This window comes from Henckelia pumila, chromosome 4 (assembly GCF_033568475.1).
Source record: "Henckelia pumila isolate YLH828 chromosome 4, ASM3356847v2, whole genome shotgun sequence".
Classification (NCBI taxonomy): Eukaryota; Viridiplantae; Streptophyta; class Magnoliopsida; order Lamiales; family Gesneriaceae; genus Henckelia; species Henckelia pumila.
In genome coordinates, this window is record NC_133123.1 from 232910515 (window position 1) to 232982603 (window position 72089).

General features: G+C 37.6%; 3 protein-coding genes and 1 pseudogene across 4 annotated transcripts; 1 reads left to right on the plus strand and 3 right to left on the minus strand.

The window, feature by feature from the left end:
• Window positions 1-21723: 21723 nt before the first annotated feature.
• Window positions 21724-23780, minus strand: LOC140865478 (heat shock cognate 70 kDa protein-like). The gene is made up of 2 exons (XM_073270139.1): window positions 23502-23780; window positions 21724-23416 (listed from the first exon to the last, which is right to left on the minus strand). The coding sequence occupies exons 1-2, from the start codon at window positions 23713-23715 to the stop codon at window positions 21789-21791; spliced, it is 1842 nt and encodes a 613-aa protein (XP_073126240.1). The 5' UTR covers window positions 23716-23780; the 3' UTR covers window positions 21724-21788.
• A 5059-nt stretch (window positions 23781-28839) lies between these two features.
• LOC140862919 (65-kDa microtubule-associated protein 1-like) lies at window positions 28840-36981 on the minus strand (annotated as a pseudogene).
• Window positions 36982-54672: 17691 nt separating this feature from the next.
• On the plus strand, window positions 54673-56842 carry LOC140866016 (heat shock cognate 70 kDa protein-like). 2 transcript variants are annotated; one of them, XM_073270872.1, is made up of 3 exons: window positions 54673-54920; window positions 54987-56404; window positions 56493-56842. In XM_073270872.1, the coding sequence occupies exons 1-3, from the start codon at window positions 54707-54709 to the stop codon at window positions 56571-56573; spliced, it is 1713 nt and encodes a 570-aa protein (XP_073126973.1). In that variant the 5' UTR covers window positions 54673-54706; the 3' UTR covers window positions 56574-56842. The 2 variants fall into 2 exon arrangements, with proteins under 2 accessions (XP_073126973.1, XP_073126972.1); XM_073270871.1 differs by having other exon boundaries at window positions 54987-56842.
• Window positions 56843-67761: 10919 nt separating this feature from the next.
• Window positions 67762-68364, minus strand: LOC140862920 (uncharacterized). Its single transcript, XM_073265943.1, has one exon. The coding sequence runs from the start codon at window positions 68362-68364 to the stop codon at window positions 67762-67764; it is 603 nt and encodes a 200-aa protein (XP_073122044.1).
• Between the last annotated feature and the right edge of the window lie 3725 nt (window positions 68365-72089).

Here is a 72089-nt window from a genome sequence, read left to right on the forward strand (position 1 = left end):
TGAGATTGAGATTGAGTTTGAGATATTGTGTCTTAACCCTTGATATCAGATGGCACCTCGACGATCTTTGAGAAGGAATCAACCACCTTTGACTCCTCCTTCTACTGAGAATCCGCCGCCAGTGATAACTCCTCCGAATGATCAGGATAGTACAGGAGTGGATCAGTTTGATGCAACTACAACCCCGATGGAGACTCTTTTGAAGAGGTTTTGATCTTTCCGACCGCCTAATCTATCGGGTACCGAGAACTCCGTTGCTTGTGAAAGTTGGCTAGATGAAATGGATGAGCTCTTTGATTCCCTCGACTATAACGATGACCGCAGAATCAGGTTAGTCAGTCATCAGTTACAGGGTTTTGCCAAGAATTGGTGGACCACGACCAAGAGGGCCAACGAGAATCGAGGCACCGTTATCACTTGGAGCTTGTTCAAGACTAAGTTTGTAACGCCCCGTTTTTATCTTAATTGAATTTATTTGAGTTAATCAGAGATTACAGAGTTCTCGAGCCGGTTTGATTTTGATCAGGGTCCTTTTTGCAAAAATTGGATTTTGAGATTGATGGGTTTGCTTTGTTATTGTTGTTTTGGGCATTGAATTGAGTTGTTATCAGTATTGAACTGCTGTCTGCGTTGCCGGTTTGTTCAGTTTATAGCCGTTATGCCGTCGGTTTGAGTTTTGGGTTTTCGAATCGTTTTTGTATTGATTGAAGTCTTGGTGTGTGAGTGATCGTGGTTGTTGATCATCTCTTGTATCTGAACAGATTCGTTTGGAGTTGTCAAGCCCTGAGTTAGCAGCTTATTGATCGTTTCAGAGTTGGACGAAGATCGGTAATGAGATTTACCTTGATCCGTAGTTGTTGTTTAGATTGTATAGTTGTTGATACAATCTTTTGTTGTAGCTTTCCTGGAGTTGGAACTACTGCATTGAAAGGTAAAAGCAGTCATCGTAGCGGGATAGCATACTCGGGACTGTTGGTTCTCGAGTTTCCCTTTTTAAATCACATATTGCATTGATACTTGTTCTAACACGTGGAACTTGTAATTGTTGATTGATTGAGTTTTTGTTATGTGGCTTATGTTTATGTTTCTGTTATGCATTCATCTTGAGCCTACTTTGATTTCAGCGGGCAGAACCGCCCTTTTTGTTAGACGTTTGGGAACTATGATTGAGTGGCCTAGGTTGTAGTATTTCGCCTAGTGCTAGCATACTCATTATGGTTGCTCAAAGTCTAGAGGAGTGGGATACGTGGCACCACCTCGATTGGGAGAGTCGGTGAGTCGTTACGTGATCTCATCCTCGGGATCCCAAAAGCAGAGCAATACTCCCGTGTTTATCAGAATCGATATCCTGGTTTTAAAGACATGCATATCATTAACTTCGACTTGAATATGTGGTTTGATAGCATGTTGTATATTCATTACTTGATATGTTGCTTTTACTGGGATTATCATTCTCACCGGTTATCCGGCTGTTGCTTTGTTTTGTATGTGTACTTGGCAACAGGTGGGGCAGGAACAAGTCAGAAGAGGCATGGTTAGCTTCGAGGGCAAGTAGTAGAAGTGAGACTCGGTTTAGAAGTCGAATTAGCATGTTTATCTAGTTTAAGATTGAAGCATGTTAGAACTCGAACTTGATATGTTTTGTTATTCGAATTAGTTTGTATTCGGATTGTAATCTGAAATCGAAGTATGTTGTTGTTGTATCGATTTAGACTTCTGGTTGTTTTTAGGCCTTCTGAAAGCATGACTTGTTATGGCATGTTTCCCTACACCCTGTTATTGTAATTGTATTTGAAGGCATGTCGGACCAAGCGCGGAATCCCTTTTCTTTTTCTACAGCCTGAGCATTTCTGCCCAGGCCTTCTGCGCGCGGGCGAGGCGTTCCTCGCGCGTGCGCGAGGCCTCCGTTGGGCCTCGGGATCGTTTGCCCGCGCGCGCGCGAGCTTGGTTCCTCGCGCGGGCGCGGGCGTTTAAAAAAATAAAAAAATAAAAAAAAACTTTGACTTGTTTTACTCTTGGATCCTTGTTCGCTTAATAGTTGTTTAATCCGAGATTAGTGGTTTAGAATCGAGGTCTCACATTAAGTGGTATCAGAGCGTTAAGATTCTTGGTCGAACTAGAGTGAGCGGGGTAGATCGAGTCTGTGTGTAATGACTCCTCGCATGTGTTTGAATTATTTAATTGTGTACTTAATTCCATGCGAGCATGCTTTATTGTTTGAGCATTATTTGAATTACATGGTTGTGTGATTTAAATTAATAAAGCATGATCTACTTGAGATATAACTGTTTCTGTTCTCGACTGGTATTCGGTATTCCAAGCGGTTGTAAGGGCACTGATGGTAGCGATTGAGATATCTCGTGTGCTAACCTTTGATTATCAGATGGGTCCTCGTCGAGTGATAAACAGAAACACACCACCAGTTATCCCGGCGACTGAACAAGCTAGCACTGAGGTTGATCAGTTGGATGCTTCAGCAACTCCTATGGAAACCTTTCTGAAGAGGTTTCAGTCGTTCAATCCGCCATTGTTGATGGGTTCAGAAAATCCAGTTGACTGTGAAAGTTGGTTGGATGATATGGATCAGTTGTTTGATTCCATTGACTACACAGATAATCGCCGAATCAGGTTAGTAATTCATCAGCTGCGTGGTGGTGCTAAGAACTGGTGGATCATGACAAAGAAAGCATTTGAGAGTAGAGGTACAGAGGTTACTTGGACTCTTTTTAAATCTGAGTTTTATAAGCGGTTTTTCCCTATCTCGTATCGTAAGGATAAGGGAGCAGAGTTTGCAAATCTGAGGCAAGGGAATCTGAACATTGAAGAGTACGTGGCTAAGTTTGATAGTCTGTTGCGTTTTGCACCGCTAATTGCCGGAGATGAAGAAGCTAAGGCAGATCAGTTCATCAACGGGTTGAACCCCGATGTCTTCACGTTGGTTAACACCAACAGGCCTAGCAACTTTGCGGATGCCATGAATTATGCAAAGGGAGCAGAAGCAGGCTTGTGGAGGCAAAGAGGTAATCAGGGGGCACCTCAGCAGCAGAGGCAGTATCAGAACCAACCATCTCAGTACCAGAATCAGCCACCTCAACATCAGAACCAGCAGCAGAGGTATGAAGGTGGAAACAGTGGGGGAAACAGAAAGGATCAGTACAAGGCAAGAGGTAAACAGTTCAAGAGACAGGGGAACAGTTCGTCCAGTTCCAGTGGTTCGAAGCAATTTGGTTCAGGACCGAGTTCTGGGTCATCATCCTTGTACTGCAGCAAGTGTGGAGGAAGACACTCACCGGATCAGTGTGTGGGAGTCTTCGGCAATTGTAACACATGTCAGCAACCGGGACACTTCTCTAAAGTGTGCCCTCAACGTAATAGAGATAGAGCTCAGAGTGGGAGTTCGTCTAGACCTGCAGCTCAGCCGGAGAGGCAGTCGTCTGCAGTACACTCTTTCCAACCCCAGCAACAGCAGAACAGACAAGGAGGTAGCTCTAGTGCAAATCAGCCTCCGAGACAGCAAGCACGATTCTTTGCATTGACAGAGGATCAGGCTCAGGCAGCACCTGACGATGTCATAGCAGGTAACTGTTCGATTTTCGGTCATTCTGCTCATGTCTTGATAGATACAGGTGCTTCCCATTCCTTTATCTCTGAGAAATATGTGTTATTGCATGCTTTGCCAACTGAATTGTTGCCTACAGTAGTAGCTGTTACTTCACCTTTGGGTGGAGGAATTGTTTCTGTCCGACTAGTCAGGAACTGTGAACTTTGTTTTGAGGGGAATTTGTTAGAATTCGACTGTATTGTGCTTGGGTTGTCAGATTTTGATTGTATTGTCGGTATAGATGCTTTGACCAAGTACAGGGCAACAGTTGATTGTTTTCTGAAGGTTGTCAGGTTCAGACCTGAAATGGCAGACGAGTGGAAATTCTTTGGTAAGGGTTCTTGATCTAGAATTCCTTTGATTTCAGTGTTATCTATGACTCGTTTGTTACAGAGAGGTGCAGAAGGATTTTTGGTTTATGCGGTTGATGTACTGAAATCTAGCCCAGCTTTGGTTGACTTACCAGTGGTTAGAGATTTTGCTGATGTGTTTCCGGAAGATGTTCCTGGATTGCCACCCATTCGAGAGGTTGAATTCAGCATTGACTTAGTGCTAGGTACTCAACCTATTTCAAAAGCTCCTTATCGTATGGCACTTGTTGAATTGAGAGAGTTGAAGGAGCAGCTTGAGGATTTGATTGCCAAGGGATACATCAGACCTAGTGTATCGCCTTGGGGTGCTCCTGTTCTATTCGTTCGGAAGAAGGATGGTTCTATGCGGCTCTGTATCGACTACCGTCAATTGAATCAGGCTACAGTTAAGAACAGGTATCCTTTACCCCGAATAGATGACTTGTTCGATCAACTGCAGGGTTCTTCTGTCTACTCTAAGATTGATCTGAGGTCAGGCTACCATCAGCTGAGAGTGCGAGAGGAAGATGTTCCTAAGACCGCATTCAGAACGAGGTATGGTCACTTTGAGTTTATAGTCATGCCGTTCGGTTTGACTAACGCTCCAGCTGTTTTTATGGGTTTGATGAACCGTATCTTTCAGCGTTATTTAGATGAGTTCGTCATTATTTTCATCGATGATATTCTTATCTACTCGAAGAACCGTACTGACCATGCAGAGCACTTGAGAATCGTCTTGCAGATTTTACGAGTTGAGCAGTTGTTTGCCAAGCTATCGAAATGCGAATTCTGGTTAGATCGAGTTGTCTTTCTCGGTCATATTATTTCTGAAGATGGGATTTCTGTCGATCCCAGCAAAATCAAAGCGGTTATGAATTGGCCTAGACCGACATCAGTACCTGAGATCCGAAGCTTCATGGGTTTAGCTGGTTATTACCGTCGTTTCATCGAGGGTTTCTCGTCTATTGCCAAGCCTATTACCCAGCTAACTCAGAAGAATGCGCCTTTTGTCTGGACTACAGATTGTGAGGCTAGCTTTGTTGATCTGAAGAGGAGACTGACCAGTGCTCCAATTCTTTCTATTCCGAAGGGTACTGGAGGTTTCACAGTGTATTGTGATGCTTCTAACCGAGGTTTGGGTTGTGTTCTTATGCAGCATAAGCATGTGATAGCGTATGCATCGAGGCAGCTGAAACCGCACGAGACTCGTTATCCGGTTCATGATCTTGAACTTGCAGCAATTGTATTTGCTTTGAAGATCTGGCGTCACTATCTTTATGGTGAGTCTTTCGAGATCTTTTCTGATCATAAGAGTCTTAAGTACTTGTTTTCACAGGCAGAGCTGAATATGAGACAGAGAAGATGGTTAGATCTGTTGAAGGATTTCGACTGTGAGATCAAGTATTATCCAGGGAAGTCGAATGCAGTTGCAGATGCCTTGAGCCAAAAGCTTTGTTCTCTATCTCTTTCAACTATCGGTGTTTCTCAGTTGGTCGATGATTGTTGCACTTCTGGTTTAGAGTTTGAAACAGATAGGGAGACTATCAGAGTGTTTGCTATTCAAGCCGAGCCGGAGTTGTTTGTTGCAATCAGAGAAGCACAGAAGTCTGAGCCGAGCATTCAGGTTTCGGTAGAGAAAGTCAAAACTGGGCATCAGTCAGAATTCCAGGTTAGAGATGACGCTTTGTTTGTAAATAACCGTATTGTTGTGCCTGATATTTCGGAGTTGAGACAGCGTATTCTCCGAGAGGCTCATTGCAGTCGGTTTAGCGTTCATCCTAGAGGTCGTAAGATGTACAACGATCTGAAGAGTCAGTTCTGGTGGAAGAGAATGAAGGACGATGTTGCGAGATTTGTATCTCGGTGTTTGAATTGTCAGCAAGTGAAAGCAGAGCGGAAGCGACCAGGTGGTCTTTTGCACAGCCTATCTGTTCCTGAATGGAAATGGGATCACATTTCTATGGATTTTGTCACGAAACTACCACGATCCGTTCGAGGATGCGATGCTATTTGGGTGGTGATCGACCGATTGACGAAGTCTGCGTGTTTTATTCCGTACAGGATGACGTATCGTCATGATCAGATGGCTGAGTTATATGTTAGCAATGTTGTGAGATTGCATGGTGTGCCGAAGTCGATCGTTTCAGACAGAGATCCTAGATTCACTTCTCACTTCTGGCACAGTCTTCAGGGGGCACTTGGTACTCGATTGCATCTGAGTACAGCTTATCATCCTCAGACAGATGGACAGTCAGAGCGGACTATCCAGACGTTGGAGGATATGCTGCGAGCGGTAGTGCTAGACTTTGGCACTAGTTGGCAGGATTCTTTGCCTCTTGTCGAGTTTTCTTACAACAACAGCTTCCAAGCGAGTATCGGTATGGCGCCTTTTGAGGCTTTGTATGGTAGAAAGTGCCGATCTCCGTTGTTTTGGGATGAATTGTCCGAGTCACCAGATTTGGGACCGGAGATGCTTAGAGATATGGCAGAGCAGGTTAAGATCATTCAGACCAGAATGAAGTCAGCTCAAGATAGACAGGCGAAGTATGCGAATGTCAGACGTCGACCTCTGAGTTTTGAGCAGGGAGACCGTGTATTCCTTAAGATTTCTCCGTTCAGAGGCACCGTCAGATTCGGTAAGAGAGGAAAGTTATCTCCGAGATTCATCGGTCCGTACGAGATTCTCGAGAAGATAGGCGATCTTGCCTACAGACTTGCACTTCCTCCGTCTTTATCTGGTATTCACGACGTTTTTCACGTCTCTATGCTGCGAAAGTACCAACCAGATATTTCCCATATCCTTCAGCCTGACGAAGCCGAGTTAGACGAGACCCTGAGCTATTTTGAGCGACCGATTCAGATCCTTGATCGGAAAGAAAAGCAACTCAGAACCAAGTTGATTCCGTTGGTGAAAGTGCAGTGGAGCCATCACGGAGTCGAGGAAGCGACTTGGGAGACAGAATCTGACATGAGACAACGTTTTCCAGAGTTGTTCGGATGACGTGAGTTCTTCTTACTGTCTTTAGTTCTTTATTCTATCTTATGAGTTATAGTTCTTGTGGATTCGAGGACGAAATCTCTTCTTAGTGGGGGAGAATTGTAACGCCCCGTTTTTATCTTAATTGAATTTATTTGAGTTAATCAGAGATTACAGAGTTCTCGAGCCGGTTTGATTTTGATCAGGGTCCTTTTTGCAAAAATTGGATTTTGAGATTGATGGGTTTGCTTTGTTATTGTTGTTTTGGGCATTGAATTGAGTTGTTATCAGTATTGAACTGCTGTCTGCGTTGCCGGTTTGTTCAGTTTATAGCCGTTATGCCGTCGGTTTGAGTTTTGGGTTTTCGAATCGTTTTTGTATTGATTGAAGTCTTGGTGTGTGAGTGATCGTGGTTGTTGATCATCTCTTGTATCTGAACAGATTCGTTTGGAGTTGTCAAGCCCTGAGTTAGCAGCTTATTGATCGTTTCAGAGTTGGACGAAGATCGGTAATGAGATTTACCTTGATCCGTAGTTGTTGTTTAGATTGTATAGTTGTTGATACAATCTTTTGTTGTAGCTTTCCTGGAGTTGGAACTACTGCATTGAAAGGTAAAAGCAGTCATCGTAGCGGGATAGCATACTCGGGACTGTTGGTTCTCGAGTTTCCCTTTTTAAATCACATATTGCATTGATACTTGTTCTAGCACGTGGAACTTGTAATTGTTGATTGATTGAGTTTTTGTTATGTGGCTTATGTTTATGTTTCTGTTATGCATTCATCTTGAGCCTACTTTGATTTCAGCGGGCAGAACCGCCCTTTTTGTTAGACGTTTGGGAACTATGATTGAGTGGCCTAGGTTGTAGTATTTCGCCTAGTGCTAGCATACTCATTATGGTTGCTCAAAGTCTAGAGGAGTGGGATACGTGGCACCACCTCGATTGGGAGAGTCGGTGAGTCGTTACGTGATCTCATCCTCGGGATCCCAAAAGCAGAGCAATACTCCCGTGTTTATCAGAATCGATATCCTGGTTTTAAAGACATGCATATCATTAACTTCGACTTGAATATGTGGTTTGATAGCATGTTGTATATTCATTACTTGATATGTTGCTTTTACTGGGACTATCATTCTCACCGGTTATCCGGCTGTTGCTTTGTTTTGTATGTGTACTTGGCAACAGGTGGGGCAGGAACAAGTCAGAAGAGGCATGGTTAGCTTCGAGGGAAAGTAGTAAAAGTGAGACTCGGTTTAGAAGTCGAATTAGCATGTTTATCTAGTTTAAGATTGAAGCATGTTAGAACTCGAACTTGATATGTTTTGTTATTCGAATTAGTTTGTATTCGGATTGTAATCTGAAATCGAAGTATGTTGTTGTTGTATCGATTTAGACTTCTGGTTGTTTTTAGGCCTTCTGAAAGCATGACTTGTTATGGCATGTTTCCCTACACCCTGTTATTGTAATTGTATTTGAAGGCATGTCGGACCAAGCGCGGAATCCCTTTTCTTTTTCTGCAGCCTGAGCATTTCTGCCCAAGCCTTCTGCGCGCGGGCGAGGCGTTCCTCGCGCGCGCGCGAGGCCTCCGTTGGGCCTCGGGATCGTTTGCCCGCGCGCGCGCGAGCTTGATTCCTCGCGCGGGCGCGGGCGTTTAAAAAAATAAAAAAATAATAATAATAAAAAAAAAAAAAAACTTTGACTTGTTTTACTCTTGGATCCTTGTTCGCTTAATAGTTGTTTAATCCGAGATTAGTGGTTTAGAATCGAGGTCTCACAAAGTTCTTCAAGCGTTTCTTCCCTGTTTCTTATCGAAAGGAAAAGGGTGCCGAATTTGCGAATCTGAAACAAGGGAACTTGAGCATTGAGGACTATGTGAGCAAATTTGACAGTCTCTTGAGGTTTGCACCTCACGTTGCAGATAACGAGGAAGCCAAGGCCGACCATTTCATCAATGGCTTGAATCCTGAGATTTTTACCTTGGTCAATACCGGAAGACCCAACAACTTCGCAGATGCTATGGATCAGGCAAAGGGAGCCGAAGCCGGATTCTTGATGCAACGAGGTAATCAGGTAGCTCCACAGCCGCAACAGAGGTCCTTTCAGAATCAGCCTGTTCAGTTTTAGCCTCAGCAGTCTCAGTATCAGTACCAACCTTCTCCACAGTCGAATCAGTCTCAGAGAGTTGATGGAGGAAACAGTAGTAGAAACAGGCGAGATCAGTATCGGACGAAGGGGAAGAATTTCAAGAGGTCGGGGAGCAACTCATCGAGTTCCAGTGGTTCTAGACAGTTCAGTTCTGGACAGAGTTCAGGGTTTTTTGGAGTTTCTTGCAGCAAGTGTGGAGGACGTCATCCGAGTGATCAGTGTCGAGGCGTGTTTGGTAGTTGCAACATCTGCCAGCAGCCGGGTCATTTTGCTAGAGTCTGTCCTCAGCGAGGATCCGATAGAGCTCAGAGCGACAGTTCTTCTCGACCGCCAGCTTAGCCCGAGAGATCAGCTTCTGCAGTCCATTCCTTTCCGCCTCAGCAACAGAATCGTCAGGGAGGTAACCAGAACCAGAACCAACCTCCACGACAGCAGGCGAGGGTGTTTGCCTTGACAGAGGATCAAGCCAATGCAGCACCGAATGATGTAATAGCAGGTAATTGTTCGATCTTTGGTTATCCTGTGTTTGTGTTTTTTGATACAGGTGCTTCTCACTGTTTTATTTCTGAAAGATTTGTCGTGATGCATGATTTAATTGCTGAGCCATTATCTGATGTTGTTGCTATTACTTCACCTTTGGGTGGAGGAATTATTTCGGTGAGAATGGTCCGAAATTGTGTGATAGAATCCGAAGGGAATTCGATTGAGATTGACTGCATCGTACTTGGATTATCTGATTTTGATTGCATCATTGGGATTGATGCCCTAACCAAGCATAGGACGACAGTAGATTGCTTTCAGAAAGTTGTTCGTTTCAGGCCTGAGATGGCATATGATTGGAAGTTTTTTGGTAAGGGTTCTCGATCCAAAATTCCTTTGATTTCGGTGTTAACCATGTCTCGTTTACTACAGAAAGGAGCAGAGGGATTCTTGATTTATGCTTTGGATATTCAGAAGTTTAGCCCTGAGTTGTTCGAGATACCGGTGGTTAGCGAGTTTCCTGATGTTTTTCCAGACGAGATTCCTGGTTTACCGCCTATTCGAGATATCGAATTTAGCATTGAACTTGCGCCAGGTACTCAGCCTATTTCGAAAGCAACTTACCGAATGGCTCCTTTAGAGTTGAAAGAATTGAAGGAGCAGTTGGAAGATTTGATTGCCATGGGATACATCCGACCTAGCGTATCGCCTTGGGGTGCTCCAGTGCTTTTTGTGAGGAAGAAAGACGGTTCTATGTGACTTTGCATCGACTACCGCCAGTTGAATCAAGCGACGGTCAAGAACAAGTATCCTCTACCAAGAATCGACGATCTTTTTGATCAACTGCAAGGTTCTTCAGTGTATTCAAAGATAGATCTGTGATCAGGGTATCATCAGCTGAGAGTTCGCAACGAGGATGCACCGAAGACAGCTTTCAGAACCAGATATGGGCATTTCGAATTCATAGTCATGCCTTTTGGTTTGACCAATGCTCCAGCAGTGTTTATGGACCTGATGAATCGCATCTTTCAGCGGTATCTAGATGAGTTCGTCATCATCTTCATCGACGACATTTTGATCTATTCTAAGAACCGTTCTGATCATGCCGAGCATTTGAGAATTGTATTGCAAACCTTGCGAGCCGAACAGTTGTATGCTAAGCTATCAAAGTGCGAGTTTTGGTTGGACCGAGTGGTTTTCTTAGGCCATATTGTATCGGGAGATGGAATATCTGTGGATCCCAGTAAGATCGAAGCAGTTATGAATTGGTAGAGACCGACATCAGTACCAGAAATCCGAAGCTTCATGGGTTTAGCGGGGTATTATCGCCGATTTATCGAGGGATTCTCTTCCATTGCAAAGCCGATTACTCAGTTGACCCAGAAGAATGCACCGTTTGTCTGGTCCGATCAGTGTGAGGCTAGTTTCTTTGAGCTGAAGAAGAGATTGACCAGCACTCCGATCTTGTCTATTCCATCAGGTACTGGAGGTTTCTCTGTGTACTGTGATGCTTCTCACCGTGGTCTTGGATGCATACTCATGCAGAGGAAGCACGTCATAGCTTATGCTTCGAGGCAGCTAAAGCCTCATGAGACTCGTTATCCGATCCATGATCTCGAGCTAGCTGCAATCGTGTTTTCTTTGAAGACTTGGCGCCATTACCTGTATGGCGAGTCGTTTGAGATATTTTCTGACCACAAGAGCCTAAAATACTTGTTTTCCCAGTCCGATCTGAATATGAGACAAAGGAGATGGATGGATTTGCTTAAGGACTTCGACTGTGAGATCAAGTATTACCCTGGGAAGTCGAATGCAGCCGCAGACGCTCTTAGTCGGAAGCTTTGTTCTTTGTCTCTTTCTACGATTGGTGTCTCTCGATTGATTGAAGATTGTTGTACTTCTGGTTTAGAGTTTGAGACGAGATCCATCAGAGTTTTTGCGATTCAAGCCGAGCCAGAGTTGTTTCAGTCGATTAGAGAGGCTCAGAGATCAGATCCGAGTATTCAGAGTTCGATAGAGAGAGTCCGATCAGGTCACCAGTCAGAGTTTCAGGTCAGGGATAACGTTTTGTTTGTGAATAGCCGTATTTTTGTGCCCGATGTTTCTGAGTTGAGACAGCGCATTCTTCGGGAGGCGCATTGCAGTCGGTTCAGTATTCATCCAGGAGGCTGAAAGATGTATAACGACTTGAAGACTCAGTTCTGGTGGAAACAGTTGAAAGGAGACGTCACGAGGTTTGTATCCCGTTGTCTGAATTGCCAACAGGTGAAAGCTGAGAGGAAGAAGCCCGGAGGATTATTGCACAGTTTGCCTGTCCCGGAATGGAAATGGGATCATATCTCAATGGATTTTGTCACGAAGCTACCGCGTTCAGTCAGAGGTTGTGATGCAATTTGGGTTGTGATTGACCGGTTAACAAAATCTGCTTGCTTCATTCCTTACCGTATGACATACCGTCACGATCAGATGGCCGAGTTGTATGTCAGAGAGGTTGTGAGATTGCACGGCGTGCCGAAGTCGATAGTATCAGACAGAGATCCGAGATTCACTCTCACTTTTGGCACAGTCTTCAGGAGGCTTTGGGTACTCGTTTTCACTTGAGCACAGCGTATCACCCTCAGATCGACGGTCAGTCCGAGCGTATGATCCAGACTTTGGAGGATATGCTTCGAGCTGTAGTGCTTGATTTTGGATCAGGTTGGCAGGAGTCCTTGCCTCTAGTGGAGTTTTCGTACAATAACAGCTTCCAGGCAAGCATTGGAATGACACCTTTTGAAGCTTTGTACGGGAAGAAGTGCAGATCTCCGTTATTTTGGGACGAGATTTCAGAATCACCTGAGTTGGGTCCAGATATGATTTGTGATATGGCAGAACAGGTGAAGTTGATCCGAGTCAGAATGAAGATAGCCCAAGATCGTCAGGCCAAGTATGCGAATGTCAGACGCAGACCACTGTGTTTCGAGCAGGGAGACCGTGTGTTTCTGAAGATTTCTCCTTTCCGAGGCACTATCAAATTTGGGAAGAGAGGAAAATTGTCTCCGAGGTTCATTGGTCCATATGAAATTCTAGAGAAGATAGGCAATCTTGCCTATAGGATTGCTCTTCCTCCATCTCTTTCAGGCATCCACGATGTGTTTCACGTTTCGATGCTACGGAAGTACCATCCGGATCCGTCTCATGTTCTTCAACCAGATGAGGCCGAACTTGACGAGACTCTGAGTTACTTCGAGCGACCGATTCAGATTCTTGACAGAAAAGAGAAGCAGCTCAGAAACAAGTCGATTTCGTTGGTGAAGATTCTGTGGAGTCGTCACGAAGTTGAAGAAGCGACTTGGGAGACCGAATCCGATATGAGGCAGCGATTTCCAAAGTTGTTCGATTGAGGTGAGTTTGTCTTCAGTTGGTTTTGTTCTTGTTCAGTCTGTGATCTGTCAGATTTCGAGGACGAAATTGAATCTTAGAGGGGGAGAATTGTAATGCCCCAATTTTACTATAATTGAGTTTAATCGAGATAATTAGGGTTTTCAGTAATTGAGGATTGTTTTGTTTTTAGCAGGGGGTTACTTTGCAAGATTTGAGAAATAAAGGACTGAAATGCAAAAGTTGGATTTATTTATTATTATTTGGATGCAAGTAGCCTACCTCCCCATCCCTCCATCATATCACCATCACTTCCTCTTCCCTCCTCCTCTCCATTTCATACGTACTGAGGGGAAGCCATGGGTATCGACATTTCAAGTTTTTCCTTTCCTCGATTCGCTCGATCCGACCGTTAGATTTTCATTCCGAGTTGAGATTCACGATCACCGCAACGAGGGATTCATTTAGACTTGATTGAAGGATTTGAAGTTAAAGATTTGAAGGCTCAGTTATCGATTGAAGTTTGAAGACGGATTGATTGAAGCTTCGAGAAAAAGGTAAAAGATTACATCGATTCAAATGGGGTTGAATACTCGAGTTTGATTGATTCTCAAGCCCCGAAAATCACATACTGCATGTTATCTGTTTGTGTGAACTTGACTGATTATTCGTTTACACTTGCATTCATATTGAGCCGATTATTCGATTCGTTTTGAATATAGATGATTTAGGGAGCTATATTGAAGTGGCTTTGGATTTCGAGTTTTTCCAAGTGCCAGAATACTTCTTATAGTTGCTCTGAATTCTAGGGGTTGAGTTGAACGACATTCACCCCAAATGGGTGTGTCGGTGAGTTGTTGTGAAGACTTGGCCCCGGGATCCCAACCGAATACTGATTGACATTTCGATTATCTGACTTGATAGTCCCGAGTTTGAAATCATGCATACATCCACTCTCATTTGGATTGATTGATGAATGTTACATTTCGATTGAAGTGTTTATTTGATAGTGAGTACATGTCTCTTTTACTTAGAAATTATATTTCTAACCGGTTTATCCGGCTGTTGTCTTTGTTTGTATGTGTACTTGGCAACAGGAGGATCAGGAGCTGGACCAAGTCGTTTGGGTTAGCTTGGGGTGAGACGATAGACGTGAGACACCGTGTTGTAGGGTCGAGTTGAATGATCTATTTTGAGTTTTGTTGAGTCGTTTGAACTCCTTCTTAGAACTCGACATGTTGTAATTGGGAAGAACTTAGTCTATTGCATGATCTAATCTTCTTTTGTATTTTGAATATCTTATGATTGTTGAATTATTAGTTGGATCATGTCGGAACCTTTCCGGGTGTTATTTTACACTTTTGAGGTCTTTTTGGTAGCGATTACAGCAGGCTATGCGCGCCCGCTCGTCCGGGAGGCGCGCCCGCGTGCCCTGCACCTCCCCGAGCATGACGCCATGCACGCCCGCGCCTAGGGAGGCACGCCCGCGCGCCCAGAGCAGGGGGCTATGTGCGCTCGCGCCTAGAGAGGCGCGGCCGCGCGTCCCTTTTAAAAAAAAAAAATTGATTCTATTTTATATTGGCTCTCGTGTTCGATTTTGTTTAATTATTCGATATTAGAGGATTAGAAACGGGGTCTCACATAATTAATCATGACAAATGTATTTCATAAGATATTCAAAATATACTCATAATAGTTTCCAAATATTGTAACTTTTCTAGAAAAAAAATAAAATATTATCTAAAAATTAAGATCGAAAATATGAAGGAATTAAAATTACTTTCATTCTTGACACGACTTAAGTGTGCATGGCCTAACACAAACCGAAAGCTCCGATCTCACTTCAAAAGCTCCGATCCTGACGTAACTTCGGAACTACCAACTCTGCTTCCAAACTGATCGGAGGCTCCGGTCCTGATTTCAGAAGCTCCGAACTGTCCTTTGTAAAATTTTTATAGTTGTCTGATTAATTCCAAATTAAACCCCTAATCCATGCTTTAACCATTAATCTTTGTGAAATGGAGTCAATCTACTACATTATCCCCCTACTTAAGATATTTTTTCATCGAACAATCTTAAGTACTGAATGCAGTAAATTACTGAATAAACATTTTTTATTCAAACTGAAAATTTTACAAGATACAAATGAAATACAACGATATCAAAATAACTCTGGATAATCTATACGCATACGACTCTCAACTTCCCAAGTGGCTTCCTCAGTGTTTTGGTGCTGCCACTGAACTAGAACAAGAGGAATGATCTTTTTGCGTAAGACCTTATCCTTATTACCTATGATACGCAAAGGTCTCTCAACATATGTCAAATCTGTATCCAACTGTATCTCAGACGGGTGTAAGATATGAGATTTACCTGCCACATATCGTCACAACAGTGATACATGAAACACTTCGTGGATACTCGACAAATACGGCGGTAACGCTAACTTGTAAACTAGATCTCCAACACTTTCCAAATATCAAATGGACCAATGAACCTATTAGATAGATTACCCTTGAGACCGAATCTCAAAATCCTGTGAAATGGTGAGACTTTCAAAAATACTTTCTCTCCCACTTCAAACTACAAAGGTATGCGCTTAATATTTGCATAACTAGCCTGCCGATCATGCGCAGTCTTAATTCTCTTCTTGATCTATCCTACAATATCAACAGCCTGTTAAACTAACTCTGGTCCATCTGCTTGTCGCTCTCCCACTTCTTCCTATAATAGTGTAGTACGACATCGTCGCCCGTACAATGCTTCAAACACAGCCATCCCAAAACTGCGATGATAACTTTTGTTCTACGCAAACTCAATCAATGGAAACTGATATTGCCAAGCTGGACCAAAATCCATGGTACATGCTCGCAACATGTCTTCAAGAGTACGAATCGTGCGCTCTGACTGCCCGTCAGTCTCTAAGTGATATGCAGTACTCGGGCTAAGAGTATTACCCATAGCGCGATAAATACTCCCATGGAACGTGGAAGTAAACATGGGGTCTCGATCGCTGACTATGCTCACAGGCACTCCGTGAAATTAGAAAATCTCCTGGATGTACAAAAGTGTCATCCTATCAATTTTGTAGTCCCGTTTATAGGGAATGAAATGTGCTAAATTGGTGAGCCGATCCACCACACCCAGATATCATCATAATTTCTCGAGGTCACCAGTCCTCAAATCTCCCTCCAAGCCATCGGCCACCACCCATCTTGCATGACCGACCACCAGCGAACCTTCCCCACCACCGTGCCGCCTTGGAGCCATCCTTTGGAGGTTGGAACAGCGTCTGAACGTGAAGTATCAGCAGCCTCAATCCTTTTTTTTCTTTGTTCTTTTCAATTTGAGGCAAGATCTTTGCACTTCTTTGAACACCAAGCATAGAATAGTATTCTCTTTGCTCAAATCATGATTTATATTGAATTTTTCCTTTAATATATGTGTATGGATGGTTTTTTTGGTGAAAATAAGTAGGTAAGATGTGTAATTTTTGAAAATTGCATCTCCTAATTGTTAGAAGGTGTTGTGGATTGAATTGAGCTAGAAACTTGCATTGGATTGGAACTTTTCGAAAATTTTATGAAAATCAGATTGTTCATTGCCTAATTTCGATCATATTGCATGTGTAAATGGGTGGATATGAGTAATATATTATGTAAAGTTATGTCCTTGAAGTTATATATTAAAAGTTTCAAATTCGGCTTGAAATTTGGGCAATTGAACTTGAATTTTTAAGTGATGGATGAATGGGTGAAGGGGATGCCCATGTTTATTTATTAGGGTGAAAATGTGGCCTTGGCATTCTGTTAGATGGGCGTTAAGGGCTAGTGTTGGTGAAAATTGGGATATGAGTTTGGTTGTGGTGATTGGATTGACCGGGTGAAACTTCTTGGGTTAAAACCTTGACTTGAGCTAACACAAGGCACGTGGCTAGCTCAAGGGCACTTGCTGGTCATTAGGGAGGTCCTAGATGGTGTCTTGATGGTTGATTTGTAGATTAGGGATTGAGGAAAGAGTTTTGAAGGTTTTAGATATTGAAGGGCTAGAGCAGATTTTTCGTGTCTATGTGGTTCACCTTTAGGAATGGGTTCTGATCTTGGAATTTTAGGGCTTTACTCGGGTAAGTTTCGGGTAGGAAAAGGATGGACTAAGTTGAAGTGTGAAGAGCAATTTTCCAAGAATTTTAGGGGCTCTATGGGAACCTAAATTGAACGGGTTGCTCGTGCTTGCATTAAAGGTTAAGGACTAATCCTAGGGGTTATTTAGTATGTGTATGAGGTGTTGGTTTGAACGGGAGATCGTTTGGATAAGAATTTTCTATTTTATGGGTCGTACGGGCCGAATGCCTTTTTCGACCCATTGTGGAGTAAGTCTAAGTTATTCTAGGAATGTCTATAAATTTATTGGTGGCCACCTACATGGAATTCATCCATTAATTCAAATTTTATATTATATTTTTGGGTTGTGTCATTTCATTCATTCAATGCCCTTATCCTTCGCCTGAGTAAACTTAAAATTATTCATGTTCTAGTCCCGAAGTATAAATTATGAAACGATGAAAAGATAAAAAGGTGAAAAGACGAAAAGTTATATGTAAAAAAGGTTAAATTAAATGTAAAGGAAATGAATTAGGAAAATTGGTTGTGAATTAGACGTGCAATGATGGGTCGGGGGATGCCCTGGCTCAGTTGCCAAAATTAGTTATGTAGTACGAGGTCGGGAGACATCTCGGTTTTTCTACCAACCAGACGTGTTGTACGAGGTCGTGAGAAATCTCGGCTTCCCTACCAACCATACGTATAGTACGATGTCGTGAGAAATCTCGGTTTTCCTACAAACCAGACGTGTAGTACGAGGTCGGGAAAAATCTCGGCTTCCCTACCAATTAAGAGGGGAAATGTGGTATCGGGAGAGATCTCGGTATCCTTGCTGGCATAGTATTGTAGCCATTGATCGATCAAAAACCCTAGTCATAGTCGAGGATGTAAATTCACAAGATAATTAAAAAAAAATGTTCATGAATGTCATGTTTTCATTGCATATTGTAAAGGTTTTAATTCGAGCATGAGTCGTGCTTCATTCAAGTGAGTTCATCGTATACTTATTATTATTGTTAGTATGATGCATGTATTTTGAACCCTCGTTATTCGTAGTACAATATTTTTGAGTCTTTAGGCTCAATACTATGCTTGGTGCAGGTTAGAATTTGTTGAGATCGGGGGGCATGACTCTCGAGTGGACTGCAATGCGGGCACGACACATATCTCCGACCTTGATAGTCTTCCGCAGAGTTTATTCAACTTAAATGTTTAGAAGTAGTTATTTTGTTTTTTGATTAAATATAAATGTAATAATCTTTAGATTTGGCTTGTTGACATGAAAATATTAAATTGTCAAATCTTTGAGTGATTGAAATGTTGTATCTCTTTTTTTAGATTCTCGTTCATTTTTCTCGGTCTTGTCTATCTGTGTTTTTGGTTGTATTTTTAGGTTGTTGTCTGTGATAGCTGGGTTTTAATATAAACATTTATGTCATGCCGAATGTTTTTTGAAAAATTCGTATTTTATTTAATTATTAATTAAAGTAGAGCTAGTGGTCGTTTAATCGGTCTTCGAGGAGTATAAAAAATAATAACTAACCTACATGTTGAAAAAAAGGGACTCACAACACATGCACACAACAGAGCAGAACGTCACGAGATTCTTTGAGAGAGAGAGAGAGAGAGAACCGCACAAGCAAGGATTTGAAGAAAGTTTCAAAAGATCTATTGCAAAGACGAAGAATGCTAAATGTAGGGGCAGAGACGCGCGGATTTGGCTTCGCTATTCTTTCCATTTTCTCTCCTGTTATTGAAGTTTGATGTGTATATTCATAAACATGGCTTTTTTTTTTTTTGCATTATGAACTTTTTTTTTCTAGAGAAATGACATGGCTTAGTTGAGATTAATTCTATGACTTTTTTATTTATGTGATTGAATTCCTCAAGTTTACTTGTGCTTTCTAGGTTTGATTGTCTTTCAATTATTGGTCATGGATTGAATGTTAAACTTATTTGAAATCTAACATTCAGGAAAGGGTATGTTGAATATGATCATAGGAAAACACATTGTTGAATGTCTATATAGTTCGGGAGGCATATAGCGTCAGCAGATCTTAAGTAAAAACATCGTTTTCATAATATCATTAAGTCTAGATTTTTAATAGAGATATTGAAATCAAAATTAGTTGATACATTTTATTTGTTACTTTTAAAATAAAAATAGAAAGTAACTATTTTTAGTTATTAAGTAATTGAAATTCATTAACATAAATTCGATAGAAGTAGTTATAATTGAAACTAAGTGAAATAAAACCTCTAGATCATTTTCTCTTATTGATATCTCTCAATTGTGTGTGTTTTCTTGTCAGTTTCTCTTGTTGATTTATTTAAGATTAAATAAACCTAATTTTTTGAATTTTTAAAATAAATTCTGGTCTATTTTAATTACAAGCATTAATATTTTTTTTGAATGCATACTTCTCATGGGAATGATACTTTACTTATCATATATTAATACTTGACATCGTGCATTTGTGAGAAAGAAAAAAAATGCAACAATGGTCTAGACGAGTGTGTGAGTTACCCAGTTGTCGGATTCCCAAATGGTATTACATACTCATCGGCACCTAGTCTGAGCAGTACTTATTAGTTGACTAGTCACTCTGTCATCTAACGATGCATATGCATCGTATTAGTTTTGTGTAGTCGTATTTACTAAGCAAGTAAGCATTAGTCGCTCAAAACTTTGGTGTTATCTTGAGCACCTCATTTCACGGGGCAGATAAGTTGGATGGAGCAGGATCGAGGCATGGTTAGACCAGTGGGTGTTGGGAACTTTATTTTCCTACGTTAGTTTTATATTGTAAATATGGTTGCATGAATGCATTGGAGTTATTAGTACTAATTGTATTTCGGCGGTTTATCATGTTCTAGTTTTTTTAAAGTTTTTACAATATGCTATGTTTTAAGTATTTTATATTAATATAATTGCATGTTTAAGACTACAAGTTAACAGGTGATCTGATTTGAGTCATTACATTTACATACATATTATATTATATTATATATATATATACATAATATAATATTATTGAAGATGACTTATACATTTATATATGTGTGTGTGTATGTATAATATATAATGTTTTTTAAAACTTAAATGTTAGCGGGTTAATTGGCGGGTCCAACTTGAGCTGGACCCTTCAGGTTTTGAATGGTGCAGGGGCGGGTTAAAAAAGAAGTACGACGGTCTGAGTTTGAGTTTGAGTCTGAGTCAAATTTTTCCCTTGCAGAGGGTGGGTCTAGGGTTTGGTGAAACATGCCTCGCACCTATCTCGTTTTCATCCCTAATCAATATTATGCATATATCACAACATCTCAAATTTCATGATTCGATTACAACATAGAAAATTGTTGTGCGCACTCAACAAGCTTGTTTTTTTGCATTAAACAATTAGTTATTTTTGTTATGTAAATATATCTAAAATGTTTTAAACAATATTATTTTTTTTTTGTGATAGTGAAAATATTATATGAATTTTTTAATGTTTCCAGACTATTACAATTTACACATCACTTTTTGTATTTTAATATGATTAATTAATATTAAAATTATTTTTTGTATTTAAATTATTTTTTTCTCTTTATTAGTATATTATTTTTATATTATCATAATCACGGGTGTTTTTTATGCCTCTTAATTAACTTCGTGTTTTTATATTTTTCTAGACAAAACATTATCACCAATAATGATCATAATTACTGAAAATAAGAATTATATATCCATTTAGATGGTTCAACAATAATTTATAAGTGAAAAATATATGGTAGAAATGTTTAAACATATAATTCTCTTCTCATTATTGATTCTCTTACAATGAATTTAGGACAATTAATGATACATAATAGAACAATTATATTTAAATAATTTTACTTTCAGAATTTCCCTTATTCATGTAACTTCTCAAAATATACATGACATTTTACACACTAATGAAAAAAATTAAGAAAACAATGAAATTTAACAATGCAAAAATTTTGCCTACTATTTATTTTTTTATAGTATAAATAGATTGTTAGATATATATTATTCTCTTCTCATTATTGATTCTCTTGCAATAAATTTATGTTGATCAATGACACTTTTTATATAAACAATTACAACCAAATAATTTTACTTCCGATATTACCCTTCTTTTTTCCATGTAATTCCCAAAATATCCATGACATTTTACACTCTAATTAACGAAATTAAGACAATAATGAAATTTGACAATGCAAAATTTTGTCCACGGATTCATTAATTTTATTTTAGTATAAAAATAAATAGAAATGCTTGTATATATATAATTCTCTTATCATCATTGATTATCTTACAATGAATTTAGGATAATTAATCATACTTAATAGGACTGTTACATTCAAATAATTTAATTCTGGCATGTCCTTTTTTCTTTTTCACTTAAGTTTCCAAAATACCCATGACATTTAACTCTCTAATTAACAAAATTAAGGTAATAACGAAATTCGCAATGCAAAAAATTTGTTCACCATTCTTCTTTTTCTCGTATAATGAATAGATAGATACATGCTAACAAAGATATAATACCTAAATTAAGTAATTTGTATTTATTTTTATGATTTTATAGTTTAACAAACAATTAATTATACCCTCTTCTTGAGTCCAAGGCTTGCAAGTTGCAAGTAGCATCGAAAACGATTATTTAAAAAAAGTCGAATTATTTATAATAATTCAAAGATAATGAAATGATTATAAGTTGAATTATGTATAATAATTTAAAGATAATAAAATGAGTACACTGATATCTTAAGCTAGAAATTTGCAACGACAGGAGGATCCCATCTACTCTCCAGCTCTTTTCTTTTGTTCTCAAACACGTCTGCGTCTTCTACTTGATGTTCATCCAACCACTGGATAGCGCGCTTGATCTCGACTTCTATGTTTTTGGTGTCGCTAACATGTTTTTTAGTCATGATAGTATCTCTAGTGTCGTAGACATATTTTTCCAAAAGATTCTTTGCCTCGAATTTCTTTTTAAGCTTCTCATCTTCTAGTTTTAATATCTCTGCTTCCTCCAACATTCTTCCAATCTCATCCTTGGACAGCAAGCCGTTAATGTTGCTTATTGTGATGCTATTTGCAATACCGGATGTTTCGTCTTCAGCGGAAACAGTTAAGATACCATTAGCATCGATATCAAAGCACACATTGAATTGAGGGACGCCCCTCGGAGTAGGAGGGAAACCAGACAGAACGAACGCGCCCAACAGAATGTTGTCGCTTGCTCTAGGCCTTTCACCCTCGTACACTTCGAATGTATCACTAGTTAGGTCGTCTTCATAAGTGGTGAACCATTCTTGTTTCTTAGTAGGAATAGCGGTATTCCTGGGTATTACTATGTACATTTCATCCTCTCTAATACGCACACCAAGAGACAGAGGTGTGACATCACATAATACTATGTCTTGAATCTGGTGATGACCCTGGCCAGACAAAATCGCGGCTTGGACTGCTGCACCGTAGGCTACGGCCTCGTCTGGGTGAATACTTTTACATAGCTCCTTCCCATCGAAGAAATCTTGAAGCAACTGTTGCACTTTGGGAATTCTTATAGATCCACCAACGAGGACCACATCATCAATACTTTCCTTCTGCATCTTGGCATCTTTCAAACACTTTTCCACATGGCTAATGCATTCATGAAACAAGTCCATGTTGAGCTCCTCAAATTTGGCTCGTGTTATCTTCGAGTCCAAATCAATTCCGTCATACAAACACTCGATCCCAATAGTTGTATGTGCCATAAAAGATAGATTCCGCTTTGCCCTCTCGCAAGCTGTCCGCAGCCTTCTCAATGCTCGGGGGTTGTCTCTTATGTCCTTTTTGTGCTTCCTCTTAAACTCTTCGACTAAATGGTTAACCATCCTGTTGTCAAAATCCTCTCCTCCGAGATGGGTGTCACCTGCAGTTGACTTGACCTTAAATGTACCCTTCACAATTGTGAGAAGAGAAACGTCGAAAGTTCCACCACCAAGGTCGAAAATAAGCACATTCTTTACAGTACCAGAGCTGCATAATTTTTTGTCAAGACCATAGGCAATGGCAGCAGCAGTTGGTTCAACAATAATTCGCAACACGTTGAGCCCAGAAATGATTCCGGCATCCTTGGTTGTCCGCCTCTGGGAATCATTGAAGTAGGCGGGTACAGTAATAACTGCATTTTTAACATTACATCCAAGAAAGGCTTCTGCAATCTCCTTCATTTTGGCGAGAACCATCGAGGAGATCTCTTCAGCAGCAAATTGTTTGTCTTCGCCTTTGTAAGTAACCACAATCATGGGCTTATTATTCGCACCGCAAATGACCTTGAACGGCCAGAGTTCCTTATCACTTTGGAGCAAAGGGTCGCTGAATCTTCGACCGATCAATCTCTTAGCATCTGCAGTAGAAAAATACTATTTAGAATATTATAATCCCAACAGAGCCTCGTACAAGAAGAATGAATGAAGAAACTGATGTCTCACCAAAGACAGTGTTTGTGGGGTTCAAGGCCACAACATTCTTGGCCGCATCGCCGATGAGACGTTCGGTTTCGTTGAAAGCTACGTAAGAAGGCGTGATGCGATTGCCCTGATCATTAGGTATGATCTCAACACGATCCCGTTGCCACACGGCTACGCATGAATAAGTAGTGCCCAAGTCGATTCCGATCGCCGGTCCTTCGTTTTTTCCGGCCATTTTGTGACAACACTATCAACAAATTAAACTGGGAGAGTGGTTAATAAGTCTTAACAAATTGGAAAGAAGATGAAGTCGGAGTCTACGATGAAACAAAATGAAAACGACGACTTCTTACACAACTTTAAAACGCGTTTGTTGACTTGCTTTCTCAAATATTCATTATCTGTTGAAATGAAAACTCCTCGTTATTGTATTTTATTTTTTATATATAATAACATAATTGATATTTGTTATCTGTTGAAATTTACAGTTACCAAATTCTTATTATAACATATTGTGATGTCCCGTCTTTACGAAAGTGATTAACTATCCCGCCATGCACACAAATAATTATACTATGGTGTTCATCAAAATTTATTTTTAATTTTGAATTAAAAAAAATGCCTTTTTTTTAGTAATATATATATGATCGAGAGTTTGTCGTTTTACCAAAATAAAGTTATAAAATTGATGGTAACAATACAATAAAATAAAATATTTTAAATTATAAAACAACTTAATCGTTTTGATACTTCTCTTAACAGATACAATTATTTGTTTCCAACAATTCTCTCTCAATAATTGCAATTATAGGACCGATCATTTGACGTTTTACTACAAATCATAATTGACGATAAAAGTGCAATTCAAATTTAATGCTGCATAGTAACTCAAAAGGTCACATTTCGATTGACAATCATTGTTTCCCGACAATATATATTGAAGCTTGGGTGTTTGTTGAAATTTACAATTTGTAGTGTTTAACTCATTTTATTAATAAAAAAACTCATTTTATTAATCAACACCGTTATAAGTTATAACATACATATATATACTCATAAGTCATAACTCTCTTAATACGGATAAATTATTTAATAAGAAAAAATATTGGAGCTAATTAAACATATATTTATACTATCAATTAAAGGAAAGTCCCTTTTAAAAACTGACTTTGCATAAAAAAAAATATTTCCAAAATTACCTCTGGCACTCTTTTCAACCTTTGACATCATCACTTTGCTTATAAGAGTGTGTTTGGCAAAACTTAAAAACTTTTTCAAATAGCTTATAAGCTGTTTTAGAGCTTTTAAGCTCTAAATTTTTTTTGGTAATTTTTTAAAAAAACAGCTTATAATTCTGTCAAAATAAACAGCTTATAAGCTGTTTTTAAAAAAGTAAGGGGATGTACTTTTTTCAAAAAGATCTTATTTTAACATTCTATCTCTCTAAAATATCCTTAAATATTTTAATAAATCTCCATCATATCCTCCACCCATTAAATATTAAATATTATTTTTTAAAAAAATTTCAAATCACATAAATTTTTCTAAAATAAAATATTATAACAATTTTATTTTTTAATATAAGTTTATTCTAAAACTATTTTCATATATGTATAACTCGAAACATTATTTTCATATAGTTATACTCTTTCTGGTAATTTCGACGATAAAAAGATCTTATAATACCAAACACATCAACATCTTTATGTTATTTAAAATAAGTTTATCCAAACACTTTAACAGCTTATTTTTAAAATAAGTTCTAACAGCTTATAAACTCGTAAAATAGCTTTTAAGCTCTAGGAGCTTATAAGCTCTTTTTAATAAGTTTAGTCAAACACCCTTTAAGTCTTATGCAGTTACCAATTTCATTTTCATAAATTGATAAACATGATTATTAGTTTCTCAAGAAAAAAGGTTTATTCTCCTTTTTTTCCGTGAGCAGCAGTTTCTTTTCACACACATCGTGTAGGCCACTTTTTTTTCAATATTTTTATTAGCACAAAATCTCATGTGGACAGTCTCACGGTTAAATTTTTTGTAAGACAGATCTTCAAATTGAGTCACTCATGATAAAATATTACTATTAATGCTAAGGGTGTGTTTGAAGTCTAAGATTATTAATCTACCTATTAATAATTTTATCTAGTCTCACGTTTTTTTGTCATATTATTTATCCATTTTTCAATTATTTATCTCACATAAATCAAATCATTAATTATTTATCTTACATCAATCAAATCATTGAATTTAAATTACTATATTATCCTTTATAAATAATATTATTCATATTTTATTAATTATTAAAAGGATAAAATAGTAATTTACTATTTTTTTATAAAATATAATCAATCAAATCAAACAAACTATAATCTATCAATCAAATCAAATCTTATATTAACTATCATTCTTATTTATTTTTATTACAAAATATTACTTATCTCTATATTATTTATCTTATCACTCACTTCAAACGGACCCTAAAATTATTATTATTTATTGTAAATATGTACATAGTTGATCCGTCTCACGGATATCTGTGAAAGCGTTTCACAAAAGAATTATTCCATTTTTATTAATTGTAATGGACTATCTATAAATTTTAAATATAGATAAAAATAAGATTGGAGATTTAAAAAGAAAGACTATTTTAGGATGATAAGGGTGAAATTTCTTATAATCATCAAATTTTATTTTTTGTGTAAAAAAAATGGATTACCGTAATTTCGTTATGCACTTCACTAAATTAATTGAATATTAGTTTTTAAAAGGTGCATATTTATAATTAAATAATAAGATAGTGAGATAGGTTTATCCTACTAATTATTATTGGTGAAAGATAGGTTTATCCTACTAATGAAATTGTATCATTTTTTATTCTGAAAAAGTAACACAATATATTATAACTAAGAAGTTTATGCCTAGTTAAAAAAAAGTTTGTCTCTTTGCACGTACTGTGTATTTGTATCGTTACAATAATTATTTAAATATGATAATTTTTTCTATTTTCATATTAATGAATTTTAACAATATTTTTTAAAATTAAAAGTGATATAACTATTTTAAAATTTATAAATATAGATATGGATTTAAAAATACTTAAAATTTGTAAAAAAATTTGAAAAGTGGATAATGTTACAACACCAAAAATAGTTACTCTAAGGATCAACTACTTTATAATATAGAATAGAAGTATAAATATATTACTTTCCAATATCAAACATATGTGAAAATGATTAATTTATTAGTCTTTTAGGAAATATAATATGTGATAGGATTTGTGTGGTTCTTTCGCGAACGAAGTTCAGAATCAACAAGGGTTCGTAGAACGAAGGGAGTGTACAACTGGGTCTGCGCCCCACTTTTTTGTTCACTACCTGATAAGATTTGTTCAGGGGTGAGAAACTGCATGATAAACTGATTTTTCTATATTAGTGTAGTAGTTAACCCTCGTAACTCTTAGTTTGGTTCAGTTGCGGTCAGTCGACTGAACTCCTCTCTTTTTGTGTATCGATGTTAATTGACAAACAAGTGTGTTGTGCGGAATGATGTCAACTAACAGATTAGAACTAGTAATTCAATGGATTGATCGGAGAAGCAAGTAAGTAAGAATGCACAACTGAAAGTATGATGACATGACACAGAGGTTTTTTTTCTGCATGTTCGGAGATTTCAAAGACTCCTACCTCACCCCTTTTTCTTTTTCGGAAAGATTCAATCTAGAAGACTTTGACTATTACAATCAACTTGCAACAGCCCACTCCAAGAATAAAACTTACACATGATTGCCTATCCCAGAATTCCTAGACTCAAGAACGCAGCTCTCGACTGATTTTTGTTATAATGAGGTTTGCAGCACCTCAACTGATAAAGATACAACACTTTGTATTTTTTTTACTAGGAAAAAATAAAATTATTTTTCATGGCCCAAAACGAAAAATAAGTCTGAGCACAGTTTCTAAAATTTGAAGCCCAGTTATCTTGGCCCGACAGAAGTGAAGAGATCCGAACCCAATAAAGACTAGCGGCAGAGCGAGCAATAAAAAGTTCAAAAATCAAAGACTTGGTCAAAATTGAGTAGTGGAGATATGGAGGAAGAACGTGGCCCAGTAAGGAATGGAAGAAGTGGGGAGTTACTCCGAAAATTGGAAACAAAAGCTTCTCGGCAACAACAATGGAAAGCCCTCGCAAATTCACAACAAAAACACAGCTCCAAAAGCTCTATCTTCTCTGCAATATTTCTGCAAATTTCAATCTTCATCTTTTAGCAGTTTTTCCAGAAATTTCAGTGCACATATTTAGCATTTTTTTGCTGGGATCCTTAAACTATTACAACAATTTCTTTTGTGTTATTATGACAAACATTTGTCAGTTTGGATTTTAGTAGCAAAGACGATTGATTGTATATTCAATTGCTATTAATAATTATCCTTCCATTTTTCTTTGGTTCTTTGGCATATAACCGGTAGAACTGAGATCGACGGTGAAACCGAGATTTATTTCGTTTTGATTTTACAAGTTAGATTTTCATTTTCATTTTTGGCACTTGAGTGCCTGGCACGCTTGCAACCAACCCACTCGAGCCATTTTTGTGTGAAAACATAATTTTGGCACGCTCAGTGGGACCTGATTATGCCGCCAAGGAACCGAAGAGATCAAGACAAACACTAGTAGAATTTCTGCTTTTTACTTCGCATATTAACTGAAGTCTTAGATAGATAGCTACCAAAGTAGATGCACGTGAAGTAATAGAGTACTGTTTTACTTCGCTTAATAACCGAAGTCTTAGCCAAGAAATTATCGAAGTCTTTGGTCGGTTCACAGAGTCAAAACTGGTTCAGGATTGGACCGTTTTCGAAGTAAAAGAATGTCTTTTACTTCAGCGATTTCGTTAAGTGAAGAAGTAATAGAATATATATGACTTCGGAAATTACATTGAATAATGAAGTAATTGTTTTATGTAACTTCACAGGTTATGTTTGTGGTGAAGTAAAAGCATCACTTTTACTTTAGCAGTTTCTTTAAGTGACGAAGTAATAGATACGAATTAAACAATTTTAATAAGATACAAATATACCACGATATATATATATATATATATATATATATATATATATATATATTTCTGAAACTAAAAATACACTAATTAGATTCATAAATTATCCATCCAAAAATTACGAACATCCGTATATCCACAAATCCACAATTATGCATCCACGAATCCACGACTATAACCCGAAAATGCATGTATCCACAAATATTTCCACAAAATGTTCTAAAAGTTTTCTAACAAGTATATCCAATAATCCACAAAGATAAAACAAAGATTTATCCCAACGTTCACGACCAATTTAGGCACCTACATAGGAGTAGACGAATTCACTCCATTCACTTCTAACTTCATCAAATTGAGCTTGGCTGTAATATTAGTTCTTGATGGATCCTGCAAACTGAAATGTAAAAAGAACAATGCCAAGTTCAGAAGACATAGCAGCATATTGCAATTGACACAATATCTTCGCCAAAAAAAAAATACAAATGTGTTACCCCGAGAAAATATTTCAACCCGAACCCGTTTATAATGGGTCAACCCGATATGGCCCAACATGTCAAGGTCCAGCCCAGTTTGGACTATGTTGGACTTTGACCAAGGCTGGTCATTATGGGCCCACCCAAGTTGTTTCTAATGGGCTGCAAGTATTCTTTTATAATTCAAGTAAGACTCTGATATATATGAGATAAGTCTGGATCTTTTCAGATATTCACGAGATAGAGATAAGCTTACAAATGGACCAATGGATGAAGAGTCCTAGTCCAGGACATGTTATAATTCGACTAGGTAACTTACTATTTTTTCCCTATAAATACAGGTATTGTTATGGTTTTATTCATTATTCATTACTTACTCTTCATTATTCATCACACATTCACTCTCACTTTTACATTCACGCACTCATATCTCTCAGTTTTCGCATTAATCATACTCTCTGCCTTCAAGACACTGACTTAGGCATCGGAGGGGTCACGCCGAAAACACTTTCGGCGCCCCTTGACCTAGCTGTTGCTTGCACAGATTTCATTGATACCCGACCCGACCTACTCTATAAAGGAATTGGAGGATCCATTCTACCAGACCGAACCCGAGGTAAAATTCCGACATCATCAATTGGCGCCGTCTGTGGGAATTTGAAAACAAAGGGTTAAGATGATGAGTACAAGAGAAGAAACAAATTTCGGATTCTCGCATGGCTTGCACATCACAAACTTGTGAAAATCACAGAAATTAATTGAACCGTCGGATTGGGTTCAAATTTTGTATGCATATTTATTAATACGTTTTCTAGGATCTGAACGGTGGTAATTGTGATTGGTATCTTGTAGAATCAGATCTGGACCGACGAACAGACGTTGCTCGCTCGCACAGCTTCTATGTGTTTTTCGCATGGCTTGCGCATCAAAAATTTGCAAAAATCATACGAATTAATTGAACCGTCGGATCGGGTTCAAATTTTTCAGACATATTTATTAATATGTTTTCTAGAATCTGAACAATGGAGATTGTGATTAGTATCTTGTAGAATCAGATCTGGACCGCCGAACAGACGTTGCTCGCTCGCACAGCTTCTATGTGTTTTTCGCATGGCTTACACATCAGAAACTTGAAAAAATTATACGAATTAATTGAGCCATCGGATCGGGTTCAAATTTTGCAGACATATTTATTAATATGTTTTCTAGGATCTGAACGGTGGAGATCGTGATTGGTATCTTGTAGAATCAGATCTGGACCGCCGAACAGACGTTGCTCGCTCGCACATTTTCTATGTGTTTTTCGCATGGCTTGCGCATCAGAAACTAGAAAAAATCATAATAATTAAATTATCCGTCGGATCGGGTTCAAATTTTGCAAACATATTTATTAATATGTTTTATAGGATCTGAACGGTGGAGATTGTGATTGGTATCATGTAGAATCAGATTTGGACCGCCAAACAGACGTTGCTTGCTCGCACAGCTTCTATGTGTTTTTCGCATGGCTTGCACATTAGAAACTAGAAAAAATTATAAGAATTAATTTAACCGTCGGATCAGGTTCAAATTTTGCAGACATATTTATTAATATGTTTTATAGGATCTGAACGATGAAGATTGTGATCAGAATTTTGGGACTTGGGGAAAGGTGGCTTAGACCGCCGAGCTGCAACACAATCTGCTTGCATAGTTTCTGAGCAGTGTTCTTGAAAAAGTCATTCTGAAAAATCTAACCGTTGAAATTATTTGAAATTTTTATCATGCGTTCCGAACATCTTGACGCACATTCTGGATGGTTGAGATCGATTTTCTCTTGCTACATCAAGTCGGTCCTTTGATCAAAGTATATAAGATATTATCTTGCTATACATCTGAAGTCATGTCATCGACAACGCATGAACGAGATAAGTATTTCAATCATCTTTATGTTTGAATTAAATTATTAAATTTTTATTTATTATCATTATTAATAATATTCTGAGGCATCTTCTACTATCAAAATTACATGTTTGTTTTCTTGTGATCAAATTTGTTGGACTTCTCTTCCCTTGCATTTTTATTTGAGTTATTTTATGTAATCGGGCATGCAATCTCGCAGTAAGGCCCAATTATATCATATCGGGCGTGAAATCTCGCACTAAGGCCCAATTATATCATATCGGGCGTGCAATCTCGCAGTAAGGCCCAATTATATCATATCGGGCATGCAATCTCGCAGTAAGGCCCAATTATATCATATCGGGCATGCAATCTCGCTGTAAGGCCCAATTATATCACATCGGGCATGTCATCTCGCTATAAGGCCCAATTATATCATATCGGACGTGAAATCTCGCAGTAAGGCCCAATTATATCATATCGGGCATGCAATCTCGCAGTAAGGCCCAATTATATCATATCGGGCATGCTATCTCGCTATGAGGCCCAATTATATCACATTGGGCATGCAATCTCGTTGTAAGGCCCAATCTATGGTTCAAAATTTTAAAAATCCCAGGCAGGTCTGGCATTCAAGGACCACATCAGTGGAACTAAAAGCCCAGGCAGGTCTGGTATTCAAGGACCACATCAGTGGAACTAAAAAGCCCAGGCAGGTCTGGCATTCAAGGACCACATCAGTGGAACTAAAAACCCAGGCAAGTCTGACACTCAAGGACCATATCAGTGGAACTCAAAGTCCACTTCAGTGGCCTATATCAGTGGTCTCAAAAGCCCGGGCAGGTCCGGCATCAAAAGCCCACGTCAGTGGCCCACATCAGTGGTATACAAAGCCCGGGCAGGTCCAGCATCAAAAGCCCACGTCAGTGGCCCACATCATTGGTATACAAAGCCCAGGCAGGTCTGGCACTCAAAGTCCACGTCAGTGGCCCACATCAGTGGTATACAAAGTCCGGGCAGGCCCAGCATCAAAAGCCCACGTCAGTGGCCCACATCAGTGGTATACAAAGCCCAGGCAGGTCTGGCACTCAAAGTCCACGTCAGTGGCCCACATCAGTGGTATACGAAGCCCGGGCAGGTCCGGCATCAAAAGCCCACGTCAGTGGCCCACATCAGTGGTATACAAAGCCCGGGCAGGTCCGGCATCAAAAGCCCACGTCAGTGGCCCACGTCAGTGGCCCACATCAGTGGTATACAAAGCCCAGGCAGGTCTGGCACTCAAAGTCCACATCAGTGATATACAAAGCCCGGGCAGGTCCGGCATCAAAAGCCCACGTCAGTGGTATACAATGCCCAGGCAGGTCTGGCACTCAAAGTTCACGTCAGTGGCCCACATCAGTGGTATACAAAGCCCGGCCAGGTCCGGCATCAAAAGCCCACGTCGGTGGCCCACATCAGTGGTATACAAAGCCCAGGCAGGTCTGGCACTCAAAGTCCACGTCAGTGGTCCACATCAGTGGTATACAAAGCCCGGGCAGGTCCGGCATCAAAAGCCCATGTCAGTGGCCCACATCAGTGGTATACAAAGCCCAGGCAGGTCTGGCACTCAAAGTCCACGTCAGTGGCCCACATCAGTGATTTACAAAGCCCAGGCAGGTCTGGCACTCAAAGCCCACTTCAGTGGCCCACATCAGTGGCCCACATCAGTGGCCCACATCAGTGGCATCAAAAAGTTCACATCAATGGCATCATAAATCCACGTCAGTGGTATTCTCCAAAACCCGACCAAGATCGGCATCATGTAATCCCACACAACTCGTGGTTATCTTAAAAGCCTGATCCGCTCGACAACATCAATTGTTATCTACAACTCTTTATTTGAGCTCAGTTTCATCAGGTTGTCGTCTATTGCCCTTTATTCGAGCTCGGTTCTAATCAGACCTTCATCTAGACCGTTCATTGAAAACACATCACGCGGATTCAAATATGGGCCGTCTAAAGGAGGCACAGGTAGTTCGGGGTCCGGTTTACATTCTTGGTCTAAACTCATTCTTCTTTTAGACCAGTTAGGGAGGTACTATTGTTACCCCGAGAAAATATTTCAACCCGAACTCGTTTATAATGGGTCAACCCGATATGGCCCAACATGTCAAGGTCCAGCCTAGTTTGGACTACGTTGGACTTTGACCAAGGCTGGTCATTATGGGCCCACCCAAGTTGTTTTTAATGGACCGCAAGTATTCTTTTATAATTCAAGTAAGACTCTGATATATATGAGATAAGTCTGGATCTTTTCAAATATTCACGAGATAGAGATAAGCTTACAAATGGACCAATGGATGAAGAGTCCTAGTCCAGGACATGTTATAATTCGACTAGGTAACTTACTATTTTTCCCCTATAAATACAGGTATTGTTATGGTTTTATTCATTATTCATTACTTACTCTTCATTATTCATCACACATTCACTCTCACTTTTACATTCACGCACTCATATCTCTCAGTTTTCGCATTAATCATACTCTCTGCCTTCAAGACACTGACTTAGGCATCGGAGGGGTCACGCCGAAAACACTTTCGGCGCCCCTTGACCTAGCTATTGCTTGCGCAGATTTCATTGATACCCGACCCGACCTACTCTATAAAGGAATTGGAGGATCTATTCTACCAGACCGAACCCGAGGTAAAATTTCGACATCATCAAAATGCATTTACGTTTTGTAAAAATAAATGTAAGAACCGTTTTGTATCTGTTTCAATCCACACACACACAAGACCACAATATATGATCGAATGTGCCAAGTACAAAATTTCCATCATTTCCAGCACAAAGTTACAACAGGTAGAGCAGAGACAATCCAAGAACAAAAGTTTGAAGTGAATAAAAGTTAAAACAGAGGATAAGCTCCATAACCAAACCAAGACAGAGCAAGAGTAAACAAATAGGCTCGTTGACATGATAATCATCTATAAAATTCTAACAGTCCCAGTCACCAAATAAGAGAAAGATCAAGCTACACAATCCCAAGTGTTAAACCAAAGCTTAACTAAAAAAGTTTTTAAGAAAAAGCATCAAGCACTTACTTCTTCACAAGCCTATGATGTGGGGCCTTGTCGTAGTTTAATACGGTCGTCCTCAACTGAAATGCAAGAAGAGTGACTGATTAGAGAACAAGATTCGTGGATTGGAACCAAAAAACTCCACAAAAATACAGACCTCATTTACAATATCTGCAGTACCAGAGATATCTTGCTTTTCTTTCTTTAGAAGTTCAAGATGGGCACTGATATTGCACTTCTGCTCCTCAGCCTACACAAAACAAAATAAATAATAAATAAAATTTTGTACAGATGACAAATATTGATCATGACAATTTCAATGTAAGAACTGTTAAAGGTGTATGGAAAGGTAATAAAAATAATTATTAAAATCCCACCAGGCGTGCACATAGGCTCAAGGCTCTCATCTAGCCCTTACACCATGGCACAAGTCAAGGCGCAAATATTCCATTGAGTATGCTTCTTAACCATAAATCACTGGCCTTGGTATGCTTTAAAAGAATGTACAGGTAATTAAAATCAAGACCCAATGGAAAATAATATTCAATCTTTTTTCACTTATTATACTAATTTCTTTTATTATCTTTTAATAATTTGTAAACTACATGTTGTATCATATGTGATTATATTTGATCAAAATATATAAATTCTAACATATCATCATTATCATTACGATGCTTCACTTCAATAAAGAGGACGTATTATCTGTTGTCTTGTGCATAATCTTCGGATACCTATAATCCTCAGCAAGACTTGCACTTCTAATTGCTATATTGAATCCATTATAAATTGAGCAGACTCAAGATTCTAGAAACAAAAGTCTTGCTTGTTTGTATTCTTTAGAAAAAATCCCCCTTGAGTAGGAAGCAAAACAAAACATGGTTCTCTTCCTAAACACTGAAACTTGTGGTAAATATTACACATTTTACCTAAACACTATAGGGTACGTAAATGGAACAAACAATAATCCACATAGACATAATCACTTTCATTCAAACAACCAACACAAAATTTTACGTAATGTAAAAAGATCGAATAAACCAATCAACAGAACCTTCCTATAATTTCAAGATCACTTCTACAATCTAAAGATACTCAAAATACAAGATACAAAGTCAAAATAAATTTTTGAAAAATCCAAAATTTTATGGGTACCTTCAATGGTCTCGAATAAAGTACCTACAATAAATAATATACCACAAATCAATAATATAAAGATTATCTAACAGTAAGTACCAAGATTCATCTTAATTTTTGCAACAAGGCTCCAATTATGAAAGCTTCTCAACGCAAACAGAACACCTTTGCAGCACTCCTCACTGCAAGTTTCGCAATATGCCATTATAAAATCCAAAAATTAAAACACATTCATGTTGAAACTGCATGCTCAAACTTCAAATTAACAATTAAAAACAAGGATTCTCATAGAAGGAAACTGAAACTAAATTAATACAACATTTTATTTATAGATTTATAATTGGAATTATCTCGATTCCTCAAATGACAGGAAACTAAAAATCCAGCACTATTTTGGAAGCAGAATGTCAAAATTCTATAGTAAAGTAAAATCAGCAATAATTTCACAGCAACAAAAACATGAAAAACACACTAAAAAGTGGAGCCCTAGGAATAGTAACTTCATCCACTGATACTGAAAAATTTCAAGTAACATGATCAAACAGGTTACGTTCTTCTTGAGGTGTATCCATCAAATTCCAAAGATCAATTAGCTGGGTGGACAGTTCTTGAAGCTGTAGTGTGAGCACAAGTCGTGACACAGACAAAGTTAATTAGCCTACTTAACTCACTCACAAGAATAAAGCTCTTCATTAAAAAGCAAGCACCCTCGTGAAGAAAATTGTAATTACAAGAAATTCCTCCCTAGCAAATATTTACCAACCTTTAGAAAATTCTCAAAGTGGGAATCAATAACGCAATATCAGGTGTGAAGAGTTGGACTTAGTCAAGAATTTTCTGAATTTGTAACCAAAAAGGTTAAGAACTAGGGACACACGTCCTATGGATACCATTAGGGTGTGAGGATGAAAAATTTTCAGGGAGCCATTTTATGTGATTTTCACAATATTGCGAAAGAATGGTCTCCTTGACAAAAATAATGAGCGTTTCATTAACACATCAGTTGAGAAGGTCAACACCAGTATCAGTATATCTGGAAAAATCAGTTTCGAACTAGTAGAATACCTTCTTTAACCTCTGCTTCTTATCTTCCTTCAGTGTTAAGATAGTCTTAGCCAATCTAGACAATGTATCATTGCTTATGATTTTTGACTGCATGCCCCCGGAGTCATTGAGGCTTGGGTGGACTTCATTGACAGTACTAAAGAAGTCCATGCCAAGAACATCATAAATATCATGTACGGTGCTCATGAATTCAAGAACATTGTGCAACCTCTCACTCTGCAAGAAACAAATGGACAAAACCACAAACTTTCTAATTGTTGAATCAGCCAAATAAGTACCCCGTAGCTAATTTAAAGGAAAGTTTAAGGCTTCACCTTTTATTTTTGAAGATCTTGGAGCTGGACCTGAAATCCATCTAGTTTCTTCACCGAAAGATCAGATTCGTCAACTGCTGCACTGTCCACCTGCTCGCCAGATCCATTGATTTCTGCACATATTTTCTGTATCTGAGATTGAACATCAGAAAAATCTTTTACTCTTTCATCCTTCTATTTCCAAAGCTTTTTTAGCCCAGGATATATAGCTGAAAGTTGTTCTTTAATCATTCTCGAAGTCTTGTCAGGCTGCAAAAGAAACAGGATCATTATAATAACTCACATTATTATCACCTCTAGAGCCCTTCATAATGTACAATTCTGTTTCCACATAATTCCAAGGCAACCACTCACAATTACGATATAAGTCTTCTCTCCAAGTGCTGACAAGAGGTTGGTGAGTTCAAATCTAGCATTTGCCAATGTATGAAGAAGGTTAGCCCTAGATTTCACAGCATGGTCAACCTTTCTCTTATATACATCCAAGCACTCTTGCTCTAATTGAAGGAGCATCTAGTCCCGCTCCTGATCCCCTTCACCAACTTTGGAAGTTGAATGTCAAAATTCTATAGTAAAGTAAAATCAGCAATAATTTCACAGCAACAAAAACATGAAAAACACACTAAAAAGAGGAGCGCGGGTATGGAGATACCATTTGGTAAAAGCACTGCCATCTCTAGATCGCTTGAGAGGAGTAGCAGAGGAAGATGATTCCGCCTCAACTTTCTTCCTGACTCTGTGAGGCGCCGATGATTTCGATGCTCCGCCTCAACTTTCTTCCTGACTCTGTGAGGCGCTGATGATTTCGATGCTCCGCCTCGATGGCTTTCGTTTTCGGCGAGAAGATGTCGGCATGAGAGGAGATAAGAGAGAACATCATAGAGATCACCGCGCACGTTAGTGAGAAAGCCAAAAACGTGCAGCTTTTATTGGGTTGGTGTGCAGTTTCCAGCGGTGGTGGACGGCTGGAGATGGAAATCGGCGGCCGATAGGGTTGAAGAAAAGAGGGGTTCGCGCCGTCAATTTTTTTTATGGTACGAAAGATGCGAAGTTGAAAAGAATGAAGGTGAAAGGAGATTAAAATTCCAAGGTTCCGGTTCATCTTTTTACTTCACCACTTTTCAATTTAATTTTTTAAACCATTTTACTTCATCAAATATAATATGGCGAAGTAAAATGTTATCCAAAATTATTAGTGAAGCCAGGGTTTTGTAAACTCTGAAGTAAAAGATGTGTGTTTACTTTGCCAATATTATTATCGAAGTTGATTGTTACATATTATTTCGTAATTACTAAATGCTGAAGTAAATATTGGCGAAGCAAAAGCCCACAATTCTACTAGTGAAAGGAGACAGCAAGTCATCACAGGAGGGGCCCATAGGAGATTTTGTTCCACATGTTGATGATGCTGAAATTGTGGTTCAAACTGAGGTGGAAAATGTTGATAAACACACACAAACCGGTGAAGGAGGATCGGGAATAATTCCAGAAATGCTGATGGTTCCTTCTGATCACTTTGACTCTATGGTCTCAAAGAAATTTGAGCATTTGGATCTGATGGTTTCTGGTACAATGGAACGTATGGAGGAAGCGCACAGGTTGATGATTTCAGCAATGAGTTACATGCGTGGGGAGATGAGAAAACTTAAAACCAGTAGTGGAGGGGCTCCAAAGATCACCAATGTATCTCAAGAACAGACAGTTAATATGAAGAAATTTGCTGGTGAGAGCCATAAATCCAATGAAGGTGGCGGATCGAGCGGATGCTCTCTAGCAGGCGATCCTCGCCGCCTTGGGAACTTCGGGTTTGGACATCCAAATGACAAATATACTCCTCCTCACAAAAGAGAAGATGAAACTTGGATGATAGTTCCTCTAAACCATAAGGCTAGTGGAAAAGCCATTTTTATGTTTGGACACAAAAATAACTCGAGTCGGTTGGTTGCAGGCGTGCCAGGCACTCAAGTGCCAAAAATGAAATGAAAATGAAAATGAAAATCTAACTTCTAAACTCAAAACAAAATGAGTCCCGGTTTCACCGTCGGTCTTAGTTCCACCGGTTATATGCTAAAGAACGAAAGAAAAATGGAAGGAGAATTATTAATAGCAATCAAATATACAATCTTTGCTAGTGAAAATCCAAACTGACAAGTGTTTGTCAAAATAACACAAAATAAATTGATGTAATAATTCAAGGAACCCAGCGAAAAAATGCTAAATATGTGCACTGAAATTTCTGGAAAAACTGCTAAAAGATGAAGATTGAAATTTTCAAAAATATTGCTGAGAAGACAGAGCTTTTGTAGCTGTGTTTTTGTTGTGAATTTGCGAGACCTTTCCATTGTCACTGTTGAGAAGCTTTTGTTTCCAATTTTCGGAGTAACTCCCTACTTCTTCCACTCCTTACTAGGCTACGCTTTTTCTCCATATCTCCACTACTCAATTTTGACCAAGTCTTTGATTTTTGAATTTTTTATTGCTCACTCTACCGCTAGTCCTTATTGGGTTCGGATCTCTTCACTTCTGATGGGCCATGATAATTGGGCTTTAAATTTTAGAAACTGGGTTCCGACTTCTTCTTCGTTTTGGGTCATGAAAAATAAATTGATTTTTTCCTGGTCAAACATATGCCCCCTGCAGGTTGATGGCCCAAACCTGGACGTGAACCAGATTCCCTGTTGGGCTGAGTATGTATTGTGTTATGCACGGAAAAAGGTGGCATTTGTATCTCTGTTCCTTGATCTCCGTCATATACTAGCCTATCAATCAATACCTACAATCATTTTTCCCGAGTTCCAATCCATTCCTCTCTCTTATTCATGTATCCATTTTCATTTGACTAGGCTCTACATTGTCATTGAAATTTTCTGTACCACATCCTCCACGTAGGGTTTTTCAAAGTCCTCCGTTTTCCCTTCAACTGGTAAGGTTCTTCTTTCCTCGTCGTTTTCTTTACTGTCCCTGCACAAATTACAACAATAAACAAAAAATAATGCTTCACTATTTGATTTTCTGTTCTTGTAGTATTTCTCTGTCTTTTTCTATGGCTTTCACCCCTTCTGGTCTGGCTGCAGTTCCTGAGACGTTGAAAGTGATTAGGTACACTTAATTCCCTTGGTATTTTTCTTTTTATTTCGCCGCCGCTAAGGTTTTGGTGCACCTCCTAACCCGAGTTAGGTTTTTATTTTTCTAGGCCATTAAACCTTTCTGCTAATAAGCCCAAGTTTACTGAGGTTTTGTCCACTGTAGTTCATGCCCCTTATGTATAATTTTCCTTGCCCCAACCAGTCTTTTCCAATGTGTTCCCTCTTGCTACCTTGTCTGTCTCTTCTTTGCTTCTAACTAGTTCTGTACAACCCCCTGCAAAAGCTGCCAAGTTCAAATCTTGGCCCTGCTTCTTCCCGTAATGGGTCATTTGGGTTGATAGGTTGGAACCATATTTTGGGGGTCTTTGAGAATCTCAAGGCTTACATTATTTCATCCAACTCACCAAAGCCCTTTTTCCATTACAAGTTGGTCTGTTAGAAAGTGTTCTTCGATTTTGGGCACCTCCTTGTAATACTTTTATGTTTTCTAGTGGTCCAATGATTATTACTCTTCACAAAGTTCTTCGTTTGTTGAGGCCTCCAGTCATTGGCCTAGAAGTGGTGGGCGTTATCTCAATTCCAAACTTCTGGACATTGTTCCAAGTCTCAACAGTTTCATCAGTCAGTTGGTTAGGACTACTCTGTTCATGTACCAAACTAGATTTTACAAAGTGAATTTACTTGCCTTTGCACATATACAATTTTGGTTTCGTACTAGACTCAGTTTTTCAGCAGTCCTTGTCCCTAAACCCGATATCAGTTTTGTCTCCTATTGGTTTTTGTGACTCTTGAAATTCTGTCAAAAAGACTGAGGACTTATTCCAAGTTTGAATCAGTTCAGTTATCCTCAGATTTTCTGATTTTAACTGTTGACTCTCAACTTGTTGCTTATCATTTTCATTCTTTATCTTGGCAATCTCTGCCTCTAGGCAGATCCTCTCAACTGACAATTCCCAATCGCGTTCAGTTGAGCAGTCTGGTAAGTCATTTTTCTTTACTTTTACTTTCTCAAATGTTAAGCACAGTATTTGGTACTCATTAGTCATGTCATGAAGTTCTTCAGCTAACTCCTCTTGTGTAAAATTAATGGAGTTAAAGTCAAATACTTGTCCACTCGTAGAGGGTTGCTCTGATGCTTGCTCACTAACTTGATCACTGATGGAAGTTTGATCATCACGAGCCATAAAACATTTTTCTTCATTTATATTTGTGTCTTTGTCCAAGAAACAGTGTTCTTTAATGGGCTCAGTTGATGGACTTCTGCTTTCTTCAGTTTTTATCTCTTCATCTCTTATCTCGATCAAATGCTGCCAAATATTCTTGGCAGTAGAACATGTCTCAAAAGTCTTGGTAGTGCAGTTGTGAACAGTTGTGTACCAAAAGCTCTTAGCAATTTCTCCGAGTGCGTCCATTTGATATGAGTTCATAAACGAGAAGGAACCTCGATCTGATACCACTTGATAGGATTTGTTGGAGGGGGGGGGGGAGTGACTGCTCTGATGCTACTTGATAGGATTTGTTCAGGGGTGATGATAAGTGCAATTTATGCACTTAATTTATGTATGATTGGACTTGGATTTTGTGATGTATCGAGTGGATATTATGTGTATTAGTTGTTGTTTTTGTGAGTTGCAAGGGTAGACGCAAAAGTAGCAAGAAGAAGCGAAAGGATGCATTGTAGAGTATCAACTTCAGAAAATTACTGGGAATTATTGAGATATCCAAATCCGATCTTCACCGTACATAATAAATTATAGGATGTTTTGAAGCTTCTGTCAAAATTTCAACTCAATCCGACGGTTAGATTGAGAGATATGATTTTTTTAACATTGTCACGCGATGTAGATTTTCTAACCCTAGAGGCATGCGCGGGCGTTCCTAATTCACGCGCGGGCGCGCGTAGGGAAAATTTGAGCATCCGGGTGACAGAGAGTCATGCGCAGGCGCCCCTCTATACAGGTGCGGGAGCGCCATCGCGAAAGTCAGTTTTTTTGGTTTTTTGGGAAGGAAACCTTCGGACTTTTGTGGGCTTTTATTTATTGGATTTGAAACACATATAAAAGAGATTCTTTTGCACACAATTGAAGAAAAAGCCACAGCATAGAGAGAAACACATAAAGGATCGATCGAGAGAAGATTCTGGGGACTTTGGAAGAGAAAATTCTGCACAAGTTGGAAGAACATCAAAGAACAAAGACGAAGATAGATTGTCCGAACACGAAAGATCGAATATTTGGATTTGTTTTCTTTCTCTTGAATTTATATTATTGATTTGATGTCTAGTTTCATGAATATGAATTTGTTTCAACTATTTTTTATTATGAACTAAACTTTTTAAGTCTAGAGGTTGATGTAGCCTGGTCAAGACATGTTTATGAATTGTTGATTTTATTGAATTGAGTTCTTCTAAATTAATTGTGATTCTAGTTTTGAAAGTCTTTTCAATTTACTGGCCATAAATTGATTTGTCATATTTATTTAGAATCCGGCACTTGGGAGAGGGGATTTAGAATATGATCGATAGAATTCACACTATTAATTGTTTATATAACTCGGGAGAGCTTATAGCTTTAATAGAGCCTAGAAAGAACATTGTTTTACACATATCATTACAAGTAGATTTTTAATAGGAATATTGGAATCGATCTGTAATTGATACACTCTATTTAATACTCGGGAGAGGGAAATAGTATAATTTATGTGTTCTTGATTATTAATTGAATTGAACTCATGAAAATAGATTAATTAGGAATGAATATTGTCGAGACCAGGTGAAATCAAAATCTCTAGACTATTTCTCTATGATTGATAATCTCTTAAGGATTGTGTGTGCGCGCGCTTTACAAACTTCATTATTTATTTTATTTGTCAGCAAATCTCTAAAGTTTAATTTTCTAAATAAAATTAAGATTATTTTAATTACAAGTATTGAATATCTTCAATTTACTCCTTGTGGGATCGACACTCTCTTTACTATACTAAAACTTGACACTCGTACGCTTGCGAGTATTTTTCACAACAAGTTTTTGGCGCCGTTTTCGGGGAGTAAATTTTGATTTTATTTAGTCTTGTTACAAACTACTCTAAGTTTTAATTTAGAGTTTTTATTTTATTTTAAGTTACTAATTGATTTCTTCTTATTTTTAAATTGCAGTTTATGCGACGATCTCAAAGTGCGAATTCTTTACTTTTTGATCCGGAGATCGAGCGCACTGCACGTGCTTTGAGAAGAATTAGAAGAGAAGAAGTCAATAACATGGCTGAAGAGAATGTGAATCAAGCTCCCCTGGTGCCTATCAGAGATCACTTCAGGCCGACGATCCAGGCTCACTATTCTGGAATCGCTCGAGGGACCATTAACGCCAACAATTTTGAACTGAAGCCGTCGTTGATCAACATGGTTCAACAGAACCAATTTAATGGGAGCGCCACTGCTGATCCTCACCTACACCTGCGCACTTTCCTGGAGATAACAAACACGGTAAAATTTAATGGAGTTTCTGAAGATATAATTAGAATGCATTTGTTTTCTTTTTCTCTCAGGGATCAGGCGAGGAGTTGGTTGCAATCACTGCCGCTAGGAAGCATCACTACTTGGGAGGAGATGGCAGAAAAATTTCTTGCAAAATATTTTTCACCTGCCAAATCCACCCAACTGAAGATTGAGATCAGCACATTTAGGCATATGGATTCTGAACAGCTCAACGAGGCGTGGGAAAGGTATAAAGAATTATTAAAACGTTGCCCTAACCACAATTTTGCAGATTGGGAGCAGATCGAGTGGTTTTACAAGGGACTGAATGCGCCTACGAGGATGAATGTGGATTCTGTGGCTGAAGGTACTATTTTTGCAAAGGACCCTGTACAGGCCTATGATATGCTAGAACAGATGACAATCAATAGTTTTCAATGGCCATCTGAGCGTATGGGAGTCAAGAAGCCAGTTGGAGTGTATGTAGTGGATCCTCTCATATCTATTACTGCCCAATTATCTGCACTGACTACACAGTTAGTTGCATTGAATAAAGTGGGTGTTACAGAACCAGCAGGTGTTCCGGGTGCTATGGACGAATCTCACTATCCTGAACATGTGCAGTACATAAATCAGAGAGGTTATGGGAGCTACAGAGGTAATCCCGTTCCCAATATTTATCACCCTAGTCTGCGTAATCATGAAAATTTTTCTTATGCTAACAATTATAATGTGTTGAATCCTCCTCCGGGATACAATAAAAATAAGGGTGAAGGTAAGCCTCCTTTGGAGGATGTTGTTAATGCTTTTGTGCAGGAATCGAGCAAGAGGATGGCGAGGACTGAGACTCGCCTGGACAGCTTAGAGACACACATGGCCAACATGGGTGTTGTGCTTCAATCTATGGAAACTAGCATTGGGCAGCTGGCGAATGCCTTGAAAGATAACAACAGAGGCCAGTTTCCAAGAAACACAGAGGTAAATCCCAATGAGCAGTGTAATGTTATCACATTGAGGAATGGGAAGCATGTGTATACTGAAGAAGGAAAATCTGAAAGCAAGACGTCTGAAAAAGTTACAGTTGAAGAGAAGAAAGTCAAGGAGAAGGAGCCTGAACCTGAGCAGAAACCGATGTACAAACCTCCTCTTCCATACCCCCAAAGGTTTAAGAAGAAGAAAGTGGACGAGCAGTTCTCAAAATTCTTGGAGATTTTCAATAAGATACATATCAACATCCCTTTTGCTGATGCTTTGGCACAAATGCCGAATTATGCAAAATTTATTAAAGAGGTGATGTCTAAGAAAAGGAGGCTGCAAGAAAATGAGGTGGTGAGCTTAACTAAAGAATGTAGTGCTGTGTTCAAAAGAAGATGCCACAAAAGCTAAAGGATCCAGAGAGTTTTACTATTCCTTGCACTATTGGTTCTTCTTATTTTAATAATGCACTTTGCGATTTAGGAGCTAGCATTAATCTGATGCCTTTGTCTGTTACCAGGAGCTTAGGACTTGGCGAGGTGAAGCCCACAATGATCGCATTGCAGCTAGCTCATAGATCTATCACATATCCGCTTGGAATCATTGAAGATGTTTTGGTAAAAATAGATAAATTTAATTTTCCGGCGGATTTTGTTGTTCTAGTTATGGAGGAGGATGCAAATATGCCACTGATATTGGGGAGACCTTTCTTGGCCACTGCCAATGCCAAGATTGAGGTGAAGAATGGTGAGTTGTCGATGGGTGTGGACGGCGAAAGAGTTATTTTTAACATATTCAAGAAATCAAGTAATCCACCCATCGAGAAATTATGCATGATTGAGCGAGTTGTGAAGCTGGATGACCATCCCAAACTTGTTCATGAGGTAGATTCAAAGAAGAATGATCCGAAGGTGCCAAATAAGAAGAAGAAAAAGAAGAGAAAGAAACCAAAGATCAAGCGGATTGTAGAATATATTTGGAGGGTGAAGGAAAAAGGAAAACCTCCAATAAAGCGGAACCGGGCTGAAAGCGGCATAGAGTCGGGCTATGGACTATAAACTAAGCGTTTCTTGGGAGGCAACCCAAGCTTTTTTTGTTATTTGCTTTATTTTGATTTGTTTTTTTATTTTATTTTTTTTAATATTTTGTGCATGTTGAGACTAGACATCAATAATGATTTTGAGTTGTGTAGGTGAAAAAGTATGGATCTGAAAGATTTTAGGACCCACCCCTGATGAAGAGTTTTGACTGATTAAGATGGTGCCGAGTACTGACGCTTGGTACACAAGGTATGTGTCCCTTGTTTTTAATGATACTGTACATTTAGGACATTGAGGATAATGCACAATTTAAGATTGGGGGATATTTAAAAATTGTGAAAATATGAAATTTTTTATGAGTTAGTTAAAGTTGAAGTCATGATGTTGTAATTGTGTTGGCCTATGATGAAAATATTTTTTTGTGCTGAAAAGTTCATGTTAGAGATATTTAATCTTGATTTCTCACTTTTATGTACGAATGCCATGATTTTTGATACTCCTAGCAATTAGAGAAAATATGTGGATTTGTGATGTGGATTAGAGGATTTGATTCTTAACTCTTGTGATTTTTACTTGAAACTGAGGTAGATTTTTAAGAGCACAGAAGTGATTTAGGCATTTTTGAATTCGTTGAGCCTTTTTAGCCATTATTCATTTGTTAGTCATATAAATCATGAAAAATCCAAAACAAATTAAGTAGCTAAAAAGTTCAAAGAAAAGTAATGGCGGAGAAAGTAAGGTGAGGGAAGGCCTTGAGAAAAAAATATGGATTGAAATTCTAGTCCAAATACAAGGCATAAAGATGGAGATGCATGGAGCAGAAGAAAGCCAAGACTAATGTCTGGCAATGCAAATAAAAAATTTTAGCTACTCATTATCCTGCACAAATTGAAAATATTCAATTCCCTTTGCTTTGAATCCTGAGTCCTTGTTTACATTGATATACATATGGATTTTTATCTCCTGCTGATTATACTTGAGCCTAATGTTAACCGAAAAAGTCATGTTGATATTTGCAATTAGAAGATGAACTTGGTGGAGAGTGTCTTGAAATTTGAAGGCGGGATTAATGAATATGTGAAGCTTACGAATTGCATTATTTTATCGAAAGTTAGGTGGGTAGATGATATTGGCGAAATCACACACACACAAGAACTCTTGAGAAAATTAGCCTACATGTGTATTTAATCTTGGAATGTAAAAATTCGGAGGCCGATAGATTACTCATTATTGTTTTGCTCGGGACTAGCAAAAGTCTAAGTTTTGGGGAATTTGATAAGTGCAATTTATGCACTTAATTTATGTATGATTTGACTTTGGTCTTTGTGATGTATCAAGTGGATATTATGTGTATTAGTTGTTATTTTTGTGAGTTTCAAGGATAGACGCAAAAGTAGCAAGAAGAAGCGGAAGGATGCATTATAGAGTATCAACTTCAGAAACTTACTGGGAATTACTGAGAAATCAAAATCCGATCTCTACCGTACATAAAAAATTTTAAGATGTTTTGAAGCTTCTGTCAAAATTTCAGCTCAATCCGACGGTTAGATTGGGAGATATATTTTTTTAAACATTGTCGCTCGATGCATATTTTCTAACCCGAGAGGCATGCGCGGACGCACCTAATTCACGCGCGGGCGTGCGTCAGGGAAAATTTGAGCATCCGGGAGACAGAGAGTCATGCACGGGCGCTCCTCTATTCAAGCGCGGGCGCGCCATCGTGAAATTCAGTTTTTTGGGTTTTTCGGGAAGGAAACCTTCGGACTTTCGTGGGCTTTTATTTATTGGATTTGAAACACATATAAAAGAGATTCTTTTGCACACAATTGAAGAAAAAGCCACCACATAGAGAGAAACACATCAAGGATCGATCGAGAGAAGATTCTGGAGACTTTGGAAGAGAAAATTCTGCACAAGTTGGAAGAACATCAAAGAACAAAGACGAAGATAGATCGTCCGGACACGAAAGATCGAATATTTGGATTTGTTTTCTTTCTCTTGAATTTATATTATTGATTTGATGTCTAGTTTCATGAATATGAATTGGTTTCAACTATTTTTGATTATGAACTAAACTTTTTAAGTTTAGAGGTTGATGTTGTCTGGTCAAGACATGTTTATGAATTGTTGATTTTATTGAATTGAGTTCTTCTAAATTAATTGCGATTCTAGTTTTGAAAGTCTTTTCAATTTACTGGCCATAAATTGATTTGTCATATTTATTTAGAATCTGGCACTCGGGAGAGGGGATTTAGAATAGGATCGATAGAATTCACACTATTAATTGTTTATATGACTCGGGAGAGCTTATAGCTTTAATAGATCCTAGAAAGAACATTGTTTTACACATATCATTACAAGTAGATTTTTAATAGGGATATTGAAATCGATCTGTAATTGATACACTCTATTTAATACTCGGGATAGGGAAATAGTATAATTTATGTGTTCTTGGTTATTAATTGAATTGAACTCATGAAAATAGATTAATTAGGAATGAATATTGTCGAGACCAGGTAAAATCAAAACCTCTAGACTATTTCTCTATGATTGATAATCTCTTAAGCATTGTGTGTGCGCGTGCTTTACAAACTTCATTATTTATTTATTTGTCAGCAAATCTATAAAGTTTAATTTTCTAAATAAAATTAGGACTATTTTAATTACAAGTATTGAATATCTTCAATTTACTCCTTGTGGGATCGACACTCTCTTTATCACTATACTAAAACTTGACACTCGTACGCTTGCGAGTATTTTTCACAACAGGTGAGAAATTTCTTGATAAACTGATTTCTCTATATTACTGTAGAGTTGACACTCATAACTCTTAGTTTGGTTCAGTTTCGGTTAGTCAACTGAACTTCTCTCTTCTCGTGTTTCGAGGTTAATTCACAAACAAGTATATTGTGCAGAATGATGTCAACTAACAGATTAGAACTAGTAATTCAATGGATTGATCGGAGAAGCAAGTAAGTAAGAATGCACAACTGAAAGTACGATGAGATAGGGGTTTGTTTCTAGATGTTTGGATATTTCAAAGACTCATATGTACTTCTTCTTCCACCTCGGTAGGATTCACTCTAGAAGACTTTGACTATTACAATTAACTTGCAACAACCCTCTCCAACATTAGGACTTACAGACGATCCTATCCCAGAACTCCTAAACTCAAGAACTCAGCCCTTGACTGATTCTTGTTACAATGAGGTTTTCAGCACCTCAACTGATAAATCACAGATACAACACTTTGTATTACAACTCAACACTTAGCACAATTTGATCATCACTGATCTTATATCTAATATACGTTCTTATTTTCTTCGACTCTCTGAGGTACTCTTCCAAGTAAGCTTGACTGAACTCTCGTGTGGGTAAACTGAAAACGATCAGTTTACTACGGATTTCTTGAATGTATACGCAAGTTCTTTTCTAATGAGTCGGATGTGTTTTTAGGTGCCCTTGATGTGTATTTATACTCGGCAGGAAACGAATCTTTCAAATTAAAATCAAAGCCGTTAGCTTGTCTTTCCGTGAACATTTTCTGACAACATAGTACATTGTTGTGCTATACTTTTGCTGCGTCAGATCTGTAAGTTTGATCTTATCCATGAGATTTAAGCTGATGAAACAATCACGCAATCTGATGGATGATTCAGTTGAACATTTATTATTCTTCGGTTGAGCTTTGAGGCAGTTTGGCTCTGATCAATTGTCACAATTTAGCTTATTTAGTTTAGCTCCCTAAACTGAATGCAGTTAATCTCTTTTAATTTGATTCGGTTGAGCTTTGGTCAACGACCAACTCAGTTGATGTCTTTAGTTTAGCTCCGAAGCTCGTCCAGTGTATGTCTTCAATTTGGCTCTTGGACAAATTCAATTTACTTCGAGATTTTGCCAATATTGTTTTATCAACACCAAAATCATGAATGTTCCAACAATATGTAACTAGCATCCCATTGCACACTATATATGCATATATATTACATTTTTTATATTAAATAATATTTTTGTGAAATGTTTTGAGATTATAATAAAATAAAAATAATGAAAATAATTTTTTATGTTAAGAGTAATATGATCATTTAAAAATTCAAAAATATAAATAAAGATACAAAAAAAAATTTATTGAGATATGGTGGTTATAGATGAATTACAAAATTATTAAAATATGTTTTTATGATATATTTTTTGACTTTTAGTCTTTATCCGTGAGACCATATTTACAATAAAAAATAACAATTTTTAATAAATGACCCAAATAAGATATAATCTCACAAAATTGACCCGTGAAACCGTCTCACAAGATATTTGTGTTTTACTTAAATGAAGATGACGTATTTTTGTTATCTTACAGAGTATTTTTTTTTTGAATCCTAACAGAGTTTGTTTATCGGAAAATTACACCATGAACCCCAAAAGTATTTCTTCTGGGCCCATTGTATTTTTTTGTCGAGAAATTCTTGTAAAATCTATCTATATCTATATCTATCTATCTATCTATCTATCTATCTATATTATTAAAAGAATGAGTTTTTGTTTGATAACTAAATTGCTCTCATGGCTTATACTTGTCTTTTGGTATTCTATGTTAATTTTTGTCGTTCACTACACAAAAATTTGGTTTTTAGCGACGAATTTTAGGGTAATAAATCGTCGATAAATTCAAAATAGCGACGATTTAGGTACGAAAATGTAATTCGTCACTATTTTCATCATTGTTAGGTTTAACGACGAATTAAAAATTAAACGTCGGTATTAGCGACGAGCTTCATATATAATATCATCGCTATTAACGACGATCTTCATAAACAAATTCGCCGCTAATAGCGACAATCGTCATATATAATGTCGTCGCTATAAGCGACGTTTAGCAAGTCAAGTTGTCGCTAATAGCGACATGTACGATTTTCATTTCGTCGCAATTAGCGACGTTTATTAAATTAAGTTGTCGCTAGTAACGTCGTTAATCGCGAAATTTGCATTGAATTTCGTCGCTAATAGCGACGTATATAATTTTTCTTTCGTCGCTATCAACGACGAATTTGTTTAAAAGATTGTCGTAACTAGCGACGAATATTTTATTTTTATCGTCGTTAATTGCGACGACATTTACTGGATTTCGTCGCTAATACAGAGACGAAATTTTAGTAACTCGTCGCTATACTTACATTGAAAGATCGAGATCTCTCATCGACAAACTGTCCCGCTTTATTAGTGTGCGTCCGATGAAATAACTCATACGAGTTGGGCTCCCTATACCAAGCTCCACATGCTAATGTAATACCAGTAAAGACTTCAATAATTTTAAATTTAAAGTATATTAAACAAGTTGTATATATATGTACAAATACATCATACCATCGTTCGATTGTGATCGACAAACGAACGTGAACCTGCTGTATGCTTAGTCATCCCAGTTCCCGGACCAGCTGGCTCACTGTGACGATTCCCCTTGCAAATACCTGCAATTTTCTTAAAATCCTCTGAAGCCCATACCTGCTTCCAAGCTGTCCAAGTGTCTACCGCTAGACACTTTGGTTTGCGATCCGCGTCCCGCCATACATGCACCGTCTTTCAGTAAAGGAATGATATGGTGACACTCCAAGCCTTCTTCACTCGGGTATCAAATCTTGGACTCCACTTGTACATAGCCTGCAATACAAAGATAAATGAATGTTAATTTAAAGAAAACATATATTGTGCACTGATGATTATTTTAATTTTTACACGTACCACAAACTGATCCCAATACCACTGTCGTTGTGCCACCACAACTAACTTTCAACGATAACCTTCCTCGCATATGCTCGATTTGATCTGCGAAGTGATATAGGCAGATATCTTGTGGCTATGAGGCTGCAACCTGTAATATTCATTTAAAAAATATTTAAGAAAATATTTTATAATAAATCTTATTGAATATGATTCATAAGTAAATTAAAAATACTTAATATTAGTAACGCGTTTGCAGAATATTTAACTCACCATATTAAAATTAAATTGGCATTAAACCATTGATTTGTAAAAAAAAAAATTCATTTTTTAAAATTTTATTATAAGGTTATTTTTATCATTTGCCGGATATTTAACTCATCCTATTAAAATTGACATTAAACCATTGGTTTGTAAAATATTTCATTTTTCAAAAAAATTTTTGAAGATATTTTTTTAAAAATATTTATAACTACTATAGACATTGTTTTTCTATGTTTTGTAGAATTTTCATGGAAAACAATACATTTAATTTTGATATGTAGCTTATAATACTTCTAGAAACTCTTCAACTATATAAAGGCTGGCTAGAAGTTATCTATATAGAATTTTTTAGTAGGTCTTTTGTGCAATACTCACATATCAATAGCAGTAGGATCAGGGGCGGAGGCACATATTGCTTTATTGGTTTTGTTTGGTATTCTTTTTAATAAATTTTAATGGGTTGTGCCTCATTTTTTTTAATATATAATAAATTGGCTTCTCAAATAAAATAAGGTAATTTATTTTAAGTGACGATCAAACTCTTTTTTTATGGGATATTTGATTTATTTTTTTTATTCGACTCTTCCGAGTGGCCGACCAACACAGTGACACACAACACCCAATTAAGATTTAAGGTCGTTTTGTCTTTTAAAAAAAAAATTTAAGGGTATTTCGTAAATGATTTCAGGTTTTTTCTGTGTATTTTTTTCCTTCATATCGTGTATTTTAAATCATTTTTTCTCAAAAAATTAGGTATTGGTTTCTTGAGAGTATATATTTCTTAATTCTTCTCTTTATTTTTTTCTTGTTTTAAATCTTTGTATCATTTAATTATGGGACAATACATTCGATATCAATGTTAGAAAAACTAAAATTTATTGTAAAAAATAAAATTAGCATTGTTAATTTTTGCGTTTTTGATTATTTTTGTTTGACTATTTCTATCTGTTGAATAATTGGTCGAAAATATTTGTAGATAATAATGTATTTTTATTATATTCATGAATCATAATGTAATTTAATTGATAAAGATAGAGTATATAATGTTAAATAAACTAGCAGAAAATTGAATGCAATGAATATCGTTTTATCTCCTAAGTTTTATCCAAAAAATTTTGCAGAACATGAGATGCTACAATAATATTATGTAGATAGTCATTGATGGGGTTAATTGTTTTCTTTCGTTTGATTAAGTATAGGTTATAAATTATCTACCATATCATGTTGAACTTCATATAATTTAAACCCAAATAAAATAAATATTTTAAGAAAGATTTAATATTGTAGATATACACAAAGTTTATAGTTATATAATATGTTGTAATTAAGAAGTAAGAACAATCACCTATTTAGTTATTTTATATTATAGATAGAAACTGAATACCATCAAATAAATACTATTTATTTATAATATTAAATATTAATAAATTTTTTTAATAAATATTAATCAATTCATTACTAGTACTAGTGTACATAAAATAGAAAATTGTCGATATATGAAGAATTCAAACTAAATATCAAAATTTTATATTCAAACAATGATCAATTAATTGTAAATGATAATATAGAATGACAATAGCATAGTTACAACTTACAAGTTCAAAACTTAAATCCTAATTAACGGAAAAACAAAGAATAAGTATTGTAATTTTTGCATGTGTTTCCCTCTCTTTTATGTATTTTTCTGGATATCTTCAAGGATTTTCATAATTTTTGTTGTGGTCCAAGTGTATTTTGTGCACAAGGGCTAGCTTCCACCTCCCTCACGATCCAATGGATTTTGGTTTTATTTGTATTTTTCATTGGAGTGTATGCTTTATGAAGCAATTCATATAAAAAACGAAAAAAGAAAAGAATTACGCTTTCCATAAATAGATAGATAATAGGTAAAAACCTACAAAAAAATCTATTGAGATTGTCTTATAGTTCAATTTTGTGAGACAAATCCCGACATAACCCCCGACCCATGATATTATGTTTTATGTTAAAATTACTACTTTTCATTATATATATAAATTATGTCGACCCATCTTATAAGAGAATACTTACTCATGAATGCCATAGTTTTTTGGAATTATTTATTGTTTATATGTTAATAGAATGAACACAAATAATTGAATCAACAAACTTAAGATCTGACGGGAATGTAGACTAATTCTCTTCGTTCCTTCTTTTTTTCATGTCAAAGTTCGTATCTATGAATAATTAAACTATGACGTCGAAGTGAATGTCATTTATTAAAAATATAAACTATATAAGTAAAAAAAATTAATTTATATTTTAGATTTGCTATATCGATATGTCAAATTAGACAAATAAGAAGAGTGATGTAGGGCTGGGGAAAAATACTGAATGCCGAAAATACCATCATATTGTATCGAAAAATTTACCAAATATACCGAAAAATCGGTATACCGAAAATTTCGATACGGTATCAATTTTTGGTATTGGTATCGGTATATAAAATTTTTTATTTCGGTATATCGAATATACCGAAATTTTTTTTTTAAAAAATTTTTCACGGTATACCGAATTTTTTTTAATTTTCGACACGAAATTCATATCGGTACGGTATACCATACCGTACCCAGCCCTAGAGTGATGTGTTGTCAATAGTGGTGAAATATGTTCTTCATATCGGTACGGTATACCATACCGTACCCAGCCCTAGAGTGATGTGTTGTCAATAGTGGTGAAATATGTGGAGAAACCGAGTGAGACTTAAAAAAAACTAAATAAATAAATCAATTGGAGTAAGACCTGTATGAACGACTCAAATAAACGAAGTAGGAAGACCTATGGAAAAAAATACAGTATCAAATAGATTAATCAACATCAAACGATCTAATTATAAAAAAGAAACATGAAAATCAAATATGATGAAAGGATTGCTGAATTTAATCGAACAAAAAAGCGGAAAGTTTTTTTTTTTAAAATGAAAAAAATAATGAATAATTCAAAAATCAAACAAGGAAAAGATTAGCTAATATTTTAGTGTCAAAGAAGATCATTGGCTAATATTACCTCTATAAGTGACAGCCGGCCGGAGTTTGTTGCCTATCAACTTGTCGTATGCAAATTCCGCGTTCGTCGAGCGAATTGTCTAGGCAAGTGTAAAATATACACAGTTATTGAAATATTTTCAAAAATAATAAGTTGGCTAGTTTAGTCCAACAAGTAGTCAAAAAACAGACTTGGACTATTTACAAGATCTAAAACTAAAACTGGCAAATTTAAAATAATTTTTTAAAGGCATCATCAATAATGTATGCATCCATTATTATTTAAACTCAACTTGGAATCCTTATCAACATACACAAACATAAAATTAAAACACAAAACAAAACAGAAGTACTAGGTACTATTTTTTGGTCTCTTTCGCCATGAAAACTTTTAAAATAATAATTTCGAAATTTTGAAGATGGTCGCTTAATTAACAAATAATTTTCCCCCATCATGAATTGAACACAATAAAATTTATGTTCCATGAAAAATATGGAAAAAAAAAGAACATAGATTTTACCGATATGATTGACAATCACACACACACCAAGAAATTTCCAATAACTATTCATTTGCAAAGCTTTTGCTCCGAAGTTTCTCTTCATTATACTAATAGTATTCTCACCATACACTGCATAATCTACCACCTATAAAGCTTTTCAATGCACTGAAGAAGATCAACCATGGCCCGAAGAAGCCAAGGACCCGCCATTGGAATCGATTTGGGCACAACTTATTCATGTGTAGCCGTGTGGCGCCATGATCGTGCAGAGATCATACCTAACGATCAGGGCAACCGCACAACGCCTTCCTACGTAGCATTCAGTGAAACCGAACGCCTCATTGGCGGTTCCGCCAAGAATCTTGTTGCCATGAACCCAACCAACACCATTTTTGGTGAGACAATGTTATTTTATTCTCACTCCTTGATCAGTATGATTATTTAGTATTGGTTTTTTGCAGATGCTAAGAGATTGATTGGTCGGAGATTTAGCGACCCTTTGGTACAGAGTGATAAGGAACTCTGGCCTTTCAAAGTCATTGCTGGCCCTGATGATAAACCCATGATTGTGGTTAACTACAAAGGCGAGGAGAAAAAGTTTGTAGCCGAAGAGATTTCTTCGATGGTCCTCACCAAGATGAAAGAAACCGCAGAAGCTTTTCTTGGATTAACAGTGAAAAACGTGGTTATTACGGTGCCTGCCTACTTTAATGACTCCCAGAGGCAGGCGACTAAGGATGCTGGAACCATTTCCGGGCTTAACGTCTTGCGTATCATTGTCGAACCAACTGCTGCAGCCATTGCATATGGTCTCGACAAAAAGTTTAGCTCCTCTAACGAAAAGAAAAATGTGCTTATTTTCGATCTCGGGGGTGGCACCTTTGATGTGTCCCTTCTCACTATGGAGAATAGTGTGTTTAAGGTTAAGGCTATTGCTGGTGACACCCACCTCGGAGGAGAGGATTTCGACAATAGGATAGTTAATCATTGTGCTCAAGAGTTCAAGAGAAGACATAAAAGGGATATCAGAATGGACCCCCGAGCATTGAGGAGACTTAGGACATCTTGTGAGAGGGCAAAGAAGAATCTGTCTTCCGCAAGTGAAACGACGATAGGAATCGATTGCTTGTACGATGGAATCGACTTTGACTACAAAATAACTCGTGCGAAATTCGAGGAACTCAACATGGATTTATTTTATAAATGCATCAAACATGTTAAAGATTGTTTGGAAGATGCCCAGATGGAGAAGGAAAGTATCGACGACGTGGTGCTGGTTGGCGGATCTACTAGAATACCAAAGGTTCAACAAATGCTGCAAGATTTCTTTAATGGCAAGGAGTTGTGCAAGAGCATTCATCCTGATGAGGCCATCGCTTCCGGGGCAGCAATCCAAGCCGCAATTTTAACCGGCCAAGGCAATGCAGAGGTTCAAGACATATTGTTATGCGAAGTGACGCCTCTGTCTCTTGGCGTGCACATGGAAGGAGATGTTATGAGTGTGATAATACCAAGAAATACGGCTATTCCTACCAAGAAGGAGAGCAGATTCGTGACATGTTCGGACAACCAAACCTCTGTTGCGATCCAGGTGTTCGAGGGAGAAAGGGCGAGAACAACGGATAACAATCTGTTGGGCAAATTCGAGCTAAGTGGCATTCCACCTGCCCCGAGGGGTGTAGCTAAAATAACGATTTGCTTTGATATCGATGCAAATGGGATATTGAATGTTTCTGCTGAAGATCTAACAGGAGGGAATAAAAACAACATGACAATCATCAACGACAAAGGTAGGCTATCTACGGAAGAGATCGAGAGAATGTTGCGTGAGGCGGGGTTTTTCAAGGCGGAAGATGAGCAACATAGAAGGAAAGCAGAGGTAAAGAATGCTCTGGAAACTTATGTTTATGATATGAAGAGTAAAATGGAAAACGACATGAACTTTTGTTTGAAACTGACATATTCAGACAAGAAGAAGGTTGAAGTTGCCATTGAGCTGGCTACGGACTGGCTGGAAAGCAACCAACTCGCAGGAGAAGACGAGTTAAAGGATAAAAAGAAACAAGTAGAGAGCATCTGCGACCCCATCATTGCCAAGATGTATGAATCCCAAGGCAGCACTGCTCCTAAGATTGATGAAGTTGAATAAGCTAGCTAGGTTTCTGTACGTACGTGTGCTTAGTTTTAATTAATATAAAAACTCAAAATCTGAAATTGCATAATTAATCTGTATCGTAATGATATGTAAGTATCAGCCTTTTTTCAAAAATACAAAAAACAAAAAAAAATACAAAAAATCGACCATATATAGCTTCTTTGATCTGATGAAAAGTGATGTTTCTCTGAGTTGGATCAGTCTCATGTTCCCTTGTAGAAAGCTTGACCCCAGTTTGTGGACTAATGAATCTGCTTTGAGTTTGCACCATTCTTCCCAAAAAATAACCACACAAATACACAATTACAAAAAAGGGTAAGTTTTGTACCATGCATTATAAGCAGCATATATGCCACTTTCTCAATGATCATATATATGCTTACTCAAGACAAATTTTGTCACCCCAACATTATAAATATCAGCTAACTCATGATAATCGGAATTTCTAAATCAATTGAAACATAATAACATAAAGAAGATCAAATGTTTGGAGAAGCCAGTCGAAAACGATGAAAATCAAACTTCCGCCGAATGTATCCAACAAAAATTGGAGAACCCAAAACCCTCTGGGCCCAATCTATCGGGCTGGGCCTGATTCTAAATACAACCATTTATTCAAATAATAATAATAATAATTTTGCTCAAAAAATAATAATAATAATAACCACAATTATCATTTTTGAATCCCTCGACTCCGGGAGGCGTGTGTTCTAATTGAGTTTCAATTTGTTTTAGAAATATTTCAAAATTTTTTTTTATCTATCTACGCAAATTATTTAAATTTTAATTAAGTTCACTCATGATTATCAGATTATTTTTAAAATATTAGGTTGAATAAAGAAAATTTTTTTAAAAAAAATCTTCCCAAGATATATATATTTCAAGATTTTATCGATCATTCAAACTTTTAAATAAATTTCCATACATATATAATAAGTAGCACGTACATATAAATGGAAAGTATTTATATCACGATCTAATGATCTGTTTTGAACTTCGATCCAAAATGTAATTAGTTAAATAAAAAAAATTACGGAATTGGAAATAATTAAATTAAAATTCAACGAATAATAATAATTTTACGCACCTAAATTGATATCTTCCCGGATTCTCTAGGATCCCATGCAACTCGATCTTCCCCAAATATTTAAATTTTAAATTAGGAAACTTTTATATTTCATTCAGATAATTAAATGGATATTAATTATGGAAACTCTAAAAACTACCAAAATATCCTAGTAGGACTCGAAATTAAAATTCAACGAATAGTAATTAAATGATTTGTTCCCGGATTCTCTAGGATCCCAATTACTCTTCCTCAAATATTTAAATTTTAAATTAGGAAACTTTTATATATCAACTAGTTTTCAGGTAATTAAATAAATATTAATTATGGAAACTCTGAAAAACTAACATATCCAGGACTCGAAACCACACTTCTATAAATATAACATTGATCATACCAAAATAAGTTATTATATCTCAACAAATATATATTTTTTTTGCATGAATGGCATTCACCGCTTCTTCTTCCGGAGAAGAGAATCACCGCGGCCAAGCTTCTCTTAATGTTTCCTCCGCCGATACATGTTCGACAACTATCCTACTTTTTGGAGTAGCGATCACGGCCCCGACGGAGACAACAGATAGTCACGATCAATGGACGATCAAGAAAAAGCTGCACAAGAGCGACGTGGACGGGTCGTCGAGGCTTCTGCTAGGAATGAAAGCTGTTGAAAAACATGTGTTGCCTCACGTTGGAGAGTTCGACAAGAAGATAGGTGTGGATCTTGTGTTCTACGACGTCGATACGAAGACGGAGCACAGGCTTACGCTGAAAACGTGGATAACTAAGAGCTACACACTCATCAATGGTTGGAGGAAAGATTTCGTTAAAAGACGAGGACTCAGAACGAACGACGAAATCGGGATTCGCTGGGAAGAACAACATGGAAGATTCGAGTTTACCCTACTCAACAAGGCAGAGATCGTTTTCTTTTGAAATTATAATTGTATGTATGCATAGGTATTAATCATCCAATTTATAACGAGGGCGTTTCATTATTAATCTTTCTGATCTATATATGTGTAGTGAATGCATCCACCAAATAATTAGATAAAAGATTACAAACTTCCATATTGGACCAGAACTTTATCAAATCTTTATATAATTTGTTTAAAAGTTGTATAATTCGATGAAACGAATAATGGCAGATCGGGCGATGGTGAGAAACCTCTCAGCTTGTAAGACGAATCGATGGGTCTGCCACGACTATATGTAGAGATAAAATTAGTAACCATGCAAGTTTTGGCTGGGAAATTTAAGAATCTCTACAAGGGATATATGATTATTTGATTTCTACTGATGTACGTTCTTGAATATTTCTACCAACACAACAGGTATTACTGTTTACAGGTCCGAGATATATATCAGGAACTGATCTTAAGTTCTCTGGCTATTCTTTTTTTTTTTTTTTTAATGAAAAAGGTTATAAATAGAGCATGTACAAGTATAACTACGCCGGGCATTCCCGGGGTATTTACATCCGGAAATAAAACGAAGCCCCAGTGGCTATTCTTAATTTCATGGGCCATGCTTGAAATTAAAAGAAGAGATGAAGCGGTATTCAATTATATGATACTGCATGCAATGTTTTGAAGTTTGAAGCAATATTCAATTCCAAAAAGAAGAGATGAAGCGGCATTCAGATGACGAAAGTTGAAGATGGTAGCTAGGAGTCATGTACATTGGAAATTAGGACCCTGCTGAAATGATACTTCCCATCACAATCCCACCAACATAGAACTCTCTTTGTGACGTATTACATAATTATTTTCAGGAAGAACATATAGAGAGATATATAGTCGGAAGCGCGTATTACATCGTGCCGGCGGCCAGTGAAGTACTTCTTGTTCTATTGTTGAAATTAATATTATTATGCATCATATCGACCAAATAAGATTTGCCCTTCATAGCCGATCTCGAAAATGAGCCTATGCAAAAGAAAACTCAGAATTTGACATTATTTGCAACACAGCGGCATCCATCTGATATCACTGAACAAATTATCAAATAGCTCAAATACAATATTTGGTTCAAGAATGGGAAACTCACAAGTGGTAGGATATGCTGAAAAGAATGAACCAGCAATATATAGTTGCAACAAATAACTGCCAGAAACAAATAATTGTAAGTTGAATTCAACTCTATTCGATCCCTAGATCAAAATTAGTTGTATTACCAATGATAAAACAATGCACCAAATTGAATGTTCTCAATTCAAACAGCAGTTGCGTGTAAAACATATCTGAACAAGTGCATGCACTCATGCTAGCATTAGAATCAATGCATTTATGATTATAGATTTTCTCCGAGGACAAAACTAATCAAATAACACCTTACGTAATTATCTTTGCTAGAGAATCTAAAAATTGCAGTGATATCAGGCACTAAAACTCCCGAGACATTCCATTTTATTTTAGGTGTCTTGAGGGATCGGAAGAGAATTGGAAAAGATCGATGTTTAGAAATGTTTTGGGAAAACAAAATGTATTATTGATTTTTTTTTTTTTTGGAGAATGAAATTTGTACTCTATATAACTTACCATTTCAAAATGGTAGGGTAAAAACATAATAAAATTTTAAACAGTAAAATTTGAGTCATAATATAATAATGGAGATCGAATTTTTTGAGAAAATTATAATGGTGAACCTTTAAGAGATAGTGAAAAGTTTGATTATAAGTAATGACTATATTGGGGCACATATGAGGCGACGAAGCTTTTTTTTTTTGGGGGTGTAAAACATACAAATTATTTATGGAAAAAATCAAAATGAAAAGGTACCAAAAGAGACCTCTTGATTAGATTAATCCAACTCATATCCATTCTTAATTGAGTAATGCTAGATATACACCTCGATGTACATCTTGGTTTACACTCTTCCTTATTAATTATAAAACTTTCCTTGATCAACTAGATATTTATTTCTTATCATGGGTATTTTGCAATTAATGAGAAAAATTAGGAAAATTTTAAGTAAGGGTGTAAACCAAAGTGTACACTACAAAGTGTACATCTAGCATTTTTCTTCTTAATTTGCTGCTAATGCCTTGGCAATCCCTACAGATTCCTACAAAAAATAAAAAGCATAAATAATTTATTACCCCAAGAAGATTGTGCATTAGAAAACAGGCAAAAGTTTTGGAGAAGAAGATACATAAACATCCATGCACCCAAGGATAATATTCCCAGTACCAAAATTGCCATGCGAGTGATGAGAATTGTTGTAGTGACCCGCATCGTGATTACCTACTAATCAAAAGTTTAAGCATACAATTAATCAATAATAAACTAAATCAGAGTAAATGCCGAGCTTAAAGAAACTAATATCAGAAAAGTATAACTTAGTGGTCAACCCTGCAATCCTGCCTTGGTCACCACCTAATATCCTCATCCTCAGAAGAACTACCTGCAATCTGCCACATCGAATAGGGTGTCCAGACAATAGAAAATAAGCGGACGTGAGCATAACACGCTCAGTACGAGAGTATGAGTATACCATATTATATGTGCATGTATGCAAGTGAACTGGGTACCAAGACACTCAGGTCAAGAAACAAGCTCATAGACCTGGCCCAGGGTATATAGCACGTTGCGTCGTCGCATCAGGAGGTGACTCCTATACCCAGTAGATAATGGTGGTCTAATACTAGTACAAGTGTTCAACCATAACGGTGACCTGACACAAGACTTACATATCCAACCATCCACAACTCATAGGGTGAGCACCCTACTATGGATATCTCAAGGATACTAGATCAATATGCTCATGTATGCAACATGCAGTCATGACATGTTATACAGATAAAGTCATGTAAAACATGCAATCACATAATACATGCATACTCAATCTTGATACCTTGAATAATAATTTCGTATTTTTCTAAGGCAGATCCTAGAAGCTCTCATCTAGGTTCCAAGCCTACCATGCAACACTACAATACAATATAGCCATTCATTATCTAGCATTCCAAAGAACACCTATCATGCTCTAAAAATCTTAATTAAACTATAGCATAGTCCCTATTTTCTATAAGGAGCCAGAGTTATACCTTCGTCCGTCGTCAGCCCGCTGATGTCGAATACCCCAGAGCTTGGGCACAACCCTACTACGACTCCTGGACACCTCCTCAGAGCTTCGCCGCTTGGCCGCTACTACGGACATTGTCTGTTATATAAAAACTAGTACCTACTTCAACTCTTAAAATAAGAGTACCCAAAAGCTCTTAAAAACGAGCTAACATGGGCCAAGGAGAGGTTTGATTTTGCATCCAAATGAGGCCACCCTCGGCCCTATTTATAGACCTCGATCGGATGATCCGATCCCTGGTTTGGACGGTTCGATCCTTGCATGATATCCACGTCGCATGCATGCGTGTTCGAACGGTCCGATCCCTCTTCGGATCGTCCAATCTCTTACGTCTGATACACTTGTTCAAACCCATTTGACACTTGTCTGGGTACACTTCGGACGTCGAGGCTTCTGCTAGGAATGAAAGCTGTTGAAAAACATGGGTTGCCTCACGTTGGGGATTTCGACAAGAAGATAGGTGCGGATCTTGTGTTCTACGACGTCGATACGAAGACGGAGCACAGGCTTACGCTGAAAACGTGGATAACTAAGAGCTACACTCTCATCAATGGTTGGAGGAAAGATTTCGTTAAAAGACGAGGACTCAGAACGAACGAAAAAATCGGGCTTCGCTGGGAAGAACAACATGGAAGATTCGAGTTTACTCTACTCAACAAGGCAGAGATCGTTTTCTTTTGAAATTAGTTATTAATCGTCGAATTTAGAACCAACGAATTGTTTGTTTAATCTTTCTGATGATCTGTGTAAATATATAACACAACATGCATGGATATGCAGGCTGCTAGCTAGTGAACTTGCTCTATATATATATTGTTGAAATACTATGATAAAAGATTACAAACTTCCATATTGGACCACAACTTTAATTATATATCCATCTTAATATATATATTTGTTTAATTCTTGTCAAGATCGAAAAAGATTAATCCAAGTTCTAAATCACTAAAAAATACCAAGGAGTTAAATTTGTTCCATCGACACGGCGGATCAACTTCTTTGACCAACTTCTCCACCGGCTACGACTCCGTCGAAGAGTCGCAAATCCTCGCATCAAAATTATCGAGAAACTACATGGAAGATAAAATAAAAAATAATAATAAATACATAAATAAAAGAAGAGCACAAGATATTTACTCGAGCTAGCTAGGGAACTGATTCATCTCGTAAATTAAACAAGCAAGCTTATTAGGGGATCAGTTAAGTTTATTTCGTGTTGTTTTATGGAAAAAGCAGTGTGTTTCGGAATGTATTTTAGGGATACTTTTTAGTTTATTATTGTTCATGTTATTAACAAAATTATTAGTAGGATTTTTTTTTATTCATGTATGATTTCGTTATTGAGAGTGCGTTTGGAGTGGACTTTGGACCAATTAATTTAATGACGTGTAAATTCGTTATTTTAAATTCACTTCATTTGTTTAATAATTTAATTTAGGTGAATTTTTATTTTCTATAATTTTAATTCAATGCAACAATAGTGAACGTGATTAGAATCTAAGTTCGAAACTTTCTCCAAATTAAACGCATCCAATGCAATTAACATGAGAATTCCGGTTAACCTTATTTATATAGTTTATAAGCTACTACTTAATTGAAAGTTTACAATGTATATCGATCGAATAGTAGCAATTGTGAATTTCATCGATCGTCATTCAAAAAACACGAGTATTCATATATCTAAACACATTGTAAATTAATTTTACTCAGTCGATCAATCCACCAATGAGTTAGGCATTTCTCATGTACGTTGACATCCTTGATTTTCGATATTGTGAAGATCACATGAAAGAAATGGTGTATGTGATTTGTTATATAAAATGAACAGTGTTGTACTTAGTGTTGTGACACCACAGACAACATAGTGCAGCGGAAATTTAAAGCGTAAATAAAACACAAGTAATTAATTTTGCAAGAATATAAAAACTCGTGTCGGTGCCTTAGAGCTAAATATCACTAGTAAACGTAAGATCAGTCTTACAAAGATAATCCTAGTGATTTTATGAAAATTCAATAAATTCTAAATTTCTCAACAAGTTGAAAAATCAAACTTGCATCCTAAACACAATCATAGTATAAAAGAAATTAGATGCAACTCCCGTAGCATAAATTGAAGAGACAGAAAATATTTTCGATCAACACAGTTTCCACAGTGTTGTCTCTGATGTCTTCAACACGAACGGCAACACGGGGATATGCAACAACGATGGTTACCTTGCTTCAGAATCCTCAATTCTTTAACAGAATTCTTCAATGGTTACACTTGCAGTTTGTACGTCTGAAGCTCTCTATTTTCTTGTGCGTGAAACACTTCCTTTATAGATTAGAATCCAAGTCTAGAAGGTTTTCTTAGATAGAGTCCTACAAGAATAAGGAAACAAATTTTAGTAGGAATAAAACTCTCTCAACTCCAACAAATCAAATCTTGATAATAGTCAGATTATAATATATTGGGATAAAATCCAAATACGTCCTTAAAGTTTCCTAACTTTCCAAAAATATACTAAGAATTTATTCGTTCCTAATTATGTCCCTTATTTAACAAATAGTTTCCTTAATATGTCCCTCAAACTAAAAATTGTCTATAATACCCTTATTCTAAAAATTATAATTAATATTTCCTCTGGGCTCATAAATATGGTATCAGAGCCTAGGTAATTTTATTCAAACTTTATATTATTCATTAAATCATACTTTTCTTTGTTGAGGAAGAGATTTTCAACAAACCATGGATTCAAACGAGAGTTTGAACCAGAAGGATTTCATTTATATGAAATCCCATAGATAAGTGAATCTATTTAAAATAGATTCTTTACAACAAAACTTAAAGAGATTTAGGTCTTTTATACTCTATGAAGAGATTAAGAAATATGATTTCTAATTCTCAATTTCTAGAGATCACACCAGATTCCTCTAAACTCTCCGGAGATCTTAGAGAAATTCAAAAGACGGTACAATATTACAGTAATCAGCTGTATGAAATACCTCGGCAGATTGGAGAAATCCTTAAAAAACAAAAAGAAATTCTTGTAACTCTAAAGGATCTTCAAACTAAAATAAAAAATCTAGAACATACTTCTGGTTCTAGAAAGAAAAATACAGGAGGAAGGTTACCACTCTCGTTTGGCACCGAACCTCTGTTACATCATAAAGGTAAAACCAAAATGGTTCAAAAACCTTTAACTGATGATGAATTGATGATTAATCTTATAAAGGCAGTATCAGAGAAAAACACTATCTGATGACTACTTTAGAAAGATTAAATCTCGAGGATTTACAAGATCTTGCGGATTCTTTTTCGAATTTTAAAGTAGTAGATCTAAAAATGAATTCCCCTGAGGGTGAACAACCCATAGGAAATCGCCCGAGATATGTGGTTAAAACAGAAGAACCACATAGTGAGTTCCATGTTGGAGAAAATTTACATCCAGCAGGAACCAGATCAAGAAGGAGTAATATACCAATACATCAAACTCCTTATGGAAAAACTGTTTTAGACCCGATACATCCTTATGGGGTTATGTTAAACCTGGATGTTCTGGACTTCAAAAACAGAGAAGATCTCATAGATGATTGGACATCAGCCATGAGAATAGCAGCAGGAACTTTAGATCTCAATAAAAAAGGATTTATCAAACTTCTGAAAATGAGTCTAATGGGATCTGTCAAGATAACTTGGGAAAATTCCATGCCAGAAACCAAGAAATCAATCTTAGCAGGAGAATCACTTAGCGAGATTGGAGGAAGAATGACCATCCTTTTTAAAGCACAATTCATAGGGGTAGACTATTTCAATAATCAAGATACAAAGAAAAAGAGAAGATATACTCAAGCTCTGTATAGCCTCGAGTTACATGATATCTGTTTATTTGATAAATATATTATGGTATTCACCAAATACAAATGGAATTCGGGAGTTGAAGAAAATGTAGCCATTCGCTATTTTTCGAAAAAATGCCAAGCCCCTGGAGAGAAATGCTGATAAAAGAATACGTTCCAGGAAATCTTGATACATTAGCAAGGCGCGCCTCCTTTTTGAAAGGAAAATTGGCAGAATGGTGCCATAGGACAGCATTACAGAAGAACTACAAGAAAATAAGGGGTATTAATAAGCATACTCCTCTATGTTGTAGAGAAAATGATCTCCCTACGGTTATAGGGAATAAATCACAAGGATTTAAAAGGAAAAAATTTAGAAATAATCCCTACAATAAAAGAATGAAAAGTTTTTGGAAACCACCCGGTAATCACTGCCTCATACTCTGCTTCATTGTTGGATTTGGAAGGGTGTAATCTTACTGCCACTTTAGTTTTCTCCTGGGTAGGAGAGATCATAATGATTCCTACTCCGCTTCTCTCCAACCCACTGGCTCTATTTACAAAGATCCTACATACCTCCTCCTGTCCAAAGAAAAATACCTCAGTCAAAAAATCAGACAGGGCCTGTTATTTAATTGCAGCCCTGTGTTAATACTACACATCATATTCTCCCAATTATACCGCTCATTTGACCAGACGACCAGAGGTATCGGGGTGAGCCATCACCCGGCCTAAAGGGCTGTGGTTTAGAACTGTGATCGGGTGGGATAGAAAATAAGGCCTGAGCTTTCCGAGCAGTAAGGATAAGAGCTGGAGCCATCTTTTCCACCTCGCTATATCGGGTCTTCGGTCCCTTGAGGGCATGACTCACGTAATAGACCGACCTTTGATCTCCTCCCTCTTCTTTGATCATTACAGTGCTTACGACATACTCAGTGGTGGAGAGATATACCCACAGCCTGTTCCCGGGTTTTGGCTTAACTAAAATTGGCAGATTTTCCAAATGCTCCTTTAACTCCTGAAAGCCCGCTCACATTCTTCACTCCACCCGAATTTTTGAGCTTTCCGCAAAACCTGAAAGAAAGGATAACTCCGATGGGCTGACCGGGCAATGAATCTAGACAGGGCAGTGATTCTCCCGGTCAACTATTGCACCTCCTTGATAGATTTGGGCGAAGGCATCTCCCTCAAGATCTTCACCTTTTCTGGATTTACTTCGATCCCTCTCTCGGTTACCACAAACCCCAAGAACTTTCCACTCTTTACCCCAAACACGCACTTGGCTGGATTAAGCTTTACCACGTGCTTCCGTAAGGTGTCAAAAGTATTCTCTAGATCAGAGATGAAATTATCCCGGGTTCGAGACTTTACCAGGATGTCATCCACGTATACTTCCACATTTCTACCCAACTGATTTTGAAAAACCTTGTCCATCATCACTTGGTACGTGGCCCCTGCATTCTTTAAACCAAAAGTCATAAACACATAACAAAATGTGCCATCAGATGTGATAAACTGACCTTTTCTTGGTCTTTCTGAGCCAAGGAGATCTGATGATAACCCTGATAAGCATCCATTAAGCAGAGCAATTCAAATCCAGATGTAGAGTCCACCAATTGATTGATCCCGGGGAGAAGGTAACAATATTTGGGACATTCTTTGTTCAAGTTCCGAAAATCAATACACATCCGTCACTTCCCTGTACCTTCGGCACCAACACCACATTTGACAGCCAGGTACGAAATTGCACCTCCCGGATATGACTTGCCTCCGAAATCTCCCGGACTTGCTCAGCGATAACTTTATCTTTTTCAGGCCCAAAATGTCTCTTTTTCTGCTTGATGGTCCGAGAACCTTAGATAATGTTTAATTCATGCTCCGCTACGTGAGCAGGGACCCTGATCAATTCTGCAGGGGACCAAGCAAACACATCGAAATTCCTGACCAACCACATCCTCAGTTGATTAGCCAGTGTAGATTCCAGGTCCCGATCAATCTTAGCAATCTTCCCCAACTGCCTGGGTATTAATTCTACCTCTTTATACTCCTCCTTTACTTTTTCCACCGAGAATAATTCCTCCTTACCCCAGCTTATGCTTTTCATCTTTCCTCAAGCCCTCTTAGTGTCTACCCGGACGGTGTCAGCATAACACCGTCGGGAAGAGGGTTGATCTCCTTGGACTTCCCCTACTTTGTCACCAACAGGGAACTTAATTTTATGATGGTACGCAGAAGCCACAACCATAAAAGCATTTAAGGCCGGTCTCCCTAATAATATGTTGTAGGAAGACGGGGCCTCGACTATGGTGAAAAGTGTCATTACAGTTTTTCTCAAACCCTCTGACCCCAAAGTAACAGGCAACCAGATTTCTCCTCGGGGTTGTACGGTATGACCAGCAAACCCGTATAGCGCCGTCTTCACTGGGGTAGTCTCACACCCCTGCAGATCCATTTGCTCAAACGCCTCCTGGAAAATGACATTTACTGAACTCCCGGAGTCTACAAACACTCTTTTTATGTCATAATTTACCACCCAAGCCTGAATAATTTGGGCATCATTATGACAAAAACACACTCCCTCCAAATCCTCGGGTCCAAAAGTGATGATCGGACAGGAGTCGGGCTTCTTGGCTTCAACTCCCATGATCTCCTTTTTACTCCAGGATTTCCGGGCACGGTTAGAATCACCATCTGCAGACCCTCCAGCAATCATGTTAATCACCCCCTCGAGGGTCCTTCTCTTGCCTCCTTCTTGGATCGTCGAGGGGTGATCTCTTGAGTTCCTGGAACGCTAGGCTTGGAGGGCTTGGGAGCAGTGGGCCCCGGGACCCAAGGAAGACCCCGACACTTTTTTCGACATGTATTGTTTCTTCAAGTATAGGCTTTTCCGACTCCGTCATGAGCTTCGACACTTACTAGTGTCATGGGTGGTTACTCGGTGTATAGAGAAGTACTTTCCTGGCCTCTTCTGGGGTGCTTTCCGATTCTCATCTTCGAACATGTGCACTCCTCGATCCTGAGTGATCTTTTGAGGCGCATATGATGACAGTCTCCCTAGAGAATCATGCTTCCCCCTCCCGGGCCATTTCTTCCTCCCTTCTCCCTTCTCCCTGTTCTCTTCCCTCCCATCTCATTCTCTTTCCTGTCACTGGGTTTCCTCCATATTGATGTATTTTTCCGACCGAGCTAATTGGTGTTGGAACACGCATTCTCTGATCACACGGATGTGATACCCGGAGCAGCGGAAGTTTAAAAATTTTATTTTTCGATATGGAACGATTCCATATCGTGGGTATCAAATCCAAACGATTAAAATCTTGCAAGTAAAAATAAAAAATCACAATTAAATATTTTTATCTCTTCAAGCTAAGGCTTGATTATGAACTCCAACAGATTTAATCTGCTCTTGTTGTAAATCCCGGGAACCGATGACTCGCTCGATCAATCTCCAGAATTAGGTCCACGAATAGAAAACAAAAACCCTCTGATTGATTGCACTAGAAATCAATCAGATGTTTATCGTAGAGAATAAACAGATTTGATCTGTCAATTCAGAAAGTGACTTTTCAGAAAAATCACGGACCGAATTTTCTCAAAAGGAGTAGAGGAATTTTCGAAAAATCCCCTTAGAAATTATATGTGAGTATTTCGAAAATACCAAGGAGGAATCAATCTCTTATTTTCGAAATTATACACATATATATATATAATTTCTAGACTAGATTAAGTTATAATTGTATTAGGGCACTAACTCCTTAGGGCCCACAATCCATAACTTTAGCCCAACAAGCCAAGCCCGTTATTATAGAAATTAATATAAAATTCATCATGACTCCAATTGATAAACCGATTTCACCAATGTGCACAGAAACCATTTATGCACCTTTTAAAGTCAAGATAATTTTTCTGAATCCGAATTCAGTGATTTCCAAAAATGCCCATCCCTATGTCATTTTAGGAAATTCCACTTCCTTTAGTTAAGAAGTCCAACTTCTCTTTCGTTAAATTTAACTCTTTAAATTTAACTATCTCAACGGGGTTTAGTAATCCATTACTTGTGTGACCCTCAATGGTTCAGGGATACAGCTAGCCGTGGGCTCACAACTCCTTGTGACTCGGAACAACGATTTTCGACTTACCCAACGAATCATGGTAAGAGCGTCTAGCAACATCGCCTCATGATTTCCTAGGTATCACTGATAGTGCCTGCAAGAACCAGTAAGTTTTGGTTATCGTACAGTACAATCCCTTCATCCATATATCCCGATCGAATCAACAACCATTGGTACATCGAGAGTCGTTCGAGATTCGATAACTATGCAACACATCTTGAAGATCAAATAGTGACATCGCATGTGCTACTAGGAAACCAAGTAACCTAAATCACATCGAGTACTCTAGCCAGAGATTTGTCACACTAATATCTCCTCAGATCGCATAGGATATCCACACAAGCAAGCGTGTGTTGAATCCTTGACAACAAAGCATCGAATCCTATATGTGTCGTAACTGTACCCAATCCCGACACCTGATAACCCCTTAGAGTCGGTAAACGAGTCAAAGTACAGTACTAGCATATAGAGTCTCAATGATGTTTCAAGTAGTAAGGACTAATGGTGTACAACCAAAATCGCGGACTTATCCACTCAAATAATAATAAACACTTGGAAAGTCCGAATAGGGTAGTTCGATCATTCATCATATGAATATCCATTTGCATGCTTTGAACATCTCCATGTTCATTACCAATGAAACGTGGTACTTGGCATCACAAATGCTAGTCTCAATCTTGAGCGATCCTTATCCTTATTAGCGGACGGCTCAATTGACTAGGAACTGTTTAAAATATACAGTGACTATAAGATGTGTTTCATAATAGTGATCTCTTTTTATTCACTATCTCATCTTACTTACACTATAGTATATTCAAGGTCTTTATCAAAACAACAATAGTATATCACAATATAACAATATGAAGAAAGATAAAGAAAATGTCATTAATAAATGTAAACCATATTAAACAAAGATTATTTATACATAGAGTCATAAAAGCCCTTAGTCACAAGTTGGCTAACCGGACACCCACTCTTTTAATTGGTCCTCAAAATTTCGCGGAGCCTTCTTCACCAATGATCTTAAGAACTCACCTTTCTTGAGTCCTTGAGTGAAGGCAGTGACCTTGGTTTCTTGAGCACAAACAGGTACTTCCAAGGCCACCTTGTTGAATTTCTTGATATAGGCTCTCAAGGACTCCTCTCCCACCTGCTTCACCTCAAAAAGACTAAAAGTAGTCCTTTTGTACCATTTTCTGCTGCTAAAGTGTTGTAAAAAGACCTTTCAGAACTCAAAAAAGGCTCGGATACTGCCAGTTTCCAAATTTTCAAACCACCTCTGGGCGGAGTCCACCAGGGTGGTCAAAAACACTTTACATTTGATCTGATCCCCATAGCAGTGCAACATGACCACGTTCTCAAACCGGGCCATATGTTCCTCCGGCTCAGCACTACCATTATACTCCTTGATTTTAGCAGATTTAAAATAGGTTGGTAAAGGTTTCCTGACTACTTTCGGGGAGAAAGGGCAGCCAAGGTTCTTGATTTGCGAATATTTCCGCGAGTCCGTGTTCTCCAAATTTTGTATTTTTTGCCTCAACACCTTCAATTCATCGGCCATAGTGACATTTACAGATTCCGCACGGGAGCTTTCTTCTTCCTCCTCTAGATGTGCACCGCCCTGCCCATCATTCCCCTTCTCCTTTTCTTTTTCCAACTCCTTCTCCCTCTCTATAGCGACCCTACCCGGATCCACTATCTAATCAGAGTTAAGAGCATAATTAAGCATGCATTAAGTAAATTTCTGCGGAAGAATTATATAAAAGCATACCGATAGAATAAAACCGATTAAACAAATTCAATTATACAACTCAATCGAATAAATAAGCCTAAGAGCAAAACCTACAGCTAATCCTGTTGTCTCCAAGGTCACTGGCCACTCCAAGCTCCCGGTGCTAAGTCCTGCACCTACACCTGCCCCGTCGAATAGGGTGTCCAGATACACAGAAAATACTAGACGTGAGCTCTAAACTCAATACGAAAGCACGGGTAAAACATACAAATATGATGCATGCAAATGACATGGTATCCATATCTGGGATAACTATATACAAATGATCAGTAATAGCACCTAGGACATGAGTGGTACAACCCGAAAATCAAACCCTGCGTACACTGCTCATTCCTATCGGACATAGACCGTGTCTTACAGATGCCAGTGCCCGCTAACCCGTCGGTCGTGGGGCACTCGACATCGACCGTCCGAACAGGGCTGAGCGGCCCTAAATGGCTCATCTCAAAAAATGGACAGACACAATATGATATGCACATGCTGCATAATTATATGACACGCAAATGCAATATATAAGCATGCAAAACCCGCTAG

Bases quoted from the DNA above. Each gene is read 5' to 3' on its own strand.
- LOC140865478 (XM_073270139.1), bottom strand. From the start codon at position 23,715: ATGGCCGGAAAAAACGAAGGACCGGCGATCGGAATCGACTTGGGCACT. The intron at 23,417-23,501 runs GTGAGACATCAG...TTTCTACTGCAG, and splicing joins CCCCACAAACACTGTCTTTG to ATGCTAAGAGATTGATCGGT.
- LOC140866016 (XM_073270871.1), top strand. From the start codon at position 54,707: ATGGCCCGAAGAAGCCAAGGACCCGCCATTGGAATCGATTTGGGCACA. The intron at 54,921-54,986 runs GTGAGACAATGT...GGTTTTTTGCAG, and splicing joins CCCAACCAACACCATTTTTG to ATGCTAAGAGATTGATTGGT.
- LOC140862920 (XM_073265943.1), bottom strand. From the start codon at position 68,364: ATGATTGCTGGAGGGTCTGCAGATGGTGATTCTAACCGTGCCCGGAAA.